Source organism: Balaenoptera borealis, assembly GCF_965194805.1.
Source record: "Balaenoptera borealis genome assembly, chromosome: 5".
Taxonomy (NCBI): domain Eukaryota; kingdom Metazoa; phylum Chordata; class Mammalia; order Artiodactyla; family Balaenopteridae; genus Balaenoptera; species Balaenoptera borealis.
The window spans coordinates 86,421,934-86,484,135 of record NC_138862.1 but is presented as its reverse complement, the minus strand read 5'-3'; the positions used below and the strand labels follow the sequence as shown (position 1 = coordinate 86,484,135).

The 62,202-nt window shown below is 36.6% G+C and overlaps 1 pseudogene across 1 annotated transcript; it reads right to left on the bottom strand.

The window, feature by feature from the left end:
* Positions 1–2,216: 2,216 nt before the first annotated feature.
* Positions 2,217–14,001, bottom strand: LOC309629738 (coiled-coil domain-containing protein 90B, mitochondrial pseudogene; annotated as a pseudogene). The gene has a single exon. The product of its transcript is annotated as a coiled-coil domain-containing protein 90B, mitochondrial pseudogene (transcript).
* Between the last annotated feature and the right edge of the window lie 48,201 nt (positions 14,002–62,202).

Genomic DNA, 62,202 nt, shown 5'->3' with positions numbered 1-62,202 from the left:
TTGGCCTACTGCATGGAAAAAATAAAACTAACACCCTACCTCTTCATAAATACAGAAATAAATTTCAGATAGTTTGTATAAAATGTAAAAAAAGAAACTATAAAAGGAGAATTAATTTTAAGCAACAATTTTACTACTGTCTATGAGTAAAATATTTGAAAGTAATATATATATAAGTATTGAAGTTTATAATATTATAAATAAAGGAAAGGATTTATTTTTTAATATAAAAACATAAAACTATATTAATTTTAAAACATCATAATGTTAAAAGGCCAAAAATAAATGCAAAATACTAAATGGTTTTTATTTTAACATATAAATAGTTCTTATAAGTCAACAAGAATAAGATAAACACACCAATAGATAAATGATAAAAGAATGAGAAAAGATGATTCACCAAAGAAGACAATTCAAATTCCAATAAACAGAAAAAAAATGTTCAATCCCACTAGCAATTTAAAAAGTTCTTTCATTTAAAAAATAAATTTCGCCAAAACAAATAAAATACCTTGTTTTGTTGATAATATCCAGTGCTGATTTGGTTTACCGGAAACCGGTACTCATACACTTTTGACAGAAATTGAATTTTTCATTTATTAAATTCACAAAAGTTTTAAAAAATAACATGCTCAACTTACGCAAAGGGGATTCGAGAAGTATATTCTTGCATTTTATTTGTGGAAGTATAAAGTGCTACAACTCTTGCAGAATTTGGAATTAAATTCTAAACAGGTCAAAAATGCCTATATTCATTGACAACTAGGTTACCAAAGAAGACAACAAAAAAATGCAGACAAAAATCTGTTAGTTAAATAAAATTATACAATAGCCCTAAGTTAGAAACAACCTAAGCATCCAAAAATAGTAAATGGTTTGATAAATTATTGTAAGATCATTCACCTGAATATTTTGCAGTCATTAAAAATTACGCTTATAAAAATATTTGTCATGAGGAAGGACCAATATGTTCTTAAATGAAATGGTTATCAAATCTTAGCAAATACAATACGATCTCAGTTTTATAAAAAAATATGGATATGTATAGAAATAGTCAAATGTCTTTGGAATATGGAAAGAAAGAAGATTTTCATTTTTCAATTTATATCACTGTATAATTCTCAAATATTCTACATTGAGCAACTCAAGTATTTTCTTATTTAAGAATGTTTTGAAATATTTTGTATTTTCAAAATCCTTGTCCTTTTGTAAGAAACAAACTCTTCTCTGCTTCATTCATGGATGTACATACTGAGGAGTTTTATGGCGATCATAAGAATACACTACAAAAATATATATTATATCTAAAGTACAACAACAACAACAAAATTTTTACATACCTACAATTGACTAAAGAGAAGTTATATATGGAAATCATACCTTTAATACTACCAAAAATGTATAAGATCTGAAGCCTGTTTTAAAAAGTCTTACATACCTGTAGCTGATTAAATGCACTAAAGAAATCCTAATGTTTACTGAGCACCTACATACTCATAAGTCGATCATTTTCAAACACGACCTTATTCAATCCTCCTGATAAATGTGAGTAAGGTATTATTCCATTTTTACAAAAGAAGAAACTGAGGCTTAAGTGAGGTTATGTACCTACACAGGTAGGTAACGTTACAGCCAAGTTTCAAATCCAAGTCTGTTAGACTCAAAAGTTCCTAGCTTTTCACAACTCTATTCATGCTGCTCTTCAAGCAATTTACAGGGAAACAACTGATCAATTAAATGATGAATTAATTCAAAGCAAACAGTCTATAGGAAAAGCAAGCTATAGTTTTTGAGGAATAGCATGTGACCGATTTATTTGCAAAACTTTACTTTTTGCCTGAATTATCCTGATAATTTAATTCATCTTCTATTTTCAATTTAGATTTAAGTTTCTTCTCAGCCTACAACCCTTAGAACTGATAGGAAGCTGTGTCTACAAAATGCCAACCATGCTGTTACCTTAAACTGTCTAAAAGAATAGATGCTTCTTTTTTCATTCAGGTGTTAGACTTTATGCAGATGCCTGGGGAGTAATGGCACACTAATTATTTGTCTTCCATGGGATTTCTTGGCTTAAACCACCATTGCCAAGGTAAAAAACAAGACATCTAAGAAACTTCAGCTAGTTAAGTATTTTATAAACAGAGGATCAGCTATCATGATTCAAGTAGCTCACTGATCTCAAACTATATTCTTTTTTTTTTTTTTTTACCATGGAATCTATATGGTCTTTATTTATTAATCCAACACAAATTTATCTACAGTGTGCCAAGAATTTTCTTAGGCAAGAGGATTCTGAGATATTTTGAATCAAATTACAGAAAGTTTTGTTTTGAAAACAACCCAGCTGTTAGCTCTTTGAAAAAAATTTAGTTGGAGAGCCTCTGATTCTCACTTGCTGGACCATACAAGGTCAGTCTTTTGACTACTCTATACTTTAGATTCCCTATTTATAACTAAACAAATTTGCAACACATACCAAAGAAATCCTGTATGATTTACAGTTGTTCAAGCAAACAAGAAAACTCTGCTTCAGTTTCTATGAGCTATCAAAAGGATAAAGACAAAAGGCCTGTCTATCTCAAATCAATCAGGTTTTGAACGTCATCTTTTCAACATAATACAATAAAGACATATATAAAAAACAAAGACAAAATGCACCTTCCCATTCTAAAACATTTCCTTTAGTCCATATGTACTTTAAATAATCTTGTATTAAGTTTCTACTGCAACTTTCAAAGTTCAGAGTAAATCCATCCTGGCACAGTGTTTGTTCTAAGAAGTCAACAGCAGCAGGATTAGGAGCATAATATAGTAGTTTCACTGTTATTTCCAGAGTCTATAAAAATCCCAATGCTATTGCCAGGCAAGTAAACACTGAGGCTGCAAGGTAACAAATTGTCTCAAGCTTGTTAGACGCCATTAGCGTTTTTAAATAAGCAATTTCAGTGTCAATTTTGTTACCGGTGTCTGAAATATAACTCTGGTTTTGGTTTCATTTTTGGTAAATTCTGTGGTTGCTTCCATAAGTTTCTTTTCTTGATCTGTAAACATATCTGTTACTCTGCTCCTTTCTAGGTTGATATCCAGTTTATTATCTGCTCTGATTCGACTGGGTTTATTTATCAGTTGTTGCTTAACTTGTTCTAATTCAATTTTCATTTTCTGGTTCTCTGCTCGCAGATTTGCAAATTCACTTTTCTCTAGGATGACTGTGTCTTTCCTGATGGAGTCCAAATGAGCCATTAACTGTTGTACTGTTATTTCCTGTTTAACTTGAGTGACCATCTCCTTATAGATAGTATGGAGGCTGACATTTGATAAAGTGGTTAATGCTGATACAATTGTTTCTGCTTGTGCTTTGTCAAATCCATGAGTTTCCAAGTCCTGAACCAATGCACGGGTATCAAAAGTTAATTTCCTTTGTCCTAAAGGAGTTATGTCCACTCGCCTCATATATTATCCTTCCTTGGTTGTGGTGGTGAAGAAATCTCTCCGCAGGGCCGGGGAAATAACGCCCGCGGGGAGTTGAAACCCGGAGGCCCCCGCTGCCTTCAGAACGCAGGAGCTGCCAAACCCAGTGGCTCCACATGTCCTCGGCTTTGCAGCTGGCGAGGGAGGGCAAAAGCTCAAACTCTGCATTCTTTTTGATACATTTGACAAAACTCTATTGCTAGTAAATTCCACCTCACTAGTGAATTCCACCTTGCAAGTTTCAGAATAGATTTATTTTAAAGGCATCATAACACCATATAATTACACACTGAATTTTAAAATTAATAATGCTGGATACACAAATAGTATTTTTCCATCCAGTTCTCTCAAGGAGAGAACAACACTTTGTCATTAAACTTTGACAGGAGGAGAGATGACCCCATTTGAAAATCGCTGTGGACGGACCTGAAAATAATACTTTCCTCTGGTATCTTACAGCAGCAAATTTCCAAAATCATTTGTATGCCTTTTAGTTGTGATGCTAGGTTTTGTTTGCTTGGTATTCTTTTCCAACATCCATTTTGAACGTGAGCATAAGTATGTTTGCTACCTTTGTCTGAAAGATTTCTCCCAAAGAGAAAGAAAAATGGCTAGTTTGGATTCAGGGCAAAGATGAGGGCAAAAAAGAGGTATGTGTCTCCTTTCCCCATTCCACCATACTTTCCTAAGACAGCTCCACTTACACCCCACACATACACCACAAATACTTATTTGTAATTTTATTTGTATTAATAACTTATACTATCAAGATGCTGTTTTTAAAACTCCATTTAGTTATGTACAAAGCTTATATCAAAACACTATGAAGATCTTAACAACAGAAACTAATGAGCATATTTAATTTTTCAGAACTAGGTTAAATGCTATTTGAGTATGATAGCCAATCCTCCCCAACACAGGATGCAATTCTCTTTAAAAAAAAAATCTGTTTATCAATATATTTTATGAAATGGCTTGGGAGTGTTCTTTATTTTATCTTTTACAATATGAACTGCGGTTGAAGTTGCTTTTCAAAATAGTGCTTTGATAACTCTTTTAACACTATGGAATGAAAGGGTAGAGCCTCATCAATACTTACTCAGGCTTCAAAGACATGGTAACCAGATATTCTAAGAAACTTGTGATCATACTTGAGCAAAGTAATATTAACAGAAATTAGTCTTCAGTTATTGGGAACTTTGGACTTCAAAACACTCAAGAAATAAAAACTTTTCACCTGTCCTTAAAACCGAGAGGTCAAGTATTCACTGGCCAATAAAGACGCCCCCTCATCAGCTAGAAAACACTCATTGAAATCCAATTAACTCTTTCACACAGACAGCCTTCATTTTCTATTTTATCAGAAAGTTAAGTTTGCCATTCTATACTCCAATAAAAGTTAAGTTGTTTTGATCTGATAATTGTAAGATGTACTGTATGTATCTTAATTTGTAAGTTTTTAATGCTAAAGCTCAAAGCTGTTCAGATTTAACAGGAGTGCTGGAAATGAGGTACAAAATGCTGGAATTCAAATTAACCAATAAATATATTTTAATATATATCAGCAGGACTCTAGAGGATTCCATTAATGTTGAAAAATAGAAAGGATTTAGGTTAATTTGGTAAGAAGGCAGGTCAGAACGTTTACAACAGTGGTATAGAATTGTATAGAGATGCAAAATTTTTCAAGAGAGCAGAATTTTTTCAAAAACGCTGACTCTAGCTGTCACAGTCCTGCCTTGGCTAAATCCAGTGGAGAGATAGGAGGACTTTCTAATTTGCTTTCCCTCTATTTTAATAATAGCTGTGCATAAGTAATTTATGAAAGGCCAACCAGGCAGTGGGCAACAGAAAATTAAACTCATTTTATCTGAAAGCAGGTGGATTTCTATATATCATTAGCATGCATAGAATTCTCACAATGTTATTTCTCATACTGATGGAATGTAACCAAATAATATATGAGTTTTTTGCTTATGCACGAGTGAAATTTTTAGATAAAAGTGCCAGCCCCAATGGCAATTTTCTGCAAAACGAAAACTAATTCTGCGAAGCTTCTTATTACTGGAAAGACTCATTTGGCTTGCATTAGAGACTGACATAAGTGACTTTAGGATTTTACTAACAGATTAGATGAGATGTGCCACATACTGTAATATCATTAGAGAATGTAACAGCACTGGAACGCTTTGGGGCACTTATTAAGGGTACCGGCACAAGTAAATTGTTTTCCTTTATGACACAAGCTTTTGAATTTTTTCTCTGATTAGAATGCTTTATTTTTATGGATTTTTTTTCTGACATTTAAAACAACTTTTATTTTACACTCCCCAAAATTGCACACAAATTATGTTTTGCTTGATTCAGCTCAGTGTTACTAAATGCATTATCTATGCCTTATTTCATGAATATCACCTAGGCAGAGGGTAGATATGTATTAAGAAAGCAGCTTACACAATACTAAAATCAGAACTCCTCTAACAGAATATTATCCTAACTTACAGCAAAGACTAATCTTCATGGCTCTGAGGAATTTTTGTTATTAGTACCTTTCACTAACTCAGTGTTTGTGTGGGTTCTATTCTTAGCCTCTAACAAGATCTTAAAATGGGATCATTAAAAATGGCTATAATATGAATACACCTATTGTTCTGTTAAACTTCCATCCTAAAATTCATTCAAGTATATGAAATATTATCACCTTTTTATCCTGATGCATCTTCCCTTATCAAAAACTATGTATCAAGCAAAATATTTCTTGCTAAGGTAGGCAGAAATGTAGGATGAAGACGGAAATGCTTGTCACTTTATAAAAGAAGCTTTGGGAAAAGCTGGGGGTATCAGGAGAATGATTTTGTGCTCAATATTTTTTCCTTTCTGAGTTATCTTTTCCTGATATAAGTTTTTACCTCTTCCTGGATATGGAGAGGTTTTTTTTCCCCTTCTTTCTAAAAGTTCTTTTACATTTCATCGTCAGAGAAGGAAATTGAGAAAAATGTACTACACACCAAGTTACCTAGAGAAGAGCAGCCATAGGAATGAGGTGGGAGTGTGCGTTCAGTGTCCCAGTTTACAGAGAGGTGAGGTTAAGGGTTGTGGAGTCACACTAATGGGAGGTTGATCCCCACCTCTGCTATTTTACTACCCGTCTGACTTTAGGCAAATGAATTCCCTTCTCTGAGTTTTTATTTCCTCACCTATTTGATGGGATCATGATAGCACTGACTTCGAAGTTTCTCTCTGAAGATCACATGCAACTGGATCACCCTCCTATTCATATTCTATTTCTACAGTGGAAGGGAGGCTCCTGCAAAGAGGGTGACCCAATGGGTTGAGAATCATATCAGACCAATTCTGGTAGATGTTCCAGATTTTTACAAGAACTCAAGATTGTATTAGTTAAAAAATAGAATGTGAAAATAATTAATGAGACAGTCCTCCATGAATGATCCTGACTCTTCAATCTAGGAATGACTGAAGTCAGTCACTGTTATGCTCAAAAGTCACCTCTTCTGAGAACTGGGTTGAGGTGAGTTAGTCACAGCCATCTTTGTGTCCCTAATGCTATTTTAATTAGAGCACTTATCACCCTGCATGGGTATTATTTCCTTAGATATGTTCCTCTGAACTCTCTGAGGGCAGGGACTTTGTCTTTTCAACTTCTTAACTTTCTCTGCCAGCACATTACTCGATATATAGATGTCATTAGAATGAATGTCTATGAAGAAACAGACTCACAGACATAGAGAACAGACTTCTGGTTGCCAAAGGGGGCGGGGGGAGGGAAGGACTGGGAATTTGGGATTAGCAGGTATAAGCTATTATATATAGGATGGATAAACAACAAGGTCCTACTGTATAGCACAGGGAAATATATTCAATATACTGTAATAAACCATAATGGAAAAGAATACAAAAAAGAATATATATATGTACAACTGAATCACTTTGCTGTACAGCAGAAATTAATACAACATTGTAAATCAACTATACTTCAATAAAGTAAATTTTTTTAAAAAATGAGGCTTCAAGGACTTCCCTGGTGGTGCAGTGGTTAAGAATCCGCCTGCCAGTGCAGGGGACAGGGGTTCGATCCCTGGTCCGGGAAGATCCCACATGTGTCGTGGCAACTGAGCCCGTGCGCCACAACTACTGAGCCTGCACTCTAGGGCCTGCGAGCCACAACTACTGAGCCTGTGCACGTAGAGCCCGTGCTCTGCCACAAGAGAAGCCACCGCAATGAGAATCCCGTGCACCACAACGAAGAGTAGCCCCCACTCACCGCAACTAGAGAAAGCCCACACACAGCAACTAAGACCCAAAGCAGCCATAAATAAATAAATAAATTTATTTTTAGAAAATGAGCCTTCTGAGTACTTGTAAAAATGTTTGAAACCTGAAAAAAAATTTCATTACAAAAAACTTTAAAAGTAAATTAAGTGCTTAATTAAATTTCCACAAACTGTCACCATCATATCTTCTTCACTACCTGTGAAATTTAATATTCATAAAACATCATTACATTAAAAAAAGAGTAAGATATTTTCTTATCACCCAAATTTCTGAGACTGCACAATGATTACCAAGAAATCATAGGCAATCTTAAACAAGCTATACATAGCTAAAAATTTTTGGACATAAAAGTATTACAATCCTTTTAAATTATTGTTGCAGGAAAAAATATATATGGTTGAAGTGGGATGTCAGTACAATTCGATATGATATGATGTTGGATAGGGTCTATAAAAGTGTTAGGCCCGGGACCTTGGAGGTCTTTAACAGCCTGATAACAGTGGAAGAGTAGGCCAGAATTTAAACAGGCTGGCTGAAGCATGGTGAGACTAATCAAGAAAAGCTTCTTAGTAGAGGTTTCCCTGATATGCAGTATAAAGGTGGGGAGAGAGAGATGGTTTGGAGAAGGGGCGTTATGCCTCACCAGAACTAATCTCATAAGTAAGCAAAGTAAAAGACTGGGAGTATTTTCTGAGGTGCTGGACGAGACCCTTTGACTCACCTGCACCCCTGGTCCCCCCCAAGAAATCTTTTCCAATGTCTTTTGAGACCTAAAATTCTACCAATAAAGAATAATTTTATTATCTAAAACTCATGTCAGCTAGTAAATGTAGATGTGCCTGGCAGATCTAACCCTTTAAACAATATCATTGATTTAGACTGAATTGTGGGTTTTAAATCTTCCTTGGGGTTAGATTTGTTAGGAAGAAAAAGGGAATGAGGGCACTAAATGACCAAGCAGGGATAAGACTGGAGAGGGATGGGAAGCCAGCTCTCAGCATTCTACTGTGGACTGCATTAGAAATAGCTTGCATTCCTGGGCAGAATCTGAGACCAACACGAATTGTACTGAACCATCTGTTGGTGAAGTGTGAGTTGTATTTGCTGCAAGAACCACGGAGGGCTGGTGAATTGTGGAGCAGTCTGGCCAAATAACAGGTATGGAGAATTACCTGAGCCAAGGAAAGGAGCAGGGAATGAAAATAGCAAACAGCAGTAGCCACATTTTTATTGAGCTGCTGCAAAACAGAAGACACAGATTAATCCTATAAAGATGCTAAAGACAGGACAGTCAATCTTAACATATCTATAGATCGTTGTTTTATATATTTAATTCTCAGACTTTACCCATATGTCCCAACTAATAGGTGGACTAAAATGGTCTCTAGTAGAAACCTAGCAATGTTTAATGGCTACTCCAAAGTTGAATGCATGTGTAACTTTTAAGGTTAGCGACATCTGGGAAAACACCTACCAAGGCACCATATATTTAAAAGAAATTTAATTCAAGTTAACAAATGGATCATACAGTATAATGCCAAGAGATTGGCAGACAAAAAGTAATGAGTATTTGTTATAATAACTATAAACGGAGTATAACCTTTAAAAATTGTGAATCACTATATTGTACACCTTAACATGTAATACTGTACAGCAACTATACTTCAATTAAAAATTGGTTTTAAAAAAAACTATTTGTGACTCTCTGTGTGTCTCAGAAACTTCAAGGAGGCGTGGAAATACTCAGACCTCACTGTTGGGATTTAGTAAACCAGGAATTCACAGCAAGTCTTTGAGCTCAAAGCCATATTTCTTATTAATACATAAATTTATTGCATTCTTAATCTTAAAATGAATATCTATGCAGTAGTTGAGAGAAGAGTAGTTATTTTTCTTTGTTGTTTTATATCATTATTTATCCTGTGTCTTCCATGGGTAAAATGATTGGTACCCAAAGTGCTATAAATGAGTTCCCCCATTCTTCCCACAACATTCTATTTCCTAATCTCTCTTCTCTGTTCTCACCATAAAATGCTAAATCTCATACCCTATGAGAGTCAGACAATTTCAGCTCAATCAAACTGAGGGAGGCATAGAATTATTCTGCTACAGTTTGTCTCTAATCTATCTTCTAATTTGAGAAGTCTAATTATTGATCTCCACAGGACTTTAAGGAATGTTATGAAAATGGGTTAACATTTATTTAAGGAGGATTCATCAAGGATCTTATTTAAAACAAACAATTTCATCCTTTCAAAATCAGGGAATGGAAAAAAAGATATTCTTCTCAAAGTATGAATGCCACAAGGGTTTCTCACATTGATTCATTGCTTATCGATAAAAACAACTTAAGCTGATTTTTGTCGTTTATAGAGTAAGTGTAAAATGTTCCACCAAAATAGGTAATGACATTTTTTTTGTGTCCATAAATGTGCATGTAAGTCCAATTATATATTTGTTGTCATTTAAACGTCACCACCATTATTGAAACAGAAGTGCCAGTACTAATTCTTGCTGTCACATTTTCCAAAAATGAAAATAAGGCTTTTAAGTAAAATGCTAAGGTTTTCAATCTGAATTATTCATTCTTTGCATGGCCTTAGCAGAACACCCTCAGCAAAACAGCTAAACAAAAGCCTACCAGGGTTCTGGTTTCTAATCTGGTTAAGAAATACATTATAGGATTTTTTTTTTAGCTTCACAGTTAATGGAAAAGTTTTCCTTTCCTGAAACTCTGCAAAGAGTTCAAGAAAGCTTCTCTAACTGCCACAGCTTCCATTTAATTGAAGTGCCATGAGGAGACCTTGAAAACAGTGGCATTAGTCACACAGCTAAACAAACTACCTTTGATGATACCAGATGACCAATCAGAACCATTCCCCAGATGATCTTTGTGGGAATAGCATTCCATTAATAATAACTGAAGCAATGATCTTTCATGCCACCTTTCTTTTCATGCAAGACCACTTCACTGGTAATCTCTTAGGGGAACTATTAGCTACTTCAATGTCCTTCATAGAGGACACTCTGCCTGTTCCAACATTTATTTAACTGTAACATTTTTTTTCCTCTCTCCCACAGAAGTGCCTTTTAGAAATTAAAATAATTTTCACTGTGGCTCTAGCAGGGATATAGGGAGTGAAGAAAAGAAGAAATGGGTGGGAGAATAAATGAGTTGAGAAGAAAAACACCTTTTCTCCGACACCTAGCTCTGAATTTCAAGATTATCAAAGAAAAGTAATGCACTAAATTAAAATATCCAGTAGTTGTTCATCTTAGCTACTCTTTGCCATTAAGGAGAATAAATCTATGTGTTTCTAAATGTTTCAAACTAATTATAAGTAACGTTTTGCAGAATTTTCTAAATTCTGATCTTAATACTTGTATTAATCTTATACTTATTAAAAGAAGCTGGGAGAGTGAGAGGATGAGAGGGTAATCAGAAGTAGTCCATGCTGTACCCCCAGCTACCTATCATACCATGAGCTCCACGTTGGAGTCTGTGTATTATTTGTCTTCTCATGTCCAGTTCTTTGCATAGCGTAGGTGCTCAATAAATGTTTTATGAATAAATTCTCTACCATAGGGGACAAACAAGGGATGAAATCAGCCATTATATTGCTAAATATTCTATAGCCTGCACAGTAGCTGCCTTCGTCATTTTTTTTATATTGACATGAAGGTTACCACTACTTTATTTTAATACTATGTTTTACTCATACTAACTTCTTTCTCTTATAGGAGCTTGTTACATTTTCAAGAGTGTGGTTAGATCAATTTACACAAACTCTCAGCAATGGAGGCCATAATTTGGAAACATTTTCCATTAGCTGAACTGTGCAGAATAACTCATGTGGTGTAACCTCTTCCCTACTCCTGCCCCCCAACCAGCTGGCTAACTGGTTGATAAAAAAATCATCAAGCCTACGAAATAGTTTCACAGTTCCAAACTTTCTGCATCAATTTGCACATCTAACATGGTGAATATATAACCAAAGGATATTAGGGAAGTATCAGTCATTCATATTTTTAATCATTAAATATTACCATATCCAAAGTCTGAATTGACTGGTTTGTGTAATAGGATGAAACTTTGATATATTAACAAGATTTCCCCTTTCCAAGAATATTATGTCACTCTGTGACTCTTCTCAATTGATCAGAGCTAGGCGTTACTCAGGGAAGGAGGGATGACCAGAATTCAGGGTACACAGATGTTCAATTCTTGTTTTCTGATTGCTGTAAGAGGCTCTTAGAACTTATGGCTTTAAAAAAAACAAAAGAAAACAAAATAAAAAACCATTTTTACTATGGGAATTCTCAAACAAAATACAAAGGCAGAGAGACTAATATAATAAACTCCTATCTATGCACCACCCAATTTCAACTATTATCAACTCAAGCCCAGTTCTGATTAATCTACACCCTTACCCACTCCGCTTCTGCCTTGGAGTTTCGGAAGTAAATTCTGGACACCATATAATTTCACTCACAAATATTAAGTACATATCTCCAAGATAAAGACTTTTTTGTGATTCCCTTTCTCCACACCTGTTTGTTTGTTCTACAAGATATATTAGCTGGAAAAGACTCATTTTTTAAAGAAAATATAACCACAATAAATACCATTATCACATTTAAAAATTAAACAGTAACTCTTTAATATCATCAAATATATTGTCAGTCACATTTCTCTGATGGCTCTTAAATGAAACACACAACTTTTTACTTGCAAAATCTGGGCTTAAAGCATTTCAAAAATCCAATCTCTGGAGGATTCAGGACATAAGGTTTATCCATTTAAAAAAAATTGGAAGGAGACTAGGTGAGGAGACATAACATCTACTCCGAAGGCTAAACATAGGTTGTCCAGACTGGGGGAAGGTAAAGCAGGGTGAGGGGATAGACAAGAAAGAAATTGTGCTAGATGTTTTAAATGGATTGGAGAGTGGATCCTGCACCCAACTCTTTCAGCCAAGCCCCAGAAATTCTTGGTGAGCTCCATTTAAACCTTCCAGGATTAGATGCAAACCTGAATTAAATGGAAATTGAATCTCTGCATCTCAGAGGAATAAGAGCTAGAGATAGATATCAATTTTACCTGTAGAAGAATAAAGTGCTTTTTGACACACCTGGGTGTGTGGCCTGTAAACTTATTCTCAATCCGCTTGATTTGTTGTTCTAAATTGAGAACTGGGCCTGTAGGTTTGACCTGCTCTACATGGCTGGCCACCCTCTTGGAGGACACAAAAATAATATTCAATCACATAGATTTCCTGGAAGAGTTGTGTTCTTACCTGAGTGTCCCAAATGAAAGTACTATGAAAATGGTCCCTTTGGGCCCTATAAAAAAGAAAGTTTCTAAATTCTCATTCCTGGAGTTATTTGGTTTCCCAGTCGTAAATTTCATACAATGCCAAAATAACAGGCAAACATATACAATAATAATAATTTGTTTTTTTAAACATCAAGGTATATTTCAGAACACTTCAGTGACAAAAGATTTGGTCTACTAAAGAATCCACTTCCGGGTGTCCCCTCCACCAAAAAAAAAAAAAGAATCCGTTTGATAGCTAAACACTTCAGACCACAAAGTTAACATTAGATTACACATATCTTACAACAAACGCTACCTCGATCTGTTAAAATCTATTTTAATAAGTGTAAGACACTGCTAAGCACTTTATATGTGTTGCCTCATTTATTTTCATAAAAGCCCTTTGAAGTAGCTGCTGTGATCCCCAATTTATAGATGAGGACACCAAAGTCACACAGCTAACGAGTGGAAGAACGAAGAGATTCACACAGTCTAGTGTGTCACTCATTGGAGCCTACAGGTCTTAACAATGCACTACCCTGAATCCCTCTCTCGGTAATTTAAAAAAAAACAAAAAATCTTCTCAAGAATATGGTCTCGGGCTTCCCTGGTGGCGCAGTGGTTGAGGGTCTGCCTGCCGGTGGGGGGGACACGGGTTCGAGCCCTGGTCTGGGAGGATCCCACATGCCGCAGAGCGACTGGGCGCGTGAGCCACAACTACTGAGCCTGCACGTCTGGAGCCTGTGCTCCGCAACGGGAGAGGCCGCAATGGTGAGGGTCCCGCGCATCGCGATGAGGAGTGGCCCCCGCTTGCCGCAACTGGAGAGGGCCCTCGCACAGAGACGAGGACACAACACAGCCATAAATTAATTAATTAATTAATTTTTTTAAAAAAAGGGAAAAAAGAGAAAAAAAAAAAAGAAGAAGAAGAATATGGTCTCCACACAGACATAGAGAACAAACGTATGGACACCAAGGTGGGAAAGGGGAGGTGGAATGAATTGGGAGATTGGGATTGACATATATACACTAATATGTATAAAACAGATAACTCATGAGACCCTGCTGTATAGCACAGGGAACTCTACTTAGTGCTCTGTGGTGACCTAAATGGGAAGGAAATCCAAAAAAGAGGAGATATATGTACATATGGCTGATTCACTTCACTGTACAGTAGAAACTAACACAACATTGTAAAACAACTATACTCCCAATATAAAAAAAAAGTAAAAAAAAAAAAGAATATGGTCTCCAAGTGACATTTCCTTGAACTCTTAACTATTCATATTTTTATCTTGAATTCTCAGTTTAAACTTCAAAGTATACAGTGAGAACAAAAGATACTTAAAAAGTAAATTGTTCAGAATCCTAACCTATATTGATGCTTTACTATTATTTTTTTAACTACAATAAGCTTTATATTTATTATTAAACTGCTTTTTCAAGCTACAAGTATAGAATTTGACCTGGTATTCATGACCAGGGTTTCTGTAATTCCAAGTCAGAGTTATGAAAGAAAATTATAAGACAATGGTTGATAATATTGAAAAAAATCCATATTTACAGGAGATTTTTTCAAGTGACTTACTATGATGTCTATTCATGGGAAGAAAGCCTTTGAAAAGACAAGTATATAAAGAAGTTATCTTACAGTGAACAGAACAAAGCCCATTAATGACAATGATGTGAACATTCAAGAAATTATTAAAAGGACCTTTCACTTTGAGGGAAAATTAATTTACCCAGAATTTAGTGCAATTGTTGAAATAAGAAAATCAGAGAGGCAAGGCAGCAGACCTTGTGGCCAAAGTATTGCTTAAAGTAATAGCAGTTATGAAGGAGACAGCATTCTGCTTTTCTCGTCTACGTTTTGTCAAAAAGCACTGGAGGCATATACACTAGTGGCTCTTAACATTGTTATTTCTTTAACAACATAGTTTTTTTTTTTTCTGCCAGGACTGAAAATAATCAATAGGTCTACAGATTTTTATCTCTGTTTTATCTATACATATTTTAAAACTCTTAATTCCTGAATTTTAGAGGAAAACAGTTTTATTTCATAAAATTGAGGTTTTCTTTTTCAAAATATTTAAATACATAGAGCCTTGCAGAAAAGAAGTCGGTGTTTATCAGGGACACTTGCCTCCAGGCAGAGAGATAGCTTCTCTGTCTGGCTCCCTCCACAATGAGTAGCCATTTTTGTCCAGGGAAGTATCTTCATAGTTCTAATGCCATATAGGTGTTTCTCTCCCCAGGCTCATCAACAAACCAACAAAGAATAATACTGGAGGGAATTCCCTGGCGGTCCAGGGGTTAGGGCCTCGCACTTCCACTGCGGGGAGCACGGGTTCGATCCCAGGATCCCGCATGCCGCGCAGTGTGGCCAATAATAATAATAATAATAATAATAATATTGGAAACCAGGGAGCATAAAAAGAAATATTAGACATGTCCCCTGACCTCAAATTTCATATAGTCTCCCCTGCTTAGGGATAAATTTCCATTTTCTCTGCTTGTCAGTGTGTAAATTGAAACCTTGGACCCCACTGCTCCACAGAAGAGAGGACACAGCCAAAAAAAATAGCAAAGAAAAAAACTAGCTAACTCTTGAATTTCAGAGTGAGCAGGTCAGACCTTATCAATTTAAATGGTGATTTAAGAAATTCTCAGGGATCATTTCCATATAAGAGGAAACTCTAGTGAATGAGTTGAGTTGTGTGTCTAATGTTCTCATTAGACCATAAACACTTCATAAATTCAGAAAAAGATGGTGCTATGTACTACAGTAGTCAGAGAAATTTTCACCCTGGGTATGCCTGAGATGTGAATTTCTCCTTGAAAGACGGGTTAGTTTCAGATGAAAATAGATTGGCTATCTGATTCAAGAACTAGTGTAAGCAAAGAGCATAGATGATACACTCAAGATTCAGCAGTGACTTAACACAACATTGTTAATCAACTACACTTCAATTAAAAAAAGAAAGATTTAGCCGTGATCATGTAGGTTCCCAGGAAAGCCCACCTGAGTGGGAATCTATCAGGATGACCACAAAGCCCATTATATGCCCTTACCCATAGTGTTTTAAGTGCTGACTTCTTTCATAAACATCACTGTGTCATGGATGGAAAATCGTTCTTTTTTTTTTTTCTGGCAGTGTGACGCAGCATGTGGGATCTTAGTTCCCTGACCAGGGATCCAACCCAGTGCCCCCCTGCAGTGGAAGTGAGGAGTCAACCTCTGGACCGCAAGGGAAGTCCCAGAAAATAGCTCTTAATTATAGGCTGGATTTAGCATCATTGTTTTACAAATTTACCTCCAGTCCTTTACACCATAAAAGAGCCATGAACTCCACCAAATATGTGTGCTCCCTGCTTCCAGCTGAAAGTCTGTCTTTTAGAACTCTATTATCCTCATCCTCCTAAGCCTTTGCATTTCATGGAACCCTTACCCCTCAAGAATTAGCTCAACCATAACTTTATACCTGAAATATTTCTGATACCTCCAATTTCTGAAACACTACCCCTCATTCACTATAACATTCACTATGTTAATTATAATGTAACCTAATTAACATTATCACACAACTATAATCATCTGTTTACCTATATTTCTCTCATACCAGATGATTGTTCTTCAAGGACATAAACAATATCATGTTCACCTTTTGATTCTTAGCTCCAAGTCCGATGCCTGACACCACCCTTTGATTCTTAGCTCCAAGTCCAATGCCTGACATATGTTAAATATCTAATTAAAGTTTCTGTTTTTTGGAAGAGAAGAGGAGGAATGAACTTCCACTGTGAGTACCTAGGTGACCTCAATTAGGCAGATCAGAAGCTATGAAGGTAAAAATAAGAACAGAGAAAGGAAGCACAGAATTTTTTCCCCTAGCGGAGCAGTACTAGACTAAATCGTGACTAAGGCATTTTGACTTTAAAGGCTTCTTCTTGTCTTTTTTTAAAATTTTATTTATTTTTGGCTGCTTTGGGTCTTCGTTGCTGCACGCAGGCTTTTTCTAGTTGCAGCAAGTGGGGTCTACTCTTCATTGCGGTGCGCAGGCTTCTCATTGCAGTGGCTTCTCCTGTTGTGGAGCACAGGCTCTAGGTGCGCAGGTTTCAGTAGTTGCAGCACATAAGCTCAGTAGTTGCGGCACACAGGCCCTAGAGTGCATGGGCTTCAGTAGTTGCAGCGTGTGGGCCCAGGGCATGTGGGCTTCAGTAGATGTGGCTTGCAGGCTCTAGACCGCAGGCTCAGTAGTTGTGGCGCACGGGTTTAGTTGCTCCACGGCATGTGTGATCTTCCCGGACCAGGGCTTGAACCCATGTCCCCTGCATTGGCAGGCGGATTCTTAACCACTGTGCCACCAGGGAAGTCCCTAAAGGCTTCGTATTAGGGCCTAGCCTCTAGGACCCCTGGTTCCCCCATGATGTCCTCAGCTGCTGTGAGCTTTTCACTTGGATTTGCCCTCCCCAGGCTTCATCCTATATCCCACACCTTTTCCTATTTCCTTTTCCTAAAATCCACCATTCTAGTTTCTCTCTTAACTTACTGCTCTCTGCTAGCAAACCTAAAACTTCAATGTGTGGAAATATGTCATTATGTATCCCAAGTGTGTTCCCCGGAGATGCTTCATTCAAAAGGATTTTCCTTCAATTTTCACTGCAAAGTAAAGGAGCTGTTAGTGGAGGATTACTGGACTGAATGTCAATATTATGACATAGCATGAGTGTGTTTCGTGTTTGGTAATTGCAATCATTGTTGCTTTTGTTGTGGTCATCCATTTATAATGCTTGGTGTCAGTCTATTTATCTCTTGTAAAAATAATATACAGTGTGTGTGTGTGAAGAAAAAAAAAAAGGATTTTCCTGTTAAATTTAGGAAATGTTTATACACAACCTCACCCTTGAGGACAAAATGTGCATTAACATATTAAAGGCTCAGAGAAGTCTTACACTGGAAAACTTTATTGATTTTTTTTAATCCTGCATTTTCCAAAATTATTTGTCAATGAAAGCTTTTTAAATACCACCCCTTAATGTCCCACAGGACTCCTGTTCCACGGAACACACCCCAGGAAGCACCAGCTAAGGATTAGCAGTTAAAGTGACTTACTTGAATCACAACAGGTATTTTCTAACATGGTCCGAAGGGATACATGCACCCCAATGTTCATTGCAGCACTGTTTACAATAGCCAAGACATGGAAGCAACCTGAATGTCCATCGACAGAGGAATGGATGAAGAAGATATGGTACATATATACAATGGAATATTACTCAGCCATAAAAAAGAATGAAATAATACCATTTGCAGCATCATGGATGGACCTAGAGATTGTCATACTGAGTGAAGTAAGTCAGACAGAGAAAGACAAATATTGTATGATATTGCTTATATGTGGAATCTAAAAAGAAATGATATAGATGATCATATTTACAAAACAGAAATGGACTCACAGACTTAGAGAAATGGTTACCAGGGCAGGGAAGGGTGGAGGGAAGGGACAGTTAGGGAGTTTGGGATTGACATGTACACAGTGCTATATTTTAAAAGGATCACCAACAAGGACCTACTGCTCAATGATGTGGCATCTTGGATGGGAGGGGAGTCTGGGGGAGAATCGATACATGTATATGTATGGCTGAGTCACTTTGCTGTGCACCTGAAACCATCACAATATTGTCAGTTGGCTATACTCCAATATAAAATAAAAAGTTAAAATAAAAGAAAAACGTATGAACCTTACACCTGATTAAAAAAACAACAACAGGTATTTTCTAAAGACTGTGTTTTAACCCAGAAGCCTGATTCTTTGGTAGGAATTTCAGGTGATTACTTGTGGTAGACTTTGTGGGTAAAGAATCTCTGTGGAGCGCTTCAGATTATGTCATGATGGAGAAACTTTTTTATATCTTTATTATGTGCCAAGCAACATACTATGTGTTTTCAAGTATCTTTTCCCAGTTAATTCAAAAAACAATCCTATGAGGCAGTTATATGTTTACTCATTTTAAAAATGAGGAAACTGATCTCAGAGGTTAAGTAGTTTGCCCAAGATCACACAGTTCATAAATGGCAAAGGTGAGTCAAATCCAGTTCTTATAGTATTAAATCTCATATTCTATCATTTTCACACTACCTGAATTTCTAGGTCAGTATTTCTCAAAGCTTGGTCCTAAGATGCTTAGCAAAAATCCGGATTCCTGGGGGACTTCCCTGGTGGTCCAGTGGTTAAGACTCCACTTTTCCACTGCAGGGAACGTTCCACTGCAGGGCATGCTGCGAGGCGCGACCAAAAACAAAAACAAAACAAAACAAACAAAATTCAGATTCCTGGGACCTATCCAGATGTACTAAATTAGAGTTTTGTGGCTGGACCAGGACCAGGTGGTTTTAACAAGCTCCTCAGTTGATTATTACTCAGTTTATTAACACTAAAGTTTGAGAACCACAGTTCTAGCTATATATTATTTTTATCACATTGCACTACCATCATCCAACTAATTCATCAATCAACACGTTATAATGTTGGTCTTGACTCACATTGCTGTACTCTCAAGGCCAGCCCAATCAAGTCTGCGTTGAATATTACCATATAGCTTCCCCTGAGTAAGGCAACTCATACCTTGAAGATGAAAGGGGCAACAAACGAATCTTCTCACTTTGAATGCATTGCTTTTGTCGATGATATAGGCACTCCCCACTTCAACTGGCTATCCCAGTGAAATAACATATCTCAATTGGCAAATATTTGAAAGCAAAAGATACCCAAAGAAAGGCAGTGTTTGAAATAACCAAAGAAACTCAGGGCTTTTGACTTTCTTCTCCTGAGTGATTTGTAAAAGGTTTTGCTTCTTTTATTGCTGATGCCTTTTATATATTAGTATATTCCTCTTTACTAATTCCCTAGACAAACCAGCAGTCCTTTCTGTTAAATGATCTGCCATTAAGTACAAAAAGGTCAAATAACTGTCATTTTCTCTTCACTGGACCATGTGAAATATTTCAACTCTACAGTGATGTGCTCTGGCCAAGAAATAAGAAAAAATAGCTAGAGTGTGTACAAATTTGTGTGGAGGGGGCAGGGGTGAGAGAGAGAGGGGAGGAGAGAAAATAGGTCTTTCTTCCCCCTTGTCTTTTTGTTTCTGAGTTAGAAACCATCTCTACTTTACCTCTTGTCTTCCCAGTTCATTACTATTGTTATAGGCGTCACATAATGTAACTGATGTTTCATTGCTCTGTACTTTCATCCAGGAGATATTACGTGAAGATAAAAGTGAAGGAAAAAGTAGTAACCAGGATGAAGAACAGTTATTAGAATAGGCATCTTGTTGACATACAGACACAGGTTGATGGCTCTCTGCCCTGATATTCATTCTCACCTTCTTCCTTATTAATACAACCCCAGCACTCTACTGCCCAGAATAAGGAAGGCAGTCCCTGCCTTCCTTGCAGCCAGGTGTAGCCATGTGTTTAAGAAATGGCTTTTGAAATACAACTGGAGGAGCTGTGTGGCAGTTTCTGGGAATCTCCTTGGCCCTCAATCTTCTATATCCCCTGGAATGCAAATGTGATGACTAGAGCTAGAATTGCTGTTTTGGACATGAGGTAAACTCTGAAGGCAAAGCAGCAAGAACAAAGGAGCTGCGGTCTCTGAGGGCCATGGAGTTACCACGTCAGCCCTGGAATCATTAACTCCACATTAATTTCACGTGAAAGAGAAACTTTTGACCTTGTTTAAGGCTCCATAACTCTGGGCTCGCTATCACATGCAGCCCAGCCTAGGCTAACTGACACAGCCTCTATTCCCACAGGGACTGCCTACAGCATGGCTCTGGTCCTGAATTTATTTTCATGTGAGTAAATAAAATAAAAGAGTTGCCATCTGGAATAATATTTTTGTTTAAAAAATTTTAAATTCTAGTTATCTTAACAGGATATTCAACTCGCAGCTACAAAGCTATGTGATTCCATGATTCTTTGATGGAATTACCTCGAGGCTCTCAAGGTGATATGGGAGATTGCGAAAGAGGCTGGGTATCTGGGATTCACACAACTTTTTCTTGTATAAAGTGCAATGTCTAGATTGACTCAATTTTAAAAGAAAACTAGATCACTGCTATTCCTAAAGTTCCTATATCTTGACTTTTTCTCTTCCATTTTAAATATATTTTCCTAACTGTGTACCTGATCACCACGGAAAATTTGGAAAACACCAATGTTTTTCTTTTTCTTTGTTTCCCCTTGCCCTTTGTTTCTCCCAGAAGTGCACAGCAAGGCAAGGGAAATGCCAAAATCTAGAGGAAGTTCAGGGAAAACCAAGGGAAAGGAAGGGGTGAGGTCTCCAGAATCCTCTATGCACCTGAATTGTCATAAGCTGGGTAGTGGTTTGAAGAGGAGCGGTTTACATGTCTGCTTTTTCAGAACAAGTCTCACAGTGGCACCTTCCTCTGTTGTTGTTTTTCCTAAACTTCTCCAGCTCTTTCTTCTTATGTAAATAAATATATGTCCTGCACCCCATTTCATGCTTTATTATTCCCAAATAGCAAATGCATTAGGCCCTTTGATTCATCTGTGGAGAATGCATTTTGAAGCAAAGCTTAATACCCTAAAATGGTTAGTTCATGGGGTTTTAATTTTAGGAATATCAGAAAAGCATTAATTCATAGTCTTCAACTGGCACAAAAACTCAAAGGATCTCCTCGTGGAAAATCCCCCCTCCTGTCCTTTGCTCAGAAGTGTGCGGGAGACTTAATGCAAATCAAAGCCCTCATAAAACTTGGGAAACTATGCTACCTGCTGGCTTCCTGGAGAGGCCGCCTGGACCACAGTCTTGAAGAAAACTGTCTCCATAGGGAAGGCGAGTCCTTGAAGTCTCATGGTGGTCAACCAAAGGAAAACTCATACCACCTCTGGGTCTTTCAAAATGTTTTTATTAGAGACCCAGTTTTAGTCGCATGACCAAAGGCAAGGTCTGAAGACCCCTATCTTATTTTTATTTTCTGCACTGATCAAACCACCCTGATCAGTGGCCCATCTGTGAAGATAGTATTGTTAGGTTCACATCACAACAATATTAACTTAAAATAGATGATGGCTCATAAAAACTGCATAATGCTAATGGCAATTTTGTGACTATTAACCCATGGGTCATTTTTTTCTCTATCTGCATAAGTATAACTTTTGAGCAAATCATTCTCCATGAAAATAAGTAGTTTCATAGTAAAAGAATAGTTGGAATATAATTTCTGCAAAACAAAACCAAACCAAATGAACAAACAAACAAACAAAAAGCCCAGAAGGAATGCTACTGCTGCTTCTCTGAATTTTCTCAACATAAAACTAAATTAAATGTTACCTGCCAAAATCCTCCTAATAGCAAGTTCCCTGGTGGTCTAGTGGTTAGGATTCGGCGCTTTCACTGCCGTGGCTCAAGTTCAATCCCCAGTCAGGGAACTGAGATGCTGCAAGCCACATGGCATGGCCAAAAAAGAAAAAAAATACTCCTAATAAACAAATATGGGGCGGGGGTCATTTGAGCAAAGCATTTTTAAGTGACATATTGTGTGTCTTTCAATTTTTTTTAAAAACAGCCTCTATATTAGTTTATTTTATCACTCAATATAATGCCCCACCTGGCTATCAACTATAGAAATTTTGTTCCTTACATGCTTCCTGGCCAAGGTCAGGATTGGGCTCAGCCTGTATTAGAACTCACCCTAAGGTTGGTCTAGGTAGGAGCAATCTTAGTTCATTGTCTTTAGAATTGTGTGCTCTGACGTTGGGCCCCATTTCTAGTAGCTAGTCTTTGTCCTTGAACAGGCCTTACCCTTGTACCCTTGAACTGGGTCCTGACTTCCTGCCCTGAACTGTTTTCTGACCTTGACACCTGCTTGGTTCTCCCCAGTTGTCCATGGCTCTGAAGCCGTATCCCTGAACGCCAGTCTGGAGATGGGGGCCCAGCTACCCGCTTCCACTTTTGCCTCGGCCTTCTCTTTCTGAATGTCCACATAATTCCGAGTCTGGGATTCTCTGCTGATCTTTGAGAACACCTAGCTCTTGCTGCTCTCTAACCAGACTACCATAGATGTATGTCTCCATTCTCGCTAGATATTGTCATCCATCCACCTAGACTCCTCCAGGACACTGCACACCCCAAAAGGCATGTAGATTTCCCAGATCCTCTCTGCCCTGCCTTGCCAGACTCTAAGCTACCCACCAACCTCCAGTGCACACACTGACTCCTTAAGATTATGTTGTTCCCATGTCCATCAGCTTGTTAATTTTAGGTTTTTAGTTCTAGGAAGGAAAAAATTAAAAGCTGTTTTCTCTACCTTACTTCAGGATTCAAGCATCTGGTACAAAGACAAAACAAAACAAAAACCAACCAACCAACACACAATAGCAGATATTCAACATTTATTTTAAAATCTCAGAATCCCGGAATCAAGGAGAGGTCATATATGTGATCTTGTAGCTTCCTACTCACTGCAGACATCCTTGATAGATGATCCTCAAACCTTTCCAGACAACCTGTCCCACTGTCAGCTATTTCCTCTTTCTATTGAACTGGAATCTGTAGCACTAAACATTCTATTCATTAATGAAAGATGGAAACAAAGAGTGTATGGAACTTCATAATCATCCATTCATTCCATGAACACAGTAGCAGGCACTGCATTACAGTTGCCCAGGAATCAGGGTGACAGAGCAGCAAGCTGGAGGCCAGAGAATTCTGTCAACTGCAGGGAAAAGCTGAGGTTGAGAATGGGGCAGGCCAGAAGGAGTGAAATGGGAAACTGGGAGAAGAAATCTTTTGAATCAGAATGGAGCAGGAATCTGTCTCTCTCATGTCCCTAGGGTCCCAGAAATGAAAGATATTTCTACATCAGAGGCCAGGCAATTCATAGGAAATTATGTAGAGCTACTGGGGGTTTTTCTGTTGTTGTTCCTTCAGTACCAATTTCCATCGCAAATTAGTTTTTTTCGTTTCACAGGTGAAAGTAGTCATTTCAAAAATATGGATTAAAATTGGCAGTTTTTGAAGTAAAAATTATCCAACCTTCAATTTCTTCAGCTTCTAAGAAAAAGAACCATAAGGCAGAATAATGATAATTAAATTCAGATGCTAGCCCCAGATTCTGTCATCTTGAAAAAGCTGTTTAACCTCTCTGAGCCTGAATTTCTCCATCTGTAAAAAATTAGAGTTAAAATACATTTTACCACATCACAGAGTTGCTGTGAAGCTACAAAAATAAAAGCCACCATTCATCAAACTCTGACTCTAGGCCAGACTTGGAGCTCTGCAATTTAGGTACATTATCTCCTAAATCCTCACAACAGTCCTGTTAGATAAGAACCCATTATCCCCATTTTCCAGATGATGAAACTGAGGCTTCCAAGGGTTCAGCAATTTTCCACTAGAACTTTAATCCGCATGTATCTGACTCTAAAACACTTTCTCTCAACTAGGTCTAAACTGTGGGAAAGGATCAGCAACTAGAGTTCTTATGTAAGCACATGAAAGGAAATATTAATAAGGATTTTTGTCTTCCCTACAATATGCCTTGTTTATATGAATTTGATGGTGGGTTTCTTGTTACTGTTTCACTGCAAAAGAAAAAAAAAGCATACTATTGTAAGAAAATTTTCAAACAACACAGAGTGTAATGAGTAAAAACTTCACACACACACACACACACACACACACACACACACACACACCGCCCAACCTGCCAATCTCAGTCTTGCTCTACCTCCCATTATTGAAAATTTGGAATTGTATCTTTCCAGAACTTTTCTATGCACTACACATATACCTATATAAAGAGAGAGATTTTACATCAATAGGACTACACTACACATATTATTCTGAGATTTGCCTTTTTTCACTAATCAATGGACCTCTTTCAATCTGCATAATATTCCATGTGTGGATGTACCATATTTTTTTTTTATTTTACTTTTATATTGGAGCAAGTTGATTAACAATGTTGTGTTAGTTTCAGGTGTACAGCAAAGTGATTCACTTATACATATACATGTATCTATTCTTTTTCAAATTCTTTTCCCATTTAGGTTATTACAGAATAGCACAGAGTTCCCTGTGCTATACAGTAGGTCCTTGTTGGTTATCTATTTTAAATATAGCAGTGAGTACACGTCAATCCTAAACTCCTAATCTATCCCTCCTCCCCATCCTTCCCCCATGGTAACGATAAGTTCATTCTCTAAGTTTGTGAGTCTGTTTCTGTTTTGTAAATAAGTTTATTTGTATCATTTTTTTTAAGATTCTGCATATAAGTGATATCAGATGATATTTGTCTTTCTCTGTCTGACTTACTTCACTTAGTATGACAATCTCCATGTCCATCCACGTTGCTGCAAATGGCATTATTTCATTCTTTTTAAAGGCTAATATTTCATTGTATATATGTACCGTCTCTATTATCTTAATGTTAATGGACTCAGTATGTTTCTAATTTTCAGTTATTACAAGAAATGTTATCATGAACACCTTTATACCTATATCTTTGAGCACATGTACAAAATACTTCTATAGAATTGTTTTTAGAAGTGGTTTGCTGGGTCAGGGAGTGTGTATACTTTTAATTTTGATGGGTATTGTATAAATTCACATTCCACCACAGTATATGTGTGCTCTCTACGTCCTTACCAAAACTAGACATGAGCAGGCTTTTACATTTCTGCTAGTTTAATGGAGGAAAAATGATAACTTGCTATCATTTGCATTTCCCTGAGTGCTAATGAGATTATACATTTGTGTCGACTACCTAGTTGTATTTCATCTTCCAAGAATTATTTGCCTCTCTATATCCTTTGTTCAATTTTACACTGGAATATTTTTCTTTTTACTGTTGGATTTGAAGGAGAACTTTACATATTGTAGATATTACTCCTTTGAATATTATATGTATTGCAGATATTTTCTTCCAATTTATTGCTTGTCTTATAACATTTTTAAATGGGTAAAACAATTTTTTACTTTTATGTAGTTAAACTTCTTTTCATTTATGACTTGGCAGCTTTATGTATTGCTTAGAAACTTCTTCCCTGGTTAAAGATCATAAAAAACATTCTCTTATATTTTCTTCTAGATTTTTATTACTTCCCTTGAATATTTTCATGTAAAGTAAGGATCTAATTGCATCTTTTTTTAAATGAGCAACCCAACTGACTCAACATGTGAATTGAATGGTTCATCTATTCCACTGATTTGAAATGTGCTTTTATCATAACTACATCAATGTGTACATTGATCTTATTCTAGACTTTGTATTCTGTCCCCTAGATCACTTGTTCTATCCGTGTATCACTACCCCTTGCATATTAGCTAGCGTATCTGTAGCATATATTCATTTGCTGCTGGTAAGGCAAGTCTTCAAAGATAGTACTCTTCCTAAATTTCCTAAGCCATTATAAGTAATGGTATCAAGGGATCCAGATATACCCTACCTGCCCATTTACTCTTGGAACTGCTAAATTCATAGGGAAGATAGTGCTACTTTCGATGAAAACATCATTAATACATATTGTACTCAAAAAAGTCTGTTTGAAGCTACCTAAAACAGCAAATTCAACACTACATCATACCAAAGCCATTATGTCTCTGATTGAGTGATTTTGAGAACTCCAGCCCTCTGCATCTTTCCCTCTTTTCCCAATTAATATGGTCAAGAGATAAATATCTCTCAAATCTTATTCCTTTGGAAAGGCAGGGAATTGATTAAAAATCCTGGTTTTCATAATTCATAACATAACATACTGTCCATGTAATTTGGAACATTCATTTTAATACACATTTTTAAAATAATGATGATTATATAATAGAGATATTTAAATAATTAGAGCCAGCATAGTTCAGTGATTTAAATTATGGGCTTTAGAATCAGACATTTTAATTCAAATCATAGATCATGGTAAGTTACTTAACTTCTTGGGAAACTCAATTTCCTCATCTATAAAATAAAGATTAAAATGCCTACCTTGTCTGCGGTTTGTAAGGATTAGAAATAATGTATGTAAAGTATTTAAACATTGCAGCACTTAGTAGGTACCCAATAAATTGTGATTGTTATTCTATTGTATCTCTTGCATGCATGTAGCAGTTTTCTCTTTTCAAAGTGCTTTTGTGGGTCTTTTTCTCTTCCTGTTCTTTTTATGGATGAAATGTGGGCACAAAGACATTGAGAGGGAGGGCTGCTGGCAATTGTTCACTGCTGTGGAGGGAAACAAGGGTGAGCTTAAGAAAGCACTGTACACTGTGGAATCTTAAGGACTCATTCCTCTTGCACCCCCAGTCAAGACCTGAGAGGCAAAGCTCCTTTGAGAGCATTTGAGTGTTAGAAATTTATGAGGTTTTTATAAGATGATCCATTTAAAATAGATCATACTTAATCCCATTGAGGATCTGGTTTAGATGAGCTTTTCTTTTCTATATAACCATTGTGAATGAAAAATAGTGTCAAAATTCTAACTTCCTTACATTTACACGAAAGTCACTGGGGAAATAAAGTTGTATTTACATTTTGCATCATTTACTTGATCCTCATGTTAGGCCAATAAATTACATATTAAAAGTCCTCAGTGTCCAACTTGCTTACCTGCTATATTAACCAATTAATTGTGCTATAACTTTTATTGGATGTGCTATTTAGAGGTAAGCTTAAATGGCTAGGTGGTGGTTTCAGTTCAAGCAATGAACAAGTGTATTTTTTCAACATTGTAAAAACATTCACTTTCTATCCATTTGCTAAGAATGACTTGCCTCAATATTTTCTTCCCACCCCTAGAGCATTGATCGACATGCTTTGGTATATGTGCAATTTAGCATAGAATAACAGGGGCAATAAAGAAATAAACCTCAGTTCACTCATAAAGAGGTCATTCTGGGACCAAGTCAGAGAATATAGGTCTTGGGGGGGTGTGTGCAAAAAAACATGTTATTGACATTAATTACTGTTTACTTCAAAGCAGAGAGTTACTTTCTGGGACCCAATGTCTAATATGGATCATTTTGAGGCATAAGATTATATGAAAACTGACATCTGATGTAAAAGGTAGAGTGAATAATACATATTTTATAAGTTTACAATGTAGTATTTGAAATGCATTTGAATCTAATCATCATTTTCCTTGTGAATGGTAATATGATAAAAATACAAATTTAAGCCGATTCTTAAATGGACAAAGCAATAACTACATATGAATGAAAAACAAATCAACACTTTTAAAAATTATCAAAAAGGTCCATTGGCACATAAATGACCATGTATTTTTACATTTTGCATTTGCAAATAATGAAGCCTCACATGGATCATCATAATGGTTACTGGTTTTTAATATTGGGCAAAGCACAAATACAAAATGTACTTGAAGCTCAGCTTTAAGTAGATTACGAACATTTAATATAGAATGTTATCATAATATTCAGAGCACCAAATTGCAGACTTCTGTCACCCACTTTCAAGCATGCTTCTGAAGATCATAGTTAATTCTGCTGATTTATGGTAATGCTGCAGCATTATCGTCCACAGCATCAGAAACCACTAACAAGCTTAGTATAAGCTTGGGCTGAAATGGTTTGAGGTTTAAATTTCTGTAACGATTATAAAGTAGAAGGAGTAAAATCCCACTTCAGCAAAAAAAAAAAAAAAAAAAAAAAAGTACTGCATTTCCACTTACTATCATGTCCATCCCCCCACCTCCCAGTAGCCTTCCCCAACTGCATCAAGAAAAGTAACTTCTAATGGACGGGCATTTAAAATTTTCCACATAGTCTTTTCTGAATGGTAATATTCCTAATTCAAATATATAATGCTCACAGCTTTTCCTTGCTGAGGAAGACTACTCTAAAAGAGTTTACCCTATCCTTCGAAAACGGTTGCTCTTTTTAAAACAAATTCCATTTTGGAAGCTCCTTTTTTTGAACATTAATTTACATTACATTCAATCTTCTAGAAAATCGTTAGAAATCAGAACATTTTAATGGCCATTATCTTCTTCTGGCCAAATGATTGTGTCATGTTAACGTGTGGCCCTTAAGCAGATGAGACCCATTCGTCTGTCTTTTTTCGGGCTGTGGAAAGTCAAACGAAGCCCCGGTTTGAATCAGCACAGTAAAATAGGGGCCTGTCTATCCAGACCGCTCCGCCAAAGGTGAGTGCGTCCTTGTCATTGAACACAATGAGCAGAGGCTAATAGTGGCAGGGGATTTGTGGCGTCTTCAAGAAGAAAAATACAGTAACAACCACACCATCCCTGCTGCAAGATAGAAGAGCCGCTCCCGTGATCGCAAACCGATTTCCAAGAAAGTGAGCTAAAGGAAGAACCCTGTGTCCCACACTTGTGGCTGTATCCTCCTGCGTGGAATAAGACAGAAACAGGTTCAACAGGAATTGGCTTCATGTTTTCTATAAGAATGTAAGTTCATGTCATCATTCAGAGCTTTAGCTAGTGCCTCTATGAAAAAGCCAATCTTGCCTTTGGTTCTTGGGAAATAGCCACAATTGAAAAATAGGAGGGGGCGGGGGACATACCTTCCACAAAGGTGCTAATGGTCTGGGTGGGGGCGGAATTGGGCACAGGTTCACCAGGAATCCTTCCTGAAAGAGTAGGATTTGGTCCAGCAGAATGTACCTCCCCAAACTCTAATTTCAAAATCAACTGAGAAACAGGCTGACACTTAGGACACAGGGAAAACACACAAGTAAAGAAAACAGAATAATCATGTGTGTTAATCTACACTCTACCTCTGCACCAAAAACCAAATAAGAAGGAATATCTCATGACACCTGTTTTCATTTGAGAGAGAAATTTTAGTATGCATGACCAAATTTTAGTATCCCTGAAGGCAAAATCTTGTTCAGGAAAAAAACAAAAACAAAAAACGGAGATTCCTAAAATTTTTTCTCTCCTCTAAGAGGGATAATGGTTTTTATGCGGGTGGGGGAATTATCTCTTCAGAGAATATGCATAAAGCATTGGACTCCTGCTCTGAGGAATAGCAGTGGATGGGAGCGAATGAACGAGTAAGGGGTGAAGTACAGTTAGGTTGGTGGGAAACTAAGGAAGGAAGAAAGGAGACGGAAGCGTCTGTGGGGATTTGGTACAACGATGGCAGGGGTACCCAGGGAACCGAGGCTTTGTGATTCCTAATGGACTTCCCAAGGCAGAGTAGCGAGGTCAGTAGCGACTGTTCAGTATAAAGTGGGTAACGGGATCAAAACACACAAACAAACAAACAAAAAGCAAACCCAAGAAGGAAAGTAACTCGTCATTTCACGCCTTTTAGAGCCCAGAGCGATACGGGGAAACCACAGGTCTCCCTGAGATTCCGGATGGCTCATCTTCTGAAGTTCAAACACCGACTCCTCACTATGGCTTTCTTTTCAAGATGTCATTCTCCCGCCTCCATACCCACTACCAAACAAACATAGAAAGCTACTACTGTTCTCCCCATGCACTCCATTTTCTTCCAATCTGAGAGCCATTTGTGTGTATAATTGAAAATTAGCAGTGCAGCTGTTTGAAGAGAGTAATTTATCACAGCGCATTGTTCGTGCCTGACACTTTAGACCTGGCTCTAACAAGCCAGTGGTTGCTGGGGGTTGAGCTGCAGAAAGCGATTCGGCTGTAATGCTGCGTTTCCCCCGCTTTGTTGCTAATTGTAGCCTCTTTTTCTCCATTGAATTGGGAGTTGAGTAAAAGAGCTTGTTTGCTCTGTGCGGTGAGGCTGCCAGGGCCGCTTGGGCTATTATCACAAGATACTCTTGATCTTTTGAAAAGCAGGAAATAGAATTTTTCTCCAACAGGGAAAGTAATTTGCGATGCGTCCATTAGTTCTTCATTAAAGCAAGATTAAATTGCACGGCAAATCACATCTGTGTTTGGATGATTAAAGGGTGGCATTTTAGAGGCCAAAACTAATTACTAGTCAAAATGAATGGGAGTGAAAAAACAGTCATGTTTTTACATTAGATAGTGTGGCTTGTAATTAGATTCAAGCTAATTCCACTATTTCTTCTCTTTTAATGAGATGAGCCTGTCCTCAGCGTTTTCTAGGCCATGCTAACAATCCCAAATGTATAATTTTGATAATACTAAGAGTTTACTTTATTGAAATTTCTTTGCTACCTGCCACAAGTGACTGTTCTCTCCAGTGGTACTTCATTACATAGAAACATAGCTACTCAGCAGTATAGTTTACAACAAGAGTCATTCCTACAGGAAAAAGAGTAATTTTAAATGAATGTGCATAAATGTATATACGTAAAAATGTATATTTTAAAATGTTATTGAAATTAACCATCTCCTGAAATTTGTACAAAACAAATCCTTCTCAGGTGGGCAACTAAAACAAGTACCTTTAGCAATGAAGAGTAAAGAGTAAGGTTTGCACGCGATAAGTATTGAAGGGCTCCACATTCAGTGTGCATTTGGATATTATTGTTTCTTTCCTGCCTTGCAATATAATTTTTCTCATATCTCCTGTATGTTTTCACCTTCTCCTATGAGTAAGGCATGTTATGATGAATTCCCCTCTGATTTCAGTTTTTATTTTTATTTAAAACAAACATGGGAAAATTAAAAGCATTGCACCAAGGAAAAGAAACACGTGAAGTCAAGACTCCTAAAGCAATTATGATATTTCTCAAAAGTAGGTTAGATTTGCTCTCAGAAATATGTTTCAGTTTTTAATGGTGGAAAAATGGTAATTTCTGAAATAACCACAAATCATATTTAGATGAGTCAAGCAATTATTGAAGGAAAAAAGAAGGAAATGGGCATTTACTGACCTAGGTGCTCTTGGATGTGTTGCCTTATCAGAAACACCCTGGGAGGACCAGAATCCATTCAATTCTCTGGTCTGAGTTTTTTAATACATCAGCTTCAGTGGCCTCAGTGAAGTGGGAGCCTACTAAACAGGACAACACAAAGTTTTCCCTCTCTAGCAATTAACTCGGACTTTGACATCAGAATTTCCAAATCTCTCATGATTAAGGCAATATTTTAATAAAAGTCTTTGTAGCAAAGTCCCTACTGCATCTTCAGGCCAAAGACTGCACTTTCTTCCCCAGTGTATTTCCAAAGCCTAGCACTTCTTATGGCAATGGGATAAAGGAATAATTGACCAAAAGAAAAGAGAACAAATAAATAAATGAATTGGGGGAAAACAATCTTTGCAAATCAAATTTTCCTCAGTAGTTTTAAAATGAACTCTATGAAATGTGGGCTGTTATTCCTATGTGATATAGGCAAACAGCATACAGCATTTTAAAACATGTGAACATGTAGTTTACATGAACTGCCAACATAGAGATAAGAACAGGAACAGGATTCCTGAGATCTAGTAATTGTACCAGACACATGAATTTTTATATTAACCATTTATTTGTCCATTTACTCACTTATTCATTCATTCCATTTTTTAGCTGAATTTTATTAGGTTAATTGCATTCTTTAACTTTTTGTACTATAGTTTTCATTTAACCAACACTTAATATGTGATGTTTCCTAAGACAACAATAGCTCCTATTCCATTTTTATTTTGCCCTAATCTCTTGCATCTTGTCACAAAGATGTCACAATGGCACAGACAGACATTTAAAAGACTCTCCTGGTACAAAGCAGAAGATGTACCATGTAACACACAGAGGCAGTCACAGTGAATACTAACCGTTCATATGTGTGGTGCTTTGACTGCAGTGCAAGTGAATAGTTAGAGATGATTTCCTTTGATACCAACCCAAGAAAGTGGATAAAACCAAAGTTTGTGATCTATGGTTCCACATGAACAAGTGGTTCTAATTTACGTTCTTGTTGGCCATCTCAGGAGAGTGTTAAGAGTTCGAATGGTCCCTCAACCAAGTGTCCCTAGAAAGAAGTCTGTACTCAGCAACCTTCACTGAAGACTCATGGAGAGCTCTTTTCCCGTTGCTTTGGGAACATGTTTCTTACCTTCAGGAAATTTGAACTAAGGATGCTTGTTGGTGATTTTCAAAAAAACCTAGCAGTTACTACACATACCATTAAATTCTCTTTCTTATGACTGACACTCTTGAAAGCTGTAAAGCAACAGTATCAGTTGACATTCTACAAGTATTTATTGAGGGCCTCTGCGTGCCAGGTAATGGGGATACAGTAGTGCATAAAAAAGTTTCTGCTCTCATGGAGCCTATAAAACACAGAAACAAATAACAATAGCTTAAATATTGTCTTCAGTAAGAATTAAGAGGCCTTTACCAAGAGGCACATGAAAAGATGCTCAACATCGCTAATTATTAGACAAGTGCAAATCAAAACTACAATGAGCTATCACCTCACACTAGTCAGAATGGACATCATCAAAAGTCTACAAACAGTAAATGCTGGAGAGGGTGGGGAGAAAAGGGAATCCTTCTACACCATTGATGGGAATGTAAATTGGTGCAGCCATTATGGAGAACAGTATGGAGGTTCCTTAAAAAACTAAAAATTGAGCTACCATATGATCCAGCAATCCCACTCCTGGACATGTATCTGGAGAAAAACATGGTTCAAAAGGATATATGCACCCCAATGTTCATTGCAGTTCTGGTTACAATACTCAAGACATGGAAGCAACCTAAACGTCCATCGACAGATGAATGGATAAAGAAGATGTGCTACATATATACAATGGAATATTACTCAGCCATTAAAAAGAATGAAATAATGCCCTTTGCATCAACATGGATGGACTTGGAGATTACCATACTAAGTGAAGTAAGACAAATATCATATGATATCACTTATATGCAGAATCTAAAAAAAATGATACAAATGAACTTATTTACAAAGCAGAAACAGACTCACAGACTTAGAGAACAAACTAATTGTTACCTGGGAAAAGGTGGGGAGAGGGATAGATTGGGAATTTGGGATTGACATGTACACACTGCTATATTTAAAATAGATAACCAACAAGGACCTACTGTATAGAACAAGGAACTCTGCTCAGTACTCTGTAATAACCTAAATGGGAAAAGAATTTGAAAAAGAATAGACACATGTGTATGTATAACTGATTCACTTTGCTGTACACCTGAAACTAAAACAGCATTGTAAATCAACTGTACTCCAGTGTAAAATAATAATTAAAAAAAAAGAAATGAGGCCTTTAAAACACAACTTACTAAAGGAACATTATGGTGCTTATTAAACGTGACACATCCGGTTCATTGTGACTTCTTTAGGACATCTAATTCAGGTGCAAAAATGATTATCAACTTGTGGCATTGTTTTCATCACCTCAACTCATTTGGGCTACAGGGATAGTGGCTGAATGAACTGTGAAGAGAGAAAGATCAATTGTCCTCTTGATGGGTAGCAACTAGCTGAGGGGAGGAACCATTGGTTGTCCAAAACACCATACTCCTATCTGCCAGTAACTCTCTCCTCTGGGAGTGAAGGCTAGTTGGGAAAGACAGATCTTTATAAAGAGTCAACCTGGAGATAGGCAGTAAATCAGAACTTAACAATATATTTTTTAAAGGCCTGCCAAGTTGCTCTGAGGCCAAACAACGTGGCAGAGTGCCAGGTCCCTATTTGTTCCACTTTGTAGGACTATAGTGCTCGCTGCCACTCCTCTTCTGCAACTAATCCTGGAAGGTACAAGATGGCTGCTGGGCAAAACATCCTAAAGCTTCCTGTTGTGTTTTTCCCAACTACCTGCTTCCTAGAGGAGAAATATTTGTTAGCTCCCAAGTACCATTCAAGATCCTAAAGCCCATTTGGATGTGACTATTTTCCAATTATTGGCTTAATCAAAATGGTGAGCACAAATAACTGCTCTGTGTATCTCAGGGAACAAGAGAACATAAACCTTAAATTGTGGCATAAGTAACTTGTTTTAGGGATAGTTTTAATGCAATTATTATGATGCCTGGCTGTGGGGGGCAGAATTCAATGAATTCTGTGACAAAGACTATGTCTCTCACCTTGAACCCTGGGTTGTGTGACTAGACAGAAAACCAACAGACTAGGATAAAGACTTTCAATGCAAACACTTAAATTATTTTTTCTTAAAAAAAGCTTCCCTTCCATCTATTAGTCTTCAAAGGAGAGGAGGAAGTTAAAAAAAGAAATGACAAGTATACAGTAGTCCCTCCTTGTCCAAGGAAGATATGTTCCCAGACGCCCAGTGGATACCTGAAACCTCGGATAGTACCAAACCCTACATATATATATACTATGTTTTTTCCTATACATACATACCTATGATAAAGTTTAATTTATAACTTAGGCACAGTGAGAGATTAACAACTATTAATAAAATAGGACAATTAAAACAATATACTGTAATAAAAGTTATGTGAATGTGATCTCTCTCTCTCCCTCAAAATATTATTGTCCTATAACCACCCTTCTCCTTGTGGTGGTGTGAGATGATAAAAATGCCTACATGAGGAGGTAAAGTGAGGTGAATGACAGGCATTCTGACTTAGCGTTAGGCTTCATCTGACCTTCTGACTATATGTCAGAAGAAAGATCATCTGCTTTGGGTGATCCTGGAACATCGAGCTTGATGATGTTGAATGTTAGGAACAGACAAGGCCGATGACTGGGGACCCCTGGCAGGACACGGTGGGATGGTGCAAGATTTCACCATGCTACTAAGAATGAGTTGCGATTTAAAAACTTATGAATTGTTTATTTCTGGAATTTTCCATTTAATATTTCAGAACACGGGGACCTTGAGGAACTGGAACTGCAGAAAGCAAAACCATGGACAAGGGGGGACTACTGTAATAACTAGGCAAGTATGAGAGTTTTCCTGCACAAACTCTACTCTAAGCAAAACTTAGTCATGGATGAAAATATTGGCAAATCTGAGAAGAAAAATCTTAGTGAGGCTTTCCAAGGGAGTACAGGGTAAGGGGAGGAGGTTTAAAAGTGCGGAATTACTTTTTTAAGGTAATGAAAGCCAAATCTGTCTATAATTTTATGTTCTGCCACCCTAGCATCAGTTACACTATCTCATACATGTACAATATGATAATATGATACCATTTCTAGCAAAAAAAAAAATAACATTTACACACACAACCAGATAGGGTTAAGGGGTTGTGTATGTGTGTGTGGATGTGTGTGTATAAACACACACACAGTGTTTGTACATGTGTGTATAACCCTATATATAGGGTTAAGGATCTATATTTATATTTTTATGTGTATCAAGCTGTGTACATTGGTTATTTTAACTGTGGGGAAGGGGACAAATATGAAAGACTTTATAGTTTGGGTTTTTTTTTTTTTTACACTTCGGCTTTGTATTAACAGCTTGCAATGTCTATGCTTTACTTTTTTCTTTAAGAGCAGAAAGGGAGGAGTTTGTCTCCAAAACTAAAGTGAAGAACTGGAGACTCTCTATGCTCCCAGGATTTGGCAGGGATACAATTGTGAACAGCCTGCAGCCAGGTCATTTTCTAGTGCTCTGAGGAAAGCTCTCAGAAAGCCATCTCCCTTCCCCTGTTAAAGGCTTCCCTACAGAACCAGGCCTTCTGCAGGCCGTTACCTGAGTTAGAGTATGGGAGCAGACCTGGCTGGGCTGGAGCTTGGGACCTAACTGCTTCTACTGCAAAGAACTGCCCATGGGCAGGGCAGAGACCTCAGATTCTTTCCAACGGGACAGAGGAAGTAATCAGATACATAAAATCTGTCCTGACCTTTTCTTGAAAAACAGCCTGGTGTTAGCAATATTCCTCCACTCAAAATAACTTTTAAATGCTTGCATAACAGAAAAAGGTAAGTGTGCACAGAATAAAAACAATTTAAAGGAGAAATGAGAGGGCTGGCTTAACTGTTGTGTAAACTGGTTACAGAGAGAGAACTCCAATTTTATTTCTTATATATTTCACACACATTCAAAGGAGAGCCAGAAGGACATTACACAGATTGTAGATTCCACTCATCATTGGCACAGAAGGTGAGAAATAAATAGTCTACCTTGTTGCACATGAATGCAACACGTGGGCTCTTCACTCCCTTGATCTCTAATTTTCACAAGTCTCCCTTTAGTAGCTGAGGAAACTGAGTCAAGAGAAGCAAAGTTAACCTTTTCATGTCACACTGCTCAACTAGGTTTAAAACCCAAGTCTATCAAATGCAAAATCCCATATACATTCTCCTTGACACACAATGTCTCCAAAAAGAACCTACTGCTTTATGTAAATAAAGTGATAATGGTGATGATGATGCAATTAAATGTTACTTTGGATTTTTTTTTACAGCTAAACTAAATAACTTACAGAATAGTTGGAATAGTTGTCCTTTTTGCATCAGAGATACAGAGCAGTACTCTCCAACACATTGCTACAAGACTGTACATGGAAACTGAAAAAAAATGATCAGCAATTTTACCAAGTGTGAGGCAGAAAATATAGCAAATTATTTTTTAAAGTAATAAAACTATCTTATTTCTGCCTTGTAGAAATAAGTGCTTTTACCTTTTAATTTGTTTTCTTCTAGCCTTTTAAAAATGTATATGTTTTATTTATTCAAAACTAACTGATTTTTAGCCTTGCTTTAAAATGTTTAAAGGGTAGCATAGGCAAAAATAACGAGAATAACCAAAACATCCTCCAACAAATGATGATACCAGATCTAAGTAGCTATTTAGAATAATAAAATAAAAACAGAAATATAGATCAATGGAACAGGATCGAAAGCCCAGGGATAAACCCACGCACCTATGGTCAACTAATCTATGACAAAGGAGGCAAGAATATACAATGGAGAAAAGATAGTCTCTTCAATAAGTGGTGCTGGGAAAAGACAGCTACATGTAAAAGAATGAAATTAGAACACTCCCTAACACCATACACAAAAATAAACCCAAAATGAATAAAGACCTAAATGTAAGGCCGGACACTACAAAACTCTTAGAGGAAAACATAGGCAGAACACTCTTTGACATAAATCACAGCAAGATCTTTTTTGATCTACCTCCAAGAGTAATGGAAATAAAAACAAAAATAAACAAATGGGATCTAATTAAACTTAAAAGCTTTTGCACAGCAAAGGGAACCTTAAACAAGATGAAAAGACAACCCTCAGAATGGGAGAAAATATTTGCAAATGAAGTAACCGACAAGGGATTAATCGCCAAAATATACAAACAGCTCATGCAGCTCAATATCAAAAAAAACAAATAATCCAAACAAAAAATGAGAAGTTTTTTTTTTTAATTTTTATTCATTTATTTATTTATTTATTGGCTGCACTGGGTCTTTGTTGCTGCACATGGGCTTTCTCTAGTTGCAGCAAGCAGGGGTTACTCTTTGTTGTGATGCACTGGCTTCTCATTGCGGTGGCTTCTCTTGTTTGGGAGCACAGGCTCTAGGCGCAGGCTCAGTAGTTGTAGCACATGGGCTTAGCTGCTCCACGGCGTGTGGGATCTTTCTGGACCAGGGCTCAAACCCGTGTCCCCTGCATTGGCAGGCAGATTCTTAACCACTCTGCCACCAGGGAAGTCCCTGGGCAGAAGATTTAAATAGACATTTCTCCAAAGAAGACATACAGATGGCCAAAAAGTACATGAAAAGATGCTCAACATCACTAATTATTAGAAAAATGCAAATCAAAACAATGAGGTATCACCTCACACCAGTCCAAATGGCCATCATCAAAAAGTCTACAAAACAATAAATGCTGGAGAGGGTGTGGAGAAAAGGGAACCCTCCTACACTGTTGATGGGAATGTAAATTGGTACAGCCACTATGGAGAACACTATGAAGGTTCCTTAAAAAACTAAAACTAGAACTAACATATGACCCAGCAATCCCACTCTTGGGCATATATCCAGAGAAGAACATGGTTCAAAGGATACATGCACCCCAATGTTCATTGCAGCCCTGTTTACAATAGGTAAGACATGGAAACAACCTAAATGTCCATCAATAGGTGAATGGATAAAGAAGATGTGCTACATATATGCAATGGAGTATTACTCAGCCATTAAAAAAGAATGAAATAATGCCATTTGCAACAACATGGATGGACCTAGCGATCGTCATACTGAGTGAAGTAAGTCAGACACAGAAAGACAAATATCATATGATATCGCTTATATGTGAAATCTAAAAAAAAGGGTACAAATGAACTTATTTACAAAACAGAAGTAGAGTCACAGATATAGAAAACAAACTTATGGTTACCAGGGGTTAAGTCAGGGGAGGAATAAATTGGGAGATTGGGACTGACATATACACACTACTATATATAAAATAGATAACTAATAAGAACCTGCTGGAAAGCACATGGGACTCTACTCAATACTGTGTAATGGCCTATATGGGAAAAGAATCTAAAAAAAAAAAAAAAGTGGATATATGTATATGTATAACTGATTCACTTTGCTGTACACCTGAAACTAACACAACATTGTACATCAACTATACTCCAATAAAATTTTTTTTAAATAATAAAATAGATCCATATGAACTGAGTTGGAAAACTGTCTGGGATGTATCATAAACTGAAAAAGCAAAATGCAGAACAATATGGAATGTATGATTCCATTAAAACCAAAAAATATACTACACATATGTGGTTATGTGTATTCATGCGTAAGTGTGTGTGTACCCTCCTTTCATATATGTTGGTATGAGCATAAGAAAAAGACTAGAGCAGTGGTTGTCTCTGGAGTGGAAGTAGAAAGGGAAAGGAGACCACTTTCAGTATTTATTTTATACAATCACTTATATTATTTAAATTTTTATAGCAAGTATGTGTGCTGTGGACTGAATTTATGTGTTCCCCCACAAAATACATATGTTGAAGCCCTAATCCCCAGTGTGGCTGAATTTGGAGTAAGGAAGTAATTAATATTAAATGAGGTCATAGAGTGGGGCCCTGATCCAATAGGATTAGTGTCCTTATAATAAGACACTAGAGAGCTCATTGCCTCTCGCCTCCCCTCCCACTTCTCCCTCCCTTAGGAAAGGTTGTATTGTGGTTCAGGATGAGAGTGGGCCCAAGTTCAGGGTCCTGGAGTATAGAGAGAAGTTTGGTTAACAAACCGAAACCAAACCAAACTTTGGTTAACAAGTGTTTTTGTTCCAGCTGATCAGTGAGAACAAGCAGTTTGATCATTTATGAGGCAAAGAAAAGGAATTTTGAGGGTCTGTGTCTGGCTTTGTTACATTTAAACAAGGGAGGTATCTGTGAGTCTTACTAAGTCATTTTTCAGAACACAAAGTGTGGGGGAATGTATTAATCTTCACTGTTTTCCAGGATCAGAGGGCTCAGGTAAAATTCAACATTGTCCATTTCTGCAAATGAGTTAAAAATAGCTACCATTCCACTTCTTGAGAAGTTACTGGTATTCTTGGTATTATGTCAGGCATATCTGTAAATATTTTCATAACCTTCATAGCATTAATTTAATTCATAATAACCCCCTGAAGTAAGTGTTACTGTCCCCATTTTTACAAATAGGATTCAGGCTCATAGAAGGTAACATTCTCAAGGTTACAAAACTAGTAAGTGGATGCAGCCAGTACTCAAACCACGTCTTTGTAACCCTACTTCCCACTGCCTTTATGAAATTACATGGAAAGTGTTTGTAACTGGAAAGTTGGTGGATTCCTTGGTGATCTGTAAGGTGAGTGTGGATTTACACAACCAAGTTCTCTTGAAGTTTATACTCTGAGTGGAAGGTGACTTGGAGAAATGAAACTTTATGTGGCAGAAAGAATACAGGTTCTCACATCAAATTACCCTTCTCTGAGTCCTAGCGGCATCATTTCCTCAATAAGATGCTTTCGATGAGTCGCTTAATTTAGTTGAGTCTCAGTTTCTCCACCTTTGCAAAATGAAGATAAAAACAGAATTATTTCAAGTTTTCTCTAATTTGATCAGTGTATTAAATGCTTTGCAAATTATAAAGCCCCAGTACAAAGTTAGTTAGTTAACCTTCATTGTCCTTCCTATTCTTATCAGCCAACCAAATTTAAAATGCTGCTATTAAGAAGATAAGACTCATCCAAGTTGGCTAGAACGTTTTATAGAGTTGTTGACATGTTAAGCTGAAGCTGTTATTTACTTCTACAAAATATGTAGAATATTTCTAGCAGAAGAATGATTTAGGACTAATAATTTAAACCTGACAAGGTCATCTTGGATTGTGGTGCTTTATATGCAGAAGATGTGTTAAACAATCAGATGAAAAGAAACAGGGAAACTCACAGAGTACTTGATCAATAAAACTGTGTATAAAAACTAGGAGTGCTTTACTGAGATAGTGAAAAGATACACTTGCAGTCATAATATAGCAATGCACTCAATCCTCATCATACGGTGCTGCCTACAAACACTGTTAGAGTTTGTTCTAACTCTATCCATTATAATAAAACCCCACTTTTAAGGATTTATAATTCAGCCAAAATAATTTGCTACAGGAGTGTTTCAAAGGACCTTTTTTTATAACCCTTTGAAAAAAACCCCAACATAAGAAATTCTAAACAATAAAGACCCTGCCACTTCTAAAGCAGTTGTTGGATGAGTGTTAAATTTTTGGTCACGTGGGCTTTATTTCTATTATATGAAGTTCTTCTAGATCACATCTTACTTTAGTTAATGGGCTCTAATAGGAAATGGAGAGCTTCAAAACAGGTTTTGTTTGTATACTTTTTATTAAGGGAATAAACAGAAAAGGCATTTGAATATATAAAATAAAAGTTAATGCATTTTTGCTAGGAAGTCACTTTGTCCAGCCCTGATCATTTAGTTTTACAAAATATAAAGATTTTATTTTGCCTAAACTATAGAAGAAGTGCCTGGGAAGTCCCATGTGCCTGGGAAGTTTATTAAATTTTTCAAGATACTAAGGGGATAATGGGAAACACTATAATAGAAAACTCACGTAATCCAGGATTGCCAAACTTTGTTCCTAGGAACACCAGATGTTAATAGTTGGCCTACCCAAAACAAACTAAATAAAATAAACAATTAAATGAATTCAGTGAGTTATACAAATTTGGAATATTCTACAAAAAAAGCCCTCCTCGGAAATCCACAAAACATCTTTAGCATATTAAAAATTCTGAAAAATATATTTAAAATTGTTTAATATGTTTAACCCTGCATGGACCACATTTATTTTTACCCAATGGCTCACTTTTCACAATCAACCACTGTTCATCACAAAACAAACATTAGGAATCAGTGATTTAATCCACAGAGTTTGTATAGTAAGAGACCATGGCCAGAATCCTTTGTTAAATATACAGATTCCAGGGCACCAACCCCAGACCTACTGACTCAGAGTCTGTAGAGTTCAGGACCACATTCTGAATACTGACACCCTACTTCTGCCACCAACCCCATCCCTGGGATTATTATGTACACTAAAGCTTGACAGCCACTGCGACAGTGTCCAATAAGAAAGCCCAAGTATGTAAAATTGACAGGTGTTGTTCCTCTGGGGTAAAATAGATGCATTTTTATTTAGAGATTGAAATAGCTTTTTTTCGGAATCAGTCTCATCATGGAGGATATGATTGCACAGGCAATGCAATTAAATTAGTGTAACTAAAAAGGCACCTGTGTAGAGTGGTTTTACAATAGCATAGAAAGCCTCTTATTGAGAATCTGTTATCACGGTATTCAAAATTCCAGTGTTTGAAATTCTATTGCTCTTAGAAGTATAAATTCACAATAATGTTTTTCACAAGCAATTTTACATTAGATATCAAAACCTTAAAAAATATGAATAACCTTTAACTCAGTGATTCCACTTCAGGGAAAAATTTAAATTCAGAAAAACAAAGTTTGTACAAAGATGTTCACTACAAAACTTATAGTATGGAAATATTGGAAACAATCAAACCCTCTGAGAGTGTGTAACTAAGTTTGTGTATATTCCTATAATGCTATATTAGATATTTATACCTAGGTTTATAATAACATGAAAAATATACTGTAATGCTAATTTAAAAGGCAAGATAGTATCCAGGAATTGGAATTAGAAAAAAAAGGGAAAGAGGTAAACCACCTTTTACTTTTAACTTTTAAATTGTTAGAATTTTTTTTACAAACAATATCTATCATTTTTTAAAACCATTTTTAAAAATTGCAATATAGTTAATTTACAATGTTGTGTTAGTTTCAGGCGTACAGCAAAGTGATTCAGATAGATAGATAGATAGATAGATAGACAGATTCTGTTTTCAGATTCTTTTCCATTATAGGTTATTACAAGATATTGAATATAGTTCCCTGTGCTATACAGTAAGTCCTTGTTGTTTATCTTTTTATATATAGTAATGTGTATATGTTAATCCCAAACTCCTAATTTATCTCTCCCCTTCACCCCTGCTATCTCCTTTGGTAATCATAAGTTTGTTTTCTATATCTGTGAGTCTATTTCTGTTAGGTAAATAAGTTCATTTGTATAATTTTTTTAGAATCCACATATAAGCGATATCATATGATATTTGTCTTTTGTCTGAGCTATTTCACTCAGTATGACAATCTCTACGTCCATCCATGTTGCTGCAAATGGCATTATTTCATTCTTTTTTATGGCTGAGTAATATTCCATTGTATATATATACCACAGCTTCTTCATCCATTCATCTGTTGATGAACATTTAGGTTGTTTCCATGTCTCGGCTATTATAGACAGCGCTGCAATGAACATAGAGATGCATATATCTTTTTGAATTAGAGTTTTCTCCAGATATATGCCCAGGAGTGGAATTGCTGGATCATATGGTAACTCTATTTTTATGTTTTTAAGGAACCTCCATACGGTGGCTGCACCAATTTACATTCCCACCAACAGTGTAGGAGGGTTCCCTTTTCTCCACACTCTCCCCAGCATTTGTTATTTGTAGACTTTTTAAATGATGGGCATTCTGACCAGTGTGAGGTGGTACCTCTTTGTAGTTTTGATTTACATTTCCGTAATAATTAGTGATGTTGAGCATATTTTCATGTGCCTGTTGGCCATCTGTATGTCTTCTTTGGAGAAATGTTTATTTCGGTCTTCTGCCCATTGTTTGATTGGGTCATTTGGTTTTTTTATATTAAGCTGTGTGAGCTGTTTCTATATTTTGGAAATTAATCCCTTGTTGGTAGCACTGTTTGCAAATACAATATTTTCTCCCTGACCATAGGTTGCTTTTCATTTTGTTTTTGGTCTCCTTTGCTCTGCAAAAGCTTTTAAGTTTAATTAGGTCCCATTTGTTTATTTTTGTTTTTATTTCAAACAATATGTATCATTTTGACAGTTTTTCTTAAGTAAGGTTAAAATAGCCTTAAGAATATGAAAAAAATACACTAAAATTTAATACTGCTGTATACAAGGAATAAGGTTTGAGGTAATTTTAATTTTCTTCTTCAATTTATGTATTTTCTAAATTTTCTCTTATAAATGTGTATTTCTTCTTTAATCATAATCTCAGCATTATTCTTTTAAAAATGCCACCAGCTTAAGACGGGCACTCATACATTGCAAATGGAAGTATAGATTGGCACAAGACTTCTTGAAAGTACTTTAACATGAATATAAATTCTTTTTGTAGTCATAATACAAATTTTATTTTTAAAAAATTCACCAGGAAGTGTTCAGCAGAGAAGTAACCTTATCCACTGCATTAAGTAATTTGCCCTCTAAAAGAGCTAATACTTTTTGGACTTTTTTCCAGATAAATATAAATGGAAAACTGGACCCAATTACTTAAAACTGGAAAGTTTGGAGGAGGGGCCTATAGTGCTAGGACTCAAACCTGAGAGGAGGGGGCACAGGGTGGCAGATGCTTGTATCTCTGAGAAGCTGTGATAGGGCTGGTTCTAAAAAAACCTACAAACTAGGACCAAGTATTCCTTCAGAAACCAACTGCTACTGGAACCAAATGACAGGAACAGGAAGCAAACCAAAAAGCATTTAGTCCCTTTCTCCTCCTTTAGCTTTTTGTCTTCCTCTAGCACCCCCTATTGGCAGAGTATACCAGAAGAGCAGAAATGCAACAAAGCAGAAATACAACTGCAGAGTCCCAGACCTAGCATCTCAGAGAGGAAGGAAGGGTGGGTTTGAAGCTGAATGGCAACAGCTTAATAATCAGGACACACAACATGCTATTATGTGAAGCAAACAACTTGCAAATGATTAAAAGTCTAACTCATGTTCATCTCCTTGTATGAGGATTCCAAGAATCAATGATTTTCTTCCTTTCCCTAGACTCCTACATCTCTTCTTGTTTCTTTACCCACAATGAAACAATTAGATACTTTGTTTTTCAAAAAATATTTGGTATCTTGTCTTAGCCAATTTTTTAAAAGTAAAAAAGGGTAAAATTAATAATGTACATCATTTAACACAGTATATCTAAAACATTAAAAATCTCAATATATATAATCCATATAAAGTTATTAATGAGATATTTTCCATTTTTTCTTGTACTAAGTCTTTGAAATCCAGTCTGTATGTTACACTTATACCACATCTCAATTCAGTCAAATCATATATTTTTTTAATTTTTAAAATTTTTATTAGAGTATAGTTGATTTACAATGTTGTGTTAGTTTCTGCTGTACAGCAAAGGGTATCAGTTATACATATATCTGGTCTTTTTAAGATTCTTTTCCAATATCAGTCATTACAGAGTATTGAGAAGAGTTCCCTGTGCTATACAGTAGGTCCTTATTAGTGAGTGTGTATTTGTCAATCCCAGTCTCCCAGTTTATCCCTCCCCCCACCCCTGCTTTCCCCCCACTGGTAACCATAAGTTTGTTTTCTACATCTGTGACTCTATTTCTGTTTTGTAAATAAGTTCATTTGTACCATTTTTTTTTTGTTTCCACATATAAACCATATCATACGATATTTGTCTTTCTCTGTCTGACTTATTTCACTCAGTATGACAGTCTCTAGGTCCATCCATGTTGCTGCAAATGACAATATTTCATTCTTTTTTATGGCTGAGTAATATTCCATTTTATACACACACACACACACACACACACACACACACGCACACACCACATCTTCTTTTTCCATTCCTCTGTCGATGGACATTTAGGTTGCTTCCGTATCCTGGCTATTGTAAATAGTGCTGCAATTAACATTAGGGTACATGTATAGTTTCAAATTATGGTTTTCTCTGGATATATGCCCAGGAGTGGGATTGCAGGGTCATATATTTTAGTTTTTTAAGGAACCTCCATACTGTTCTCCATAGTGGCTATACCAATTTACATTCCCACCAACAGTGTAGGAGGGTTCCCTTTTCTCCACACCCTCTCCAGCATGTATTGTTTGTAGACTTTTTGGTGATGGCCATTCTGACCAGTGTGACGTGAAACCTCATTGTAGTTTTGATTTGCATTTCTCTAATAATTAATGATGTTGAGCATCTTTTCATGTACTTTCTGGCCACCTGTATGTCTTCTTTGGAGAAATGTCTATTTAGATCTTCCACCCATTTTTTGATTGGGTTGTTTGTTTTTTTCATATTGAGCTGCATGAGCTGTTTGTATATTTTGGAGATTAATTCTTTGTCAGTCGCTTCGTTTGCAAATATTTGCTGCCATTCTGTGGGTTGTCTTTTTTGTTTTGTTTATGGCTTCCTTTGCTATGCAAAAGCTTTTAAGTTTCATTAGGTCCCATTTGTTTATTTTTGTTTTTATTTTCATTACTCTAGGAGGTGGATCAAAAAAGATCTTGCTGCGATTTATGTCAGAGAATGTTCTGCCTATGTTTTCCTCTAAGAGGCTTCACAGGCAAATTCTATCAAACATTTAGAGAAGAGTTAACACCTATCATCCTGAAACTCTTCCAAAAAATTGCAGACGAAGGGACACTCCCAAGCTCATTCTACAAGGCCACCATCATCCTGATACCAAAACCAGACAAAGATATTACAAAAAAAGAAAATTACAGGCCAATATTACTGATGAACACAGATGCAAAAATCCTCAACAAAATACTAGGAAATAGAATCCAACAACACATTAAGAGGATCTTACACCATGATCAAGTGGGATTTATCCCAGGGATGCAAGGTTTCTTCAGTATAAGCAAATCAATCAATATGATACACCACATTAACAAACTGAAGAATAAAAACCATATGATCTATATACACTACCAAGTGTAAAACAGATAGCTAGTGGGAAGCAGCCGCATAGCACAGGGAGATCAGCTCGGTGCTTTGTGACCACCTAGAGGGATGGGATAGGGAGGGTGGGAGGGAGATGCAAGAGGGAGGGGATATGGGAATATATGTATACGTATAGCTGATTCACTTTGTTATAAAGCAGAAACTAACACAACATTGTAAAGCAATTATACTCCAATAAGGATGTTAAAAAGAAAACCAAAACCATATGACCATCTCAATAGATGCAGAAAAAGCTTTTGACAAAATTCAACACCCATTTATGATAAAAACTCTTCAGAAAGTGGGCATAGAGGGAACCCACCTCAACATAATAAAGGCCACATACAACAAACCCACAGCAAACATCATTCTCAGTGGTGAAAAACTGAAAGCATTTCCTCTAAGATCAAGCACAAGGTAAGGATGTCCACTCTCACCACTTTTATTCAATGTAGTTTTGGAAGTCCTAGCTATGGCAATCAGAGAAGAAAAAGAAATAAAAGGAATCCAAACTGGAAAAGAAGAAGTAAAACTGTCATTGCTTGCAGATGACATGATACTACACATAGAAAATCATAAAGATGCTACCAGAAAACTACTAGAGCTCATCAAATCATATTTCAGGTGCTCAATATCCACATGCAGCTAGTGACTCTATTTTGGACAGAATAGTTCTAGAGAATGAGCTTCATCCAACCAAAAAATAACTAAGAAAACATCAGCCAAAATAAGCGTGCGTAGATACATAACATGATTGTAGATTATTACAAACAAAAAATGAGGACAAAGAGGGAATAATGTATAAATATTAGATGTTGTGACAAAATAGAACTAATACAAACTAAACAATGGGAAGGGAAGGAATAAATTAGGAGTTTGGGATTAACATATACACACTACTATATATAAAATAGGTAAACAACAAGGACCTACTGTATAGCATAGGGAACTATATTCAGTGTCTTGTAATAACCTATAATGAGAAAGAATCTGAAAAAGAATATATATAACTGAACCACTTTGCTGTACACCTGAAACTAACACATTGTAAATCTACTATACTTCTGTTAAAAAAAAATTTTTTTTAAATGTCTGTCAACTGGAAAATGAATAAAACAAACTGTGGTACATCATACAATGGCATACTACTCACCAATAAAAAGGAAAAAAACACTAATACATGTAACATGTATGAATTTCAGAAGTATTATATTAACTGAAAAAGTTAGACACAAAAGACTATGTACTCTAGATTCCAATTGTATGACATTGTGGAAAAGATAACAGTATAGGGAGAGAACCAGATCTGTGGAAGCTTGGGGTAAGAAGAGGAAATTGTGCAAAGAAGCATGAGGACATTTTTAAGGAAAAAATTTGTTAAAAGTAAGGAAAGGGAAAAGACTAGAATAACCATTGTGGAGTTGGAAAGGAATTGGAATATAAATTCATGATTTTTAATATAGAGACAGATATGGGGGGGGGTGTGTGTGTGTGTATGCATATAGTTCCTAGGTTTGTCTGCTGAGAAAGTCCAGAGTCAATGACATCCTATCACCAATGGGAACTGTCAACAAGTAAGGAAGTGCTCAAAAAATGATGAGGACATGTCAGAAGGACAGAAGAGACAATATGAAGAGATTCCCAACGGCCAAATCTGCCACAATTTTAGTAACAAAATAGTGACAGTAATGGATTAGAATCCCCCAAATAAAATGATTATGAAGTCCATGCTGATATAAATAGTTGAATGAATAAATAAATGAGGAGAAGGAAAAACTGTTTCTTCTAGTAGAATTCCACCTAATAAATGCTAAAGGAAAATGGAAATAGAAAGTTATCATTTGGCAAATATCACAGTAATAATTGTTTCAGCAAGAATCATCAATGGATGCTAAGATTCATGGGCAAAATTGTGATGAAAAACAGCTGATTTATGTAGTCTCAAAATATCTCTCTACAAGAGATTTATTAATTACAAAGGGAAAATCTTACATTTACAGCAGAGAAAACCTGGCAAACACCACCTTAACCAAGAGATCAGTGTTAGCATTACTAGCCAGTGGGACGAAACGATATCAGCACCTCCTACTATGATGCACTAAAAAGGGCCAACACCGCTTTTGTGGTATTCTTGTCAAAAATGCGTAATATTAATTTAACAGTGAGGAAATACCAGACAAAACAAAATTAAAGGACCTTCTACAAAATAGCCAGTTTTCTTCAAAAGTGTCTGGGACATGAAAGACTATGATGAACTGTTCCAAATTAAAGGAGAGGAAGGGGACATGAGAAGTGAATGCAACATGTGACCATGTAGCAGAGAGAGGACGTTAGTGGACCAACTGGTGAAATTTTATTAGGTTTTTAGATTAAGGGATAGTACTATATCCATTTTAATGTCCTGGTTTTGAAAACTGTACAGTGGTTGTTGTTGAGAGATAATTCTCCATGTCTTTTGAACAGAGGCACTGACTGCCTTTGTTTCAAACAGTCTTTTCAGGTGTGTTTATATAACAAACAGCCTTGGAAGACAGAGATACTATCTCCCTTTAGAGCAAAGGGCAGGTATACTTACTATTCATTATAAAAGATCTAGTTTCCCTAAACTGAGGGTTCCTTTCTTGTAATACAACCTACTGCTTGCATGGGTATCCATCTATACAGTTCTCTTCACATGGTCCTATGGGAAGTGGGGCACAGGAAACCTATGCAAATGTTGATAATCTGGCTATTGCTATTATTGTGAGTAATAAACTGTCCTTAATTTCTGACCCAGGAGTCTCATTGTTTTTTATCAGCACAAAAATGAGGCAGGGTCAAGGAACTTAAGGTAGACTTTAGGAGCTGAGACAGCCCCAAGCTCATAACCAGCAAGAAAATGATGACTTTAGTTCTACAACCATTTGAGACAGAATTCTGTCAACAGTTTGGCTTGGCAGAGAATCCTGACTTCCAGAAAGGAACACAGCCCAGGTCACACATTGATTGCAGACCTGTAAGGCTTTGAGCATAGAACCTAACTAAGCCAAACATTTTTTTTAAAAAGATATTTATTTATTTATTTTTGGCTGTGTTGGGTCTTTGTTGCTGCACGCAGGCTTCCTCTGGTTACGGCGAGCAGGGGCTACTCTTCATTGTGGTGTGCAGGCTTCTCATTGCGGTGGCTTCTCTTGTTGCGGAGCACAATCTCTAGGCATGCGGGCTTCAGTAGTTGTGGTTCACGGGCTCTAGAGCGCAGGCTCAGTAGTCGTGGTGCACGGGCTTAGCTGCTCCGCGGCATGTAGGATCTTCCCAGACCAGGGCTTGAACCCGTGTCCCCTGCATTAGCAGGCGGATTCTTAACCACTGCGCCACCAGGGAAGTCACAAGCCATACATTTTTTTATGCCACTAAATTTGTGGTTATTTGTTATGCAGCAGTAGAAAATTAATACACCATGAAACTGAGCTCTACTGTGATATCAGTATCCTTAAGAACCTACCAGTGTAGCATGCTTTAGAAGGAACACTTTCTTCTGCACTTTAGCAGTTAAGGATCCTCAGTCCTCTACAATGTGTTAGAGTCAAAATTAGGTCTTTGAAAATATTCCATGAGCAATAGGAGTATATGCTCTCCATAGTAAGTAATTCTCAGTAATTACACTTTCTCATCCACTATTCCACAAGGAAAGAACAACGACTTTCTTCGTTTTATTTGTATGACCATGTATTATTATTTAACAACAATTCTCAGTAGCTGGAACGAAAATTACATTAGAAAAAGAATGGGACCAACTCTATTGAGATGCTGCTTTGAAAACCTACTTCTGGCTAAATTAAGCCTCATATGGCTCCCAGTTTTCATGGGAATATGGCATTTTTCATGAGAAGAAAGAAGCTGCTCTGAAAAATAAAATGGCAGGGAAGAAGTAGCAGAATTAAGAGTTTCTTAGGAGCAGATCAGGGCAAGGAATGGGACAGAAAAGAAGAGGTACCTGGTGACTAGAAGCTGGGAGGAGGTTTCCCGAGAGAAGAGATGGTTTATGGGGATTTTTCTGGAGAAATGCTGAAATGTTATGTGTGAGACCCCTTTTTGCACCCACAAATCTTCAGTAAAAAAGCAAACATTTTGCTAGCTTGGCTCTATTGGATTTCTTGTGAATGCATAAAGTTAGCCCCTCACGAAGACAGAGTCAGTCCTGAACAGGGTTAGTCAACATCTGGCTTTTGTTTCCAAGTTTCAGATGAAAAGATCTTGATGTGTATAGCTGTTGAAGTTAGCCTGGATTTTTACCAAACAAAACTCTAAAGATGATGACAAGTTTGAAAAATTATAGCCTTTTATCCTCTTTTATATCGGCTTTATTTTATGAGAGAAATACAAGTAGAGAAGCTTTCCTCAACATAGGGAATCCCTTATAGTTTTCTAAGGTTTATTGTGATGATAAAAATGAAGCATTAGAAGTAGGAGAAATTGCAAAGTGTAGTCCTACAGCAACTGAGACTGTTAAGACCAAGTTCACGTTCAACAAATTTTATTTTAAATTTTAGTTGAGTTATTTTTCATTTTATCCCCGTTCTCTTCCTTTTTGGAAAACAAGTCATTTCTATATCTGTTTGACACCAGGTCCTGAACACATAATTACTTTCTTCTGTTTTACTTCTGTTTTACCAAAATAATGATAGTCTTTAATTCTCAAGTTTTTCCTTGCTTCATTTGTAACAATAAATAAATAAATAAAAACCTGTAATGTGTAACTTTAATTAGTAAACTTGTAATTACTGTTTAAACAAACTATACTTTTAATATTCCAAAATAAACATTTTTTTACTAAATCGAGTTTCATACAAAACAGCATTATGTCTATGTGTATTCAGTCTCTGTGTATTCTCTTTTGAAGCATGTATTGCATAATTTCACTTCTATCTGTCCCTTTCCCCTCTTCTTGTGGTGGAGAAGAAATCTTTTTTCTAAGGATTCAAATAGTCTCCCAAATCTTATAGTGCTTTGTATTCCCATCCCTCTCAACCTCATTCTACCCTACACTTTTCCCCAAATACTCACACAGTCTTCTGGAATTATGCACACAAAATCAGGACATAACATCAGGTTGACAGCTAAGGAATAAAAGGTAAAACCCCCAAGCACACAGTCTTCTTGAATTATGCACACAAAATCAGGACATAGCATCAGGTTGACAGCTAAGGAATAAAAGGTAAACCCCCAAGCACATGTCACCCTGGGAGTAATAGATTGCCACCACTGCTTCTCAAAGTCCAGATTTCTTTTTTTAAACTAAGATCTCTATAACTGTTAAAACCTGTCATAACTGGTTATACCAAAAGGCCATCTGAATTTAAAACATAGTTTTAGATTAAAAAATTGAGACCTTCATTTAGGATAGTTATAAATATTTTCATTTATGAGACCATCTTATAGTGGTAGTGGTAAATATCTCTGTTTATAGATGAAAAATAAAAAATATAGAGTGGATAATGGACTTAACCAAAATTTTGCACTCTTTGTAAATTTTAGAGTTTTTACTTTTTATAAACATTTACTAGTGCCCTCTGGTGACAACATGGATAAGAAAAAATAGTGTGACACAGCCCTCTCTGATGATGATGCTTTTCTTTTGAAAATGGAAATTAAGACTGTTTAGATAAACATGGAACAGCCTTCACTTTTTCTGCTCTGGTCCCACTGAATCAGTCAATGTGATTTCTTTTCATTTTTTTTCTATCTCTAAATTCTGAATATTGAATAATCAGCTTGGAAATGGTGCAGTGATACCATGAATATGACCCTCTACATCTTCTACCTTCAGCTTTCATTTCTTTTTCAGCCTTTCACCTTCCCATTTCATTCATGAGGAGAGGAAAAGACAGGAGGGTGTGGATGTGGCTCATTTATATCCCTGCTGTCTTTTAGACCACAGAACACCTAACTGACCCCAGGCTGCCTTCATCTGAATCAGCAATGTCTCTTTGCAATGCACCCCTACCCCACACCCTATAGTCCAAGGTAGGTCTCATCTAACGGCAACTAAAACAACAAGAAAGAAAATGCCTTAGATTCACCACGCATGAGCAGTGTTGATCAGGCTAAGGGAAGTATTATAAAGGATCCTCGTTTATTTGTATTCCTCTGAATTTTTGTTTTAGGATCTAAAGACCCCAGTAAATGGTTAGAAAGCCAATGAACATTTAAGAAAAAAATTCTGTGCTATTGTAATTCTGTCGGAATTTTATCCACCTATTCCAATGAGAGACAAAAAATAAGACAGTGGCCTGGAATCTTAAGCAGAGGAAAAAATTCTAAACTGTGATGGCCACTCATGAGATAAGCCTCTTCTGAAATGGTAGTGGTAGCCTTTTTTCTCTCTGGCACAGCTAGTAGTATTTCATAAATAACTGGCCGGATGGTGAGAGTCGTATACCTTCTGTGTGCCAAGTGGGCTTGCCTATCTGCTTCTGCTTGATTCAGTTGCTGAACTCAATCAGTTTACCTCATGGTTTGATTTCCCTCAGGGTTAAAATAGAGTAGGGAGATGGGAAAATACTGGGAACATAAAATAGTTCTTTGTTTGTTTCAGCTTTATATTTGTTTAAAATCTGCCATGGACTTTCTTATACTCAGAATCAATCTGGAGTTTCCCAGTGGGTTTCTACAGAACATTAGTCCCATGAAATGTTCCATGAAGTAAAGATAATAAAGATTCTGCAGCCATGGAAACTTGGGGAATAGTGTGATTATAGCTCCCTCTTGGAGATGCACAATGCACAGTAGTAACTTAAAGGTTCAGAGTAGTCACATAGGAAAGAAAACAGTTTAATTTTGTTAACTCAGTATTGTCCAGATTTATTTGACCACAGAACATCTTTTTTTTTTTTCATACAACAATCTTAGCATCAAGCTAGTGTTCAAAGAGCATATTTTGGCATATTTACTTAGAGGTTCATAGGCCAGCAGGTTTTATCATTTACTATTTTGATATAATGAGTTATTTTTTTTAAATGTGTACGTGTGCTTATAAATTCATAGAAATATGTCTAGATCAGTAGTTCTCAACCATAGGTGGTCTTGCCTCCTGAGGACATTTGGCAATGTCTGAGGACATTTTTGGTTGTCACAGCTTGGAGTTGTTATTAGCATTCTTGGTAAAGACGACAGATGATGCTAAACATCCCACTACGGACAGGACGGCCTACAAAAAAGAATTATCTGGCCCATGTGCCATAGAACCGAAACTGTGAAATTCTGATCTAGATTGTAGTTAACTCTGAGGAGTGGGGTTGGAGGTGGGGATAAGGAGACAGTTTCACTTTTGATTTTGTACAAGTATATGTCAATTATTTTTGTAGTTAAAAATATATAAGCAAAGTAATGTATAGACATTATAGAAAAGTTTAAAAATACACCAAATATAAATTTTAAATTACCCAGACATAACCACTGTTAAAATGCTGGTAGTTGAGAATAGATATGCTGTAGTATGAATGCATATTCTAGCCTTACATCCCTCCCCAATTTTCCAGAAATAGAAAAATAACATTAAGAAATCTGCAACAGCCTTGGTTGGATAACAATAAAGAATGGTTATGTTGGTTTAGAAAGCATATGAAATCTCTGAAATACGGGAAGCAGAGGAGGTTATTGAAGGAGAGATCACAGTCTAAAATGAATAAACAAAGCTATGCAGAAGCAGCTCAAGGGGTACTTCAAGACAGAGGTAGCAGACTTGGGGAACTGGAGGAAATTTGGAGGAAAACTAGGTGATTATTTGGGAATTCACAGAAAGCGCAGCCAAGTAGGTCTAATGTTTACTGTCCTGCTCCTATTTATCTAATGTGGTGCAAGAGAGGCCTCCTGTCCCAGACAAGAGCAACAAGTGTAGAGCCCTTAGCCCAGACAGGCAGAGGTGCCCAGTACTGATGACAACTCTCTGAAGGTATGAAGAGTTCCCATATCTAAAATACTCCACTCCAGGGAATTCCCTGGCAGCCCAGTTGTTAGGACTTGGCACTTTCACTCATGGTGGCCAGCGGTTCGATCCCTGGTCAGGGAAATTAGATCTCGCAAGCTGCGTGGCTCAGACCAAAAAAAAAAAAAATGCTCCGTTCCATCTACAACCCATGCCACCTCTCCCCAAAATCACTAGAGTTCAGGCTAGAGTCAGGAAAAAATATACACAGCATTCACAGGTGGAACAAAAGAGAATCTAAAATAAAATTCTAAAAAAATGTACATTAAGTGTTCAAGAAAAACCAATTCTAGGCTCCACATGACAGAAGCAAAAGCGAACGTGCTCTGAAGGGATATATCTTCATCCCAGGTAATGGATGGAGTTGCCACTGACTAAGGTGGAGTTTTAGATTTAATATAATATAGTTATGATAGCATCTTCATCTGCTGTGAAGATGTTTTAGGAGTACCTTATCTAATTTATCTTGCTTACATTTTTTTCTAAGTATGTACAAGAGTGACGTATAATAAATCTATGTTTTAATAAGCCAAAAAAGTATTTCAATAAATACTTTTTAAAATCTAAGTGAAAAAAAGTATTGTGTCATAGTTTAACTGGCAACATTTTTGTTCTTTTATAGTGATATATAAAATAATAGCATCAAGATTCTACAACATGATAGATGCAAAATTCCTAAACTAAATATTAGCAAACTAAATCTATCAATATACGAAATTGATAATTTATCATGTCTAAGTTGGGTTGATTCCCAAAATACAAGGTTGCTTTAATTTAAGAAATCAATTAATGTAATTCACCATATTAGCAGATTAAAAGAGAAATAGCAAATGATCTTCTACCTAAATGCCGAGAAAGACTTGATAAAATTCAACATCCAGGCATGACAAAATTAAAACTAGAAGAGAATCTCTTTAACTAATGAAGGGTATTTATAAACAAACATATATTATGAAAACATTATGCATAATAAAAACCCTTGAAAACTTTCGCTTTGAGATCAGGAACACGACAATTATGCCTACTATCATCACTTCCATTCAACATTGTATGAAGCATTTATATTCAGAAAATATAATCAGCTCCTAAAAGCAGTAGGAGAAAAAGAAAACAGTTTTTTAATGGGAAAAAGTCTTGAACTTCACAAAATGGGAAATTCAAATGACAAAAAATCTTGACAAAATATGAAAGTCTACACGCGGTTGATGGGTGTGTGAATTGTATCTAAAGCTTTGAAAAGAAGTTTAGCATTATTAGTGATGTTAGATATACAAATGCTGTGTCTTAGCTGTTTTTCTCTTAGATATATCTTTTAAAGAAATTCTTGAACATGTTCACCAAGATAGTTGTACAGGATATTCACAGCAACATTGTTCATAACAGCAAAAAACTAGAAACAACCCAAATGTCATCAAAAATTTGTGAACAAATAAACTGTGGCACGTTGATACAACAGAATACTATTATAAAACAATGAAAATGAACAAAACTACAACCCTACACCAGTATGTGAATGGATCACACAACTAATGAAAAACTTGATGAAAACCAAGTCCAGAAGAATACAAATCTTATGATTCCATTTATCTGAAGTTCAAAAACAGGCAAAACCAGACCTTAGTGTTTGTGATAGTGTTATGGGTTGAACTGTGTCTCCAAAAAAGATATGTTGAAATCCTTACCTTCAGTACCTGTGAATGTGACCATATTTGGAAATAGGGTCTTAGCAGATGTAATTACGTTAAGATGAGGTCAACAGGGTAGACTCTTATCCAATATAACTGGTGTCCTTATAAGAAGAGGAAAAGACAGACACAGGGAAGATGGCTATGTGAAGATGGAAGCAGATATTGGAGCTATGCTGCCTCAAGATAAGGAACACCTGGGGCTACCAGAAGCCCTAAGAGACAAGGAAGGGCCCTCCTCTGGAGACTTCAAAGAGAGCATGCACCTGCTGATATCTTGATTTCAGAATTCTAGTCTCCAGAAATGTGAGAGAATAAATTTCTGTTGTTTTAAGCCACCTAGTTTGTGGTACTTTGTTACAGCCCCAGGAAACTAATACAGATGGTAAAACTGTGGAAAACAAAAAATAAAAATAGAAAGCAAGGAATATATTATCTCAAAAGGAAGGATAGCGTTTGCCTCTAGAGTGTCTAGAGGTCAGGGATGAGATTGTAACGGGAGTGGTATTGGCAGAATCTTTTCTATCTGGCTACTGTTAAGATCTGCTCTTTTGGGGACTTTCCTGGTGGTCCAGTGGCTAAGACTCTGTGCTACCAATGCAGGAAGGGGGCCTGGGTTCGATCCCTGGTCAGGAAACTAGATCCCACATGCTGCAACTAAGGGTTCGCATGTTGCAATGAAGATCCCATGTGCCGCAGCTAAGACCAGACACAGCCAAATAAATAAATTAATTAAGTAAAAAATTTTTTGAATCTTTGAATTTTATTTTATTTACTTTTTTATACAGCAGGTTCTTATTAGTTATCTATTTTATACATATTAGTGTATATATGTCAATCCCAATCTCCCAATTCATCCCACCACTGCACGTCCCCCCCGCCACTTTCCCCCCTTGGTGTCCATATGTTTGTTCTCTACATCTGTGTCTCTATTTCTGCCCTGCAAACCGGTTCATCTGTACCATTTTTCTAGGTTCCACATATATGCGTTAGTATACGATATTTGTTTTTCTCTTTCTGACTTACTTCACTCTGTATGACAGTCTCTAGATCCATCCATGTCTCTACAAATGACCCAATTTCGTTCCTTTTTATGGCTGAGTAATATTCCATTGTATATATGTATCACATCTTCTTTATCCATTAGTCTGTCAATGGGCATTTAGGTTGCTTCCATGACCCGGCTATTGTAAATAGTACTGCAATGAACACTTGGGTGCATGTGTCTTTTTGAATTATGGTTTTCTCTGGGTACATGTCCAGTAGGGGGATTGCTGGGTCATATGGTAATTCTATTTTTAGTTTTTTAAGGAACCTCCACACTGTTCTCCATAGTGACTGTATCAATTTACATTCCCACCAACAGTGCAAGAGTGTTCCCTTTTCTCCACACCCTCTCCAGCATTTGTTGTTTGTAGATTTTCTGATGATGCCCATTCTAACAGGTGTGAGGCGATACCTCATTGTAGTTTTGATTTGCATCTCTCTAATAATTAGTAATGTTGTGCAGCTTTTCATGTGCTTCTTGGCCATATGTATGTCTTCTTTGGAGAAATGTCTATTTAGGTCTTCTGCCCATTTTTGGATTGGGCTGTTTTTTTTTAATATTGAGCTGCATGAGCTGTTTATATATTTTGGAGATTAAACCTTTGTCAGTTGCTTCATTTGCAAATATTTTCTCCCATTCTGGGGGTTGTCTTTTTGTCTTGTTTATGGTTTCCTTTGCTGTGCAAAAGCTTTGAAATTTCATTAGGTCCCATTTGTTTATTCTGGTTTTTATTTCCATTAGTCTAGGAGGTGGATCAAAAAAGACCTTGCTGTGATTTATGTCAAAGAGGGATCTTCCTATGTTTTCCTCTAAGAGTTTTATAGTGTCTGGCCTTACATTTAAGTCTTTAATCCATTTTGAGTTTATTTTTGTGTATGGTGTTAGGGAGTGTTCTAATTTCATTCTTTTACATGTAGCTGTCCAGTTTTCCCAGCACCACTTATTGAAGAGACTGTCTTTTCTCCATTGTATATCCTTGCCTCCTTTGTCATAGATTAGTTGACCATAGGTGCATGGGTTTATCTCTGGGCTTTCTATCCTGTTCCATTGATCTGTATTTCTCTTTTTGTGCCAGTACCATATTGTCTTGATCACTGCTTTGTAGTATAGTCTGAAGTCAGGGAGTCTGATTCCTCCAGCTCCGTTTTTTTCCCTCAAGACTGCTTTGGCTATTCAGGGTCTTTTTTATCTCCATACAAATTGGGAAATTTTTTGTTCTAGTTCTGTAAAAAATGCCATTGATAATTTGAATAGGGATTGCATTGAATCTGTAGATTGCTCTGGGTAGTATAGTCATTTTCACAATATTGATTCTTCCAATCCAAGAACATGGTATATCTCTCCATCTGTTGGTATCATGTTTAATTTCTTTCATCAGTGTCTTATAGTTTTCTGCATACAGGCTTTTGTCTCATTAGGTAGGTTTATCCCTAGGTGTTTTATTCTTTTTGTTGCAATGGTAAATGAGAGTGTTTCCTTGATTTCTCTTTCAGATTTTTTCGTCATTTGTGTATTGGAATGCAAGAGATTTCTGTGCGTTAATTTTGTATCCTGCAACTTTACCAAATTCATTGATTAGCTCTAGTAGGTTTCTGGTGGCATCTTCAGGATTCTCTATGTATAGTACCATGTCATCTGCAAACAGTGACAGTTTTACTTCTTCTTTTCCAATTTGCATTCCCTTTATTTCTTTTTCTACTCTGATTGCTGTGGCTAGGACTTCCAAAACTATGTTGAATAATAGTGACAAGAGTGGACATTTTTGTCTTCTTCCTGATCTTAGAGGAAATGCTTCCAGTTTTTCACCATTGAGAATAATGTTTGCTGTGGGTTTGTCGTATATGACCTTTATTATGTTGAGGTAGGAGCCCTCTATGCCCACTTTCTGGAGAGTTTTTATCATAAATGGGTGCTGAATTTTGTCAAAAGCTTTTTCTGCGTCTATTGAGATGATCATATGGTTTTTATTCTTCAATTTGTTAATATGGTGTATCACATTGATTGATTTGTGTGTACTGAAGAATCCTTGCATCCCTGGGATAAATCCCACTTGATCATAGTGTATGATCCTTTTCATGTGTTGTTGGATTCTGTTTGCTAGTATTTTGTTGAGGATTTTTGCATCTATATTCATGAGTGATATTGGTCTGTAATTTTCTTTTTTTGTAGTGTCTTTGTCCGGTTTTGGTATCAGGGTGATGGTGACCTCATAGAATGAGTTTGGGAGTGTTCCTTCCTCTGCAATTTTTTGGAAGAGTTTGAGAAGGATGGATGTTAGCTCTTCTCTAAATGTTTGATAGAATTCATCTGTGAAGCCATCTGGTCCTGGACTTTTGTTTGTTGGAAGATTTTTAATCACAGTTTCAATTTCATTACTTGTGATTGGTCTGTTCATATTTTCTGTTTTTTCCTGGTTCAGTCTTGGAAGGTTATACCTTTCTAAGAATTTGTCAATTTCTTCCAGGTTGTCCATTTTATTGGCATAGAGTTGCTTGTAGTAGTCTCTTAGGATGGTTTGTATTTCTGTGGTGTCTGTTGTAACTTCTCCTTTTTCATTTCTAATTTTATTGATTTGAGTCTTCTCCCTCTTTTTCTTGATGAGTCTGGCTAAAGGTTTATCAATTTTGTTTACCTTCTAAAAGAACCAGATTTTAGTTTTATTGATCTTTGCAATTTTTTCTTTGTTTCTATTTCATTTATTTCTGCTCTGATCTTTACGATTTCTTTCCTTCTACTAACTTTGGGTTTTGTTTGTTCTTCTTTCTCTAGTTCCTTTAGGTGTAAGGTTACATTGTTTATTTGAGATTTTTCTTGTTTCTTGAGGTAGGCTTGTATTGCTATAAACTTCCCTCTTAGAACTGCTTTTGCTATATCCCATAGGTTTTGGATCATTGTGTTTTCATTGTAATTTGTCTCTAGGTATTTTTTGATTTCCTCTTTGATTTCTTCAGTGATCTCTTGGTTATTTAGTAACATATTGTTTAGCCTCCATGTGTTTGTGTTTTTTACGGTTTTTTCCCGGTAATTCATTTCTAATCTCATAGCGTTGTGGTCAGAAAAGATGCTTGATATGATTTCAATTTTCTTAAATTTACTGAGGCTTGATTTGTGACCCAAGATGTGATCTATCCTGGAGAAAGTTGCACGTGCACTTGAGAAAAAAGTGTAATCTGCTGTTTTTGGATGGAATGTCCTATAAATGTCAATTAAATCTATCTGGTCTACTGTGTCATTTAAAGTTTGTGTTTCCGTATTAATTTTCTGTTTTGATGATCTGTCCATTGGTGTAAGTGAGGTGTTAAAGTCCCCCACTATTATTGTGTTACTGTCGATTTCCTCTTTTGCAGCGGTTAGCAGTTGCCTTATATATTGAGGTGCTCCTATGTTGGGTGCATATATATTTATAATTGTTATATCTTCTTCTTGGATTGATCCCTTGATCATTATGTAGCGTCCTTCCTTATCTCTTGTAACATTCTTTATTTTAAAGTCTATTTTATCTGATATGAGTATTGCCATTCCAGCTTTCTCTTGATTTCCATTTGCATGGAATATCTTTTTCCATCCCCTCATTTTCAGTCTGTATGTGTCCCTAGGTCTGAAGTGGGTCTCTTGTAGACAGCATATACATGGGTCTTGTTTTTGTATCCATTCAGCAAGCCTGTGTCTTTTGGTTGGAGCATTTAATCCATTCACGTTTAAGGTAATTATAGATATGTATGTTCCTATTACCATTTTCTTAATTGTTATGGGTTTGTTTTTGTAGGTCTTTTTCTTCTCTTGTGTTTCCCACTTAGAGAAGTTCCTTTAGCATTTGTTGTAGAGCTGATTTGGTGGTGCTGAATTCTCTTAGCTTTTGCTTGTCTGTAAAGTTTTTGATTTCTCCATCAAATCTGAATGAGATCCTTGCCGGGTAGAGTAATCTTGGTTGTAGGTTCTTCCCTTTCATCACTTTAAGTATATCATGCCACTCCCTTCTGGCTTGTAGAGTTTCTGCTGAGAAATCAGCTGTTAACCTTATGGGAGTTCCCTTGTATGTTATTTGTCATTTTTCCCATGTTGCTTTCAATAATTTTTCTTTGTCTTTAATTTTTATCAGTTTGATTACTGTGTGTCTCAGCATATTTCTCCTTGGGTTTATCCTGCCTGGGACTCTCTGCGCTTCCTGGACTTGGGTGGTTATTTCCTTTCCCATGTTAAGGAAGTTTTCAACTCTAATCTCTTCAACTATTTTCTCAGGTCCTTTCTCTCTCTCCTCCTTTTGGGACCCCA